The following is a 72,089-nucleotide window of genomic DNA, read 5'->3' on the forward strand; positions in this document are numbered from 1 at the left end:
GTCAGCATTTGCAAAGACAATAAACCATGAAAGATCTAAGAGGAACCCAGCAAAGGGGTTATGGAGAGAAATGAGGCTGCCCAGCAAACTACAGGCTTGATTTTTTCCTAGGCGGTTAGGTTTTAGCTTGCAGCACAGACAGCCTCCATTGTGTTTGAACCTTGGACAAAATCAGGATGCAGACTTTTCTTGTTGAGACTCTTGAGAGAAACTGGGTCCCAAGGGGAAAAAATGAAATCCTGACAAGTAGAGCTGGCCCTAAATCAAGGAGGCAAATTGTGGAAACAAACATCCTTTCTCCCCCATTGTCTTGATTTCTGCAATTCATTTTAATTCAATGTGTATTAAAGAGAAAGTATTTAAATACACACATAGGCATAATAAAAGAGTAATTTCTTTTTTAAAAACAGTTGATTTTTATGTGGAAATAAGTTACAAGTGTTAATCTAGCATTTACTGTGACTTCTTTCCATTTGGAGATTTAATGTTTAGTCTTTATTATATAAATTTAAACTATAATTTATGAACACTGCCAGCAGGAAAAACAATATAGTCCAATTGTTTTAGGTTTAATTTAAAATAATTATGTGTATTTCTTAACATGATAAGTGGTTTTCTGTTTAGGCAATTTTCTAATCACCTAGATCTCATAGTTTCCAGCCTTCTGGGAATGATTTGGTGAGGGAGAAGAACAACCAGGAGATCATGGAGCAAAGGGACTCACACACAGCACACTTTGTGCTATCACAGGGCTGCCAATTATTGGGACAAATGATACAGTGAAATCGACAGCATATGGACACATCTAATACCCAGATATCATGTGACCATCCTAAATGACACAAGGAAAAGTATGGATGAAGCAGAACTGGCCTAGTAAAACTAGTTATAGTAATTGAGTTTATGGGCTTGGGACCAATGCAGTGGACAACATCTCAGTTTAGGAGGACGGAAAAGTTAGCAGGGCCAGAAAGAAATGCATAGTTCAAAGGAGTAGTTAGTATAGGCCACACCAAAGAGGTAGACTGTTTCTCTCAACAGCAACAGCATAGCTGATATAGAACAGGAAACAGATCTAGAATTGGGAATCCTCCCACCTTGGAAAGACACCAGGAGCAGATAGGGTGGCAACCCCCAGGGGTGACATCAGAAGATGATTTCTATTGGAAGAAGAACCTAATATATGAACTCTATAATGAATCCAAGGATTGTAACAGAGTTAAAACTTAGTTATTAGCTTCTTCTGAAAATACCTATTTGAAGCTAGGTCTTTATAAAGGTAATCAAGTTCAACTGAGATCATTAAGGTGAGCCTTACTCCAATATGACTGGTATCCTTGGACACAGAGATAAGCATGCAAGAACATGTGAACACAAAGGCAGAAATTGAAGTAATGAACCTACCAGTGGGTTGGTGGGGGGGGGGGGGAGAACACTTCCTAACTTATTTTGTGAGGCCACTAAACCTTGAAAGGGTGTTGCAAAGCAAAAAAAAATTAAAATCAAATTTATCATTAATACAGCCACAAAAATCCTAAAGAAATATTATCAAAAACAACCTAGTAAGGCTATTTAACATTCATATATATATTTTACCACATTAATAGAAGAGAAAAAAAACTATGTAATTCTTCATTAAATACAAAAAAAATTTATTTCAATATATATTCATGTTAACTTAAAAATTGGATTAGAAACTTACTCATTAAAAACCATGGTTAATGTTGAAATGCAGAAAATATTCCTTCTGAGTTTGGGCACGGAATAGTGATACTTACCATCACCACTTTAACTTAACTTTGTATCAAAGACTAGTATAATAAAGCAAAAAAAAAAAAAAGGCAAACACTGAATCATTGTAAAGACAAAATAAAATAAATTATTCACAGATGACATGGTTATTTACATAATCAGAAAGAATAGGCACAGCCTTAAATAAAATGAGATGAATAAAAGATAACTAAATAAAAAATTAAAATAGCAATTTAATTCTATAAACCAATAATTAATTAGAAAGTAAAGTTCTAACATCATATCATATAAAATAGCATCAGAAATCATACAACTTAGAATGAATCAAATGCAAATTAAATTAGTAAAGGTATCAATAGAAAAAAATTATTAAGCATTAATTTGAGAAACTAAAGAAGATATATAAACACTAAGATTTCTCATGTCCATGAATTATAAAGTTCTATATTTTAAACAGGTTAGTCTTCCAGAAATGATCAATAGATTTTATTCAATCTTAATCAACATTTTAGAAGGTTTTCCTATAGACATTGTTCAAATGTTTATAAAAAGGTGAAGAATCTAGAAATGCCAAAGTTCTGTTACAAAAGAATAAAATTGAAGGGCTTATACTACCAGGCAACAAAGGACAATATAAAAACAGTGAACTATCAGTGCAAGGAGAGAATAAACTAATAGGACACGACAGAAAATCTAGAAACAAATTCATATAGAGTTATTTGACATATACCAAAAGTGATTTCACAGTGCAGTGGCAAAAAAAAAAAAAAAGCTTACTTTAATCATGGATACCAGATCTATTGGATGACCATATGGAAATAAAAGACATGAATGAGAAATGAGGAAGAAAAGGAACACAAGTCAATAAAAATAGACAAAAGATTTGGAAGGGTCAATCTTTGGTCCATAACCACTGAAACAAGTAACCCTCTGTTACTGAAATAAATTATAATGAGTATTCACCTGTTTTTTGTCAACTTTCTCTCTAATTGTGTCATTTGTAATTTTTTCTAGAAAACATAAGCAACTTTCATTAAAAAAACTTGGAAAGGTATTTCCTAAAAATAGATATTCAACCAGCATAAAAGAAAGGAAAGAAAGAAAGAGAGAGAGAAAGAAAGGGAGGGAGGGAAGGAGAGAGAGAGAGAGAGAGAAAGAGTAGTGAAGCTTTTTATTCTTTCAGTCTAATAGAATTTTGCACAATAATTTGCTCATACTTCATTTTTGTTCTTGAAGTATCAGTTTAGACTTGCAGGTAGCATTATGATGTTTGAATGTAACCCCTCATACTTACTGTTGTTAAAAGCTCTCAAACAAGAAAGCATAGGAACAATAATGAAATATAATTTAAAGAAAAATAGCTACTTCAGAAACATATTACTGGTTTCATTGAGATCTAAGCAAATGAAAGACTCTCCCTTCCAATGTGGGGCCTCTCTATAAAGGATGAACATGTTTGGGTGTTTGTCTTTCCCACTCCTATGAATCTAGAATTGCTAGGCCTATCAAGTAATCTGCATCCATACTCAGCTGCCCATATTGAAAAGGATGGAGAGATTCTCCCAAGAGTCTAGGACCTTCAACTTATTACCATAGGAAAACTGCAAGTACTAGAGTAAGAACACATGCACATGAGAACTCCTTATTCACAAACAGTGATGCCAGCCACTAGCAAAATGGAATTCAATTAATATATTAGAAGCTCGCCCATTTCTTGAGGAAAGCTAGTGAGGGGTTGGGCAAAGATGGATTCAGGATTGGATATTATCATTCCCTCCTAAAGGGTAAATGTGGTAATAAAGAAACAGGGGCTTGGAGACTGGTTTCCAAATTTCTTCATTCTTTATAGTCACCATAATTGTTTCAATAAACACTGGTTTACTTTCCTAACTTCCCAGCATACTAATAATCTAGAGACAGTGACATGCATCATTTTATTCTCCAATGACAGAGCAAAATGTCTCTACATCCGCTTGTATAGATGATTTGCTTTATTAGATGATTTGGTTATTTAAGGATCCTGTGGACCACTTATCACTTGAATTAGTTGCTAAAACCCTTCTGAGATTACACAGCACTGTCCTATATTAATAGATGGAAAGAGAAATTTTTCAGTTTTCCTCTGTCTGTGACCCCAGGGAGATTCACATTTTGCCAATAATCCCACAGCTCAACCCCACTTTACTATAAAGTGCTTGGCTCCAGAACTGTAACTTGTTCTCTGTCTGCTAGTGAAGACAGAAAAGACTTCTCTTTCCACATGAAGCTGGTAAGAAGGTAGGAAAAGGTATTAATTAAGTTAACTTTGTGTTTTGACAGTTACCTACTTACAAATAGTAGATGAGCTTGTAGAAAAATCAGATAATGTTATGATCACCCCTAAACTCTGGGATCCATATAACAGATTTATGATTTCTAGATTATCATTAAGTATTGTAATGATTTTTTCAGATTTAATTGAAATTAAAAAGGAACTGTAGAAACTAGCATAAAGGGAATAGTAACATGTATACTTACTACAGAGTATTTGCTCTCAAAAAGTAAACTTTCTCTAGTATTTTAAAATGTTTAATTAAAAAAATATCAATGGTATAATAATTAATACTGCAATTATTGGATTTTAAACATTTCTCGAATTAATTTTTAACAATAAAATGTATTAATTTAAATATTATTTTAAAAATTTGAATTGACAAGATTTTAAAACATTTATGACATTACTGTGTGTATTGATTCAATTGTCTCTCCTGTTCTCTGACGTACCTAATGAAAATATCTGCCTTATCTTCAAACCAGCATCCATCACTTCATACTCCTGGAACAGCAATAAATATTACTCTAATAACTCATGTGGGGCAAAAAGTAGGTACTTGTTAAAAAGAAAGGAAATTCTGGCATGTTCTACAATATAGATGAACTTTAAGGACACTATGTTAAGTAAAATATGCTATCACAAAAGAAAAAGTACTGCATGATTCTATTTACATAAGATATTTAGAGTAATCAAAACCATAGAGAGAGAAAGTACAATGGTTCCCTACTGATGAGAATCAAAAAATGGGGAATTATTGTTTAAATAGCTATAGTGTTTCGGTTTTACAAGATGAAAAGAGTTCAGGAGGTAATCGATGGTAATGGTTGCACAACGTTATAAATATATTTAATACCATTGGATTTTACACTTAAAAATAGTTATGATGGAAATTTTAATGTTCAGTGTACTTGATCACGATAAAAAAATTTCTGTTTAAAGTAGCATTGGGTAATAATGTTCTCACATGATCCTCCGCTAACCTACCTGTTTGCCACTTACTCTCTGTTGTCAGTGGAAATGATGATAATCATCATTTTTTAAATTAAAATTTTGGAGTGAAGTTGGTTAATAAAATTATATAGGTTTCAAGTGTACAATTCCATATATTGCATTGTATCATCTTTTTGAGGGCTAATTACTACCATGCTCAATAAATCACCTGGTACTTTCCTAAGAGATTTTCTATATCAATGAATCCCTATCATTGTATATTTCCAAACTCTTGTTATTTACTGTATCTTGGCCCTGGCCAGTTAGCTCAGCCAGGTAAGAGTGTCACCTGGAAGCAACAAGGTTGTGGTTTCGATCCCAGACAGGATGTACATGGAAACAACCAATAAGTGCAAGACTAAGTAGAAAAAATAAATGCTTCCCCTCCCCCTCCCATCTCTCTCCCTTTTCTCTCTGTCTCTCTAAGAATCAATCAACAAATAAAAAATATTAATCCCTGGCCGAGTGGTTAGAGCATTGTCCTGGAGGACAGAAGTTGCCAGTTCAATTTCCCTGTCAGGACACAAACAGAAGCAACTCAATGTTCTTATCTCTCTCTCCCTGCCCCTCTCTCAAAAATTAATTAATAGATTGATTAAATACATACATTTCTCTAAATTTGTATAATCTTATGAAAATTCTCCATTCACCTAGAGTCTCTTTTAGTCATGGCCTCTTCTTGCCTTTATTGACAGTGATCTAGAAATAATGTACACTGTGCCTCCACTATTTGTTTTTTTATTTTTTTCTCATGCAGCAGGTTCTCAGCTTACATTGGTGGACTTCAACTGCTTTTTCTCAAGGTCACAAATGTTATTTTTACATGGGCTCTCATTTAAAATTTTTAACCCTTGCCTGACCAGGTGGTGGTGCAGTGGATAGAACATTGACCTAGGAAACTAAGGACACCCAGGTTCAAAGTCCCCAGGTCACCACACTAAGTGTAGGCTCATCTGAATTTAGCACAGGCTCACCAGCTTGAGCACCAGGTTGCCAGCTTGACTATGGGATCATAGATATGACTCCAAGGTTGCTGGCTTGAGCCCAAGGTCACTGGCTTGAGCAAGGGGTTGCTGGTTCAGCTGAAGTCCCTCAGTCAAAGCACGTATGAGAAAGCAATTAATGAACAACTAAAGTGCTGCTAATATGAGTTGATGCTTCTCATTTCTCTGCCTTACTGTCCCTCTTTCACTAAAAAAATAAATTAATTAAAAAAAATAAAATTTTTAACCCTTAGGTAGATTTGACCACATAAGCTCAACAGCATTATTCATGTACACTGAGTCATGAATCCATGAATTCACTGAGCATGAAACCATGCTCTCTTGGTTTTTATAGTTCTTGAGACGGTCTAGACTCATCTTACTTTAGGATATAGTTCTTTCTTGTAAATCTGCATATTCCATCTTCACTGGTTTTAACTTATAAGTCCACTCTCTGAGGTTTTTCACCCGCACTGTTAGATTAAAAAGATTTACAACATTCAAATCTATAAGGAGCTAAAATTTGAGTTTTTTGTCTCCAGTGCAAATCTTAAGTTTTTTGCTTAAAGATTCACACCTATATAGGCACTGCAGACCTAAGGATATTGTTTTGCGTATTTCTTAGTCATTTCATATATGACATATTTAAACTTGAATGTAATTACTGTTCTTAAGAAAGTCTTTGTTCATATAATCTTATGATTTAATGGAGCTTAAAAGTATGTTAATATATAATTATTATCAAAATGTATAAAGTTAAACAGAAATAATTTTTTTAATTTAAGGTTTAAAATATTTATGTATATTGACAAATATTCCTTATATGAATGTAGATGAATGTCAGATTTTTGAGTTTTCTCAATTATAACGTATTTATTTAGAAACTTAGATACCTCTCCTTACCCCCCAAAAAATTACCTAGATATTTTTATGTAACCATGTAATATTTTACTTCTATAGGATGTGAGCAGTGTGAGGACAAGTACTACAAATCTACAAAACATGAAGATTTTAGGTAACTTGACATCTATACTTCCTACTTTCTTACTGACCAGCATACCTGGCCTGGAGTCTGTCCATGCCTGGATCTCCCTTCCCTTTGGCTTTCTTTATGCCATTGCCCTCTCTGGGAACAGCATGATCCTGTTTGTAATCATTACCCAGAAAAATCTCCATGAACCCATGTACTGTTTCCTCTCTATGCTGTCAGCTACTGACTTGGGCTTGACTATTTCTACAATGTCAACAACATTACCCATCCTCTGGTTTAATGCAAGAGAAATCAGTCTAGATAACTGCATTATCCAGATGTTTTTTCTTCATGGATTTACCAGCATGGAATCTGGAGTACTAACAGTTATGGCCTTTGACCGCTATGTGGCAATCTGTGACCCTCTGAGGTACACTATCATTCTCACCAATTCTAGAATTATTCAGATGGGCATCATAATAATTACACGCGCTACAGTATTAATAATACCAGTACTCTTGCTCCTTAAGCCTCTCTATTTTTGTAGAGAAAACATCCTTTCTCATTCTTATTGTTACCATCCAGATGTGATTAAATTAGCATGTTCAGATTCTCGAGCCAATAGCATTTATGGATTAATTTGTCTCATCCTGACCACAGGGATGGATACATTATGCATTGTTCTGTCTTACATCTTGATCATTCGCTCTGTGATCAGTATGAACTCCCTCAAAGAACGGCACAAGGTATTCAGTACTTGTGTCTCTCACATTGGAGCAGTTGCTATTTTCTACATCCCCATGATAAGCTTGTCCTTGGTGCACCGCTATGGCCTATCAGTCCCCAAAGTGGTCCATTCAATGATGGCCAATATATATCTACTTTTGCCACCTGTGCTCAATCCTATCATCTATAGCATAAAAACAAAACACATTCGCAAGGCTATACTCAGGCTTCTTTTTACAAGATAAACAGAGATGATTAATTTTGAGAAAACCTGATGAAGGTTACATTCACTGTAGAAAAGCAAGTCTGGAAAGGAACTGCCTGTCAGGCATTTTTTTGTTATTTTCTTCACTTATTCAACAAATATTTAGTAAACCATATTTTGTTTTCAGTCATAAAATAAATGTACGATATACCTCAAGTATTTATGGATCATCTAATAAGGAAAACAAAAAATAATAATAATAAAATAAAAATAATATACATCATAATTAACATTTATTGAGTTTGTATTTTATACTGTGTGGTCTACTAACAGTTTTTTAAAGATGTAGTCTGTTTATCCTACAATAGCTCAATGAAATATATAAAATTGTTAATTACATTTTAGAAATGAAGATGTTGAGCCTTAGAATCATTTAGTTCATCAAAGGCCAGACATCTAACAAAGCAAGACTGAGATTTTAATCCGGGATTTCTGTATCTTGGACATCATTTTCTTCATTAGTATATTGCATTCTCTGCCAAAGGTATCCAATAAAAATGTTCTAAGATCATATTTACCAAGTGGATCTCCATGTCCATACACCATTCTTTAAGAAAGTAGTGTTGTTCTTCTTGAAGTATATTTTAGCTGTTCTTTTTATTAATAATTAATAATTCAAAAAGTAGGAATAATATACCATTGGGTATGTAAGCCATATACCAGTATCCAGTCCTGGAAAGTCAATAGAAAAGTTTGAAGGGTTAGAGAAATTTGCTATTCATTAAAGGAAATGGAAACTTTGGAAACCTGGAAAAAATTGTGAAGTAGAGTGCAAGGACATTTGGATCAATTGCCCCTTTATAATCTGAAGCCTTTGCCACAGAAATATTACATATAAATACACACATTATTTTTTATAATATTTCAGAGGTTCACAAATGTCATGAAGAACCTGCCAGTGTGCCCTTAATCAACCAATGAACCAAGGTAAATAATTCATGATACTCAGCTGCAAATAGTTATACATAACTGAATTTAAAATACTTGGTTTCTAAAAAGGGACTCACAGCAATTGTGTGAAGCTTAAAAGTTGGTTGTATAAAGTGGTAGAAAATCCAGAGAAAAAAATTGAAATGGAAACCTGATTGAAGTCATGTAAATTATATTAATTTGTAAAAATAATAATAAATATAAAAGATCTTTCATGTATCCCACAGACACTGGGGCAAGCAATTTGCCATCTTTCAAGAGACCATTGTGTGTACCTCTTTTCATTCCTGTGTTCAGTGATGTCTGTCATACTGGCAGCTTGAAATCAGCATTGATAACATGAAAATTGGCAAACACTTCAAAAATAAATTTTTTCCTCAAAGATTTGGTTTAACAAACCACCAGTGACTGGGAGCATACTTTCTGTAGGCCTTCTGAGAAGTAATACACATGAGATCAATAAAACATATTTAAATAAAACAATTGTTAAAATACCCGACAGAGACTACCTTTGACTCAATGAAATGTTTTATTACAGAAACTTACTGAAGCCAAGTGCCATTTCATGCAAGCCACCATGCTATCCGTTGGTAAACTCCAACCCTCCAAGTTTCTTTTAGCCACAGTTCCAGGGCTAGAAGTTTTTCACTTCTAACTTTCCATCCTTTCTTGTTGACTCTGTGTGGTTCCACTTTGGGGAAGTCACTTTGACTTCAGACATAGATATTCCATGCATTTTCTTCTTCTATGTGCCAATATGCCATCCTCAGCATCACCTTCCCAGAGGATAGGCAAAAGAGTTTTGTCACCTGCAGCACTCACATTGGTACTTTTGCCATTTTCTACATCCCCTGGATCATCATGGCATTGGTACATTGGTTTGAGCATAATGCTCCTTCACATGTTCACTTGGTGATGTCAAAACTCCATTTCCTATTTCTTCCAATCTGAACCACTTAATATATAATGTGAAGACCAAACAAATCTGTAAGGCACTTTACAAGCTGTTTCCAAACATAAAGTAGCCACTTTGACAATCCAATGATGTGGATAAAGATAGAGATAGTCTTCTTCCCTATAATTCTTCTTCCTTCAACATTTTACTAAAAAATATTAGGTTTTTTCTTAGTGGTAGTAATAAAAGAGCATATAAAAAACATTTCTGATTTTTCAAATACTTTATATAGCTAATTACAGAAACAATATTTAAAAACTAATTTATCAGAAAGATATATAAACTTGCCTAAGAAAAGTGAGCAATTATAATTGAGGGAAAAGATTTTAAAAATCAAAATTAGGAAAGAAAAGGTGACATTATTTCTGATACTACAACAGTTTAAAGAGGAAAAAAATAACACTGGGAACAAAATATTTTTGTTGCATCCACAAAAACACTTGTTTTTACCTAATTCAAGTGTGCTGATCACAAATCTGACATTAGTTTTTCTCTGTAAGCTACAGTTTTTTTGCAATTCAACATTTTAGGTTTTCATCTTATTGTAAAATTTTCAACATTTAGTTTAACATAATGAAGTAGAATGTCTTTTGGGCATCATCTTTGTGAAAATATAATAATTTATATAGTGCAGTAAATACACTAATACACTAAAAGATATGATTGCATCAGAATTTGTCTACAATTTTGAAACAGAACATATTAAAACATTTATTTTAATCATAAAACTTGTGCAAAACTTATTTAAATTCTATTTAGGCAAAAATTTGTGTTTGTAGCTCTTGCGTTTGTGTACTTGTTGAGGACAATCTCGTTTGATGCTCCAGCAGTAGTCTGCTTATCACTAACAGCTCCAAGATTTTCGGGAAACTTATCAAGGAGACTGTTCAGGAAGTGAATCTTAATGCTAATGTTACATCCAATGTCGTGGAAAACTAACAGCATCCTTTGAACCAGAAGTTCGTAGTTTTATGCTTTTTTGTTGCCAAGGAAGTCCTTTGTAACTGCCACAAAAGACTGCCATGCTGCTTTCTCCTCCTTATTCATCTTCCTGGAAAATTCTTCTTCACATATGAGGGTTCAAATTTGAGGTCCATCGAATACACCTGCTTTATATTCTCAAAAGACAAGGCAGGAAAAGCAGAAATAATATGTTCAAAGCATTAACTTTCTCTATTCAAAGTCTGAACAAACTGCTTCATTAAGCCAAGTTTGATGTGAAGTGGGGGAAAAATAATCCTGTCTCAATTAACTACAGGTTCATTCACAATATTTGCATCCCTACTTCCAGAGTTTCACGTTTCAACCACTCCTTCTGTGTCCAGTGTTTCTCCCGAGCTTGGCTGTCCCACAAACACAGAAAGCAAGAATACTTCATGAAGCCTCTCTGTTGTCCTAGCAGGAAATTTACCATTTTAAGATCCACGTAAATGATCCAGTTACGCTCCTCATACTTCAGAAAATCGAGGACAATTTTTATGTCATTCTTACTAAGTCATTCAATTTGGGTTGACTAAACTGCTGAGGGGTTAATGACTGCTTGGCATCAGAAGAAGACCCTTCAGATTCTACAACCATTTATTTCCTCATGCATCTTATCAAAATACACTTGATCACCATGTTCACTTTCTTCATCCTTAGAAAAAATAAAACCATTGAACGCTGGAACTGGGAGTGTCTTAGAGTGTGGGATAGGTCATATTGCTGAAGGAATATTAGGATATGTGATCATATGCTGTTTTTTTCTTGCCAATGCCCTTTGTATGGATCAGAAAAAAATAACAGTCACTGCTATAGTCCTTAGGTTCATGCCAAACCATGGAAATACCAAAAGGCATTCCTTTGTGTTTCTCTTTTGTCCAGTCACGAAGCATTTTCTCATAATTATGACACACAATATGAGGAGCCCATTTCTTGTCTTGGTCGCCAAGGGAAACTTGAAAATAGGCAATATATGCACATGTCACAAATGATGAGATATTGTGTCTTTGACATTGAAGTGTATAACAGCCACATATATAACAGAAGGTGTCGGGACTATTCTTACATTTACACCTACTCGAAGAAGGCAGGATTCAATCTTAAAACAAAATAAGAGGGTGTTTTTATCAGTTAATAAGTTTTTATGTTTAAAAACAACTACAATTATGTAAAAGTGATGTTTGTAAAATATTAATTGCCTTGTGGTTATGTTCAATCCAAGAGTCGTTAGCCTTTAACTCCAACTTAAAAACCAATGCATGCCATTAACTGTAACAAAAAGAAATTAAAATTGCATAAAAACTAGAGCATGCACCACCTGACCAGGCAGTGGTGCTGTGGATAGAGTGTCGGACTGGAATGCGGAGGACCCAGGTTCAAGACCCTGAGGTAGCCAGCTTGAGTGTGAGCTCATCTGGTTTGAGCAAAGCTCACCAGCTTGGACTCAAGGTCACTCGAGCAAGGGGTTACTCAGTCTGCTGAAGGCCCATGGTCAAGGCACATATGAGAAAGCAATCAATTAACAACTAAGGTGTTGCAATGAAAAATTGATGATTGATGCTTCTCATCTCTCTCTGTTCCTGTCTGTCTGTCCCTATCTATCCTCTCTCTGACTATCTTTCTGTCTCTGTAAAAAAAAAAAAAAAAAAAACAGAAAACTAGAGCATGCACCAAAAAACAGATTTCAGATTTGGAATCAGCAATGCAGAAATATATAGAAACAGTTCTAAAACCTCATGCAACAGAAAAAGAAAAAAAAATTGTTCCCCAGTGTAATTTTTAATTTCTTATGCCAATTTTTGGAAACCTTAGATAAAATGTACAAATATCTAAAAATTACAACATAGCACAGTAATAAAAGAAAAATAAAGGCTCAGAGGTCTCATATATATTAAATACATTATAACTATATTTAAAAACCAATACAAAGACGTAAAGTACAAAGGAAAGAAGAAAGAAGATAGAAAGGAGGCAGAGAGAGAGAGAGACAGAAGAAAGAAAAGAAGGAGGGATGGAGGAAATAATAGAAATATAAGGCCAAAAGAAAACGAACAGAATACTTAGCTTCACTCTCCAAACTACAAGATCTAAGTGTAGACAGATTCTTCTATAGAATAGGGAAAGAAGAAATATTTCCTCCTAAGTTTATAAAAACAATTGTAGTCAACATTGCAAAGAAGGACTGAGCACATACAATAATTAGAGAAAAATAACAAACACACAAAATAAATGGAAAGAAAGGAACAAATATAAATTCTATTATTTGTTGAAAACTTAATAAATTATGTAGAATACCAAAAACAATCAACAAATAAACTTTTATATTAATAAATGGAATTTTCAAAATTTATGATATACTATCACCATAAAAAAAATTTTAAATATTTTTTACCAGTAAACAGAAGAATATATTTAAAGGGTTTTCCAAAGAAAATGATAGATTTAATGCAGTTCCTGTTATTATACCAATGATATATTTTACAGATCTATAACAAATATTTCAAATATTTTTATGGAACAACAAAAGACCCCAAATAGCCTTAGCAATCCTGAGAAAGAAAATCAAAGTTGGAAGTATCACATTATCTGGTATCATGCTATGCTACAAGGCCATTGTAATCAAAACAGCCTGGTACTCGCATAAGAACTGGTATACATATATCAATGGAACAGAACTGGCAGCCCCAAAATAAACACCACACCTTTATGGTCAATTAATATTTGACAAAGGAGGTAAGAACATATAGTGAAGTAAAGCAGTCTCTTCAATAGATGGTGTTGTGAGAATTGGACAGGTACATAAAAAAAATAAAAGTAGACCACCAACTTACACTATAAGAATAAACTTAAAATAAAAGACTTAAATGTAGGTCATGAAACCATAAAAATCCTAGAAGAAAACATAGGCAGTAAAATCAGAGATATCTGTTGTAGCAATATTTTTGCCAATATATCTCCTCCGGCAAGGGAAACAACAACAACAAAAAAATGAGACTACATCAAACTAAAAAGTTTTTGCATTGCAAAAGGTCCCATCAACAAAAAAAAAGACAACTCACTGAATGGGAGAACGTGCTTATCAATGAATGTGCTAAGGGCTGAATTTTCAAAATTTATAAATATCATATAGAGATGGACAAAAGTAGGTTTACAGTTGTGAGTACACAAAACAGTTTATTCTTTATTTTTTTACATGTTTATTTTATTGGTTTTAGAGAGAGGAGGGTAAGAGAGAGAGACAGGAACATCATTCTGTTCCTGTGTGTACCCTGACTGGGGATGGAACCAGTAACCTCTGTGCTTTGGGATGATGCTCTAACCCAGCTATCTGGCTATGATAGTTTATTCTCACAGAAATTGTGAGATAAAAAAAATTTGAGTTCTGGCCCTGGCCGGTTGGCTCAGTAGTAGAGCATCGGCCTGGCATGCAGGAGTCCTGGGTTCGATTCCCGGCCAGGGCACACAGGAGAAGCGCCCATCTGCTTCTCTACCCCTCCCCCTCTCCTTCCTTTCTGTCTCTCTCTTCCACTCCCGCAGCTGAGGCTCCATTGGAGCAAAGATGGCCTGGGCACTGAGGATGGCTCCATGGCCTTTGCCTCAGGTGCTAAAATGGCTCTGGTTGTAACAGAGCAATGGGCAGAGCATCACCCCCTGATGGGCATGCCAGGTGGATCCCGGTCTGGCGCATGCGGGAGTCTGTCTGACTGCCTCCCCATTTCCAACTTCAGAAAATACAAAAAAAAAAAAATTGAGTTCTTTTAAGTTCCTATATTTGTGGTGATTTGTCCCGCAACAATAGATAACTTTTACTTAAAAGCTAAAGAAAAATCTGTTTTGTTTTGTTTTCTTACTGTTCACCATCTCTGGTTGCTAATGAGCATAGAAACAGTAATACAGACAGTGACTTCTACTCCTGTCCTGAGTGGTCTTATGTATCATCTAAAATACCTAGGATAAACTTGGGTACATCATAAGATTAAAATAATGATTTCTTGAATTGGAAATACGTTTTAATAAGATACATTCAGGAAGTTATGCATTTCAGTAGTGTAATTATTCAATGATTTATCACATATAACTACAACCCAGCCAATAATATATAATAGAGGTCAGCAAGTTACTTTCTTTCCTTTAAGCAGTGATTTTCAACCTTTTTTGAGCTGGGGCACATTTTTTACATTTACAAAATCCTGGGGCACACCACCTACCAAAATGACACAAAATGACACTCCAACACAGTACATATTATACATATAGTTAATAATATAGTTTTTAAATGTATTTATACTCACTTTGTGTGAAACCTGGGCCTGTTTCAATGAACACAAAAGGGATATCCTGGCAGGAATGGTAGAAAGACACACACGAAGCTCTTCCTCAACAGTTCTCAGTCTCTCTCTGTTTTTAGTTTTTATCGCAGTCAAGCTTGAGAAGCTCAGCTCACATAGATATGTGGTTGAAAACAGGAGCAATGTCAAAATAGCTTTGTTAGCCAGAATGGGGAACTCCTTGGCAACAGATAACCAAAAACTGTCCAAAGGAAGATCAGCAAACTTTAGCTTTAAAGTTAGATAACATTGTGATGCATTGTATATCACCCTCTATGGGGCCTCTTTTAAAAAGAAGAAGGTCAAATATCTATAATATATACACCATCAGGATAGACATAACCAGCTGAGGCTGAGGCTTCATCTAGTGGTGGCAACATTTACCTCCAGTCCTGACCAGGATTAGAAATCCGGACCATGGGGAGGAGTAGCAGCTTCAACTACTCCCGCAGCCACACAATGACAAGTGCGCAGCAGCCCGAGCGTGGACCTTCCTAGGTGTGGATGAGAGGCGGCCTACTATTGGTTCATCGCTACTGGTCAGGATGAATCCTAGAAGGTGATTGGTCAGTGAGCGTTCCCTGTGCCTCCACTCTTCCTGTCGCTGATAGCTGGAGGGATTGTGAGGGGAATGTTTATGTTCGGATGGAGGTAGCTGGTGGCCGGCCGGGTAAATAGCCTCTGCGGGCCGTATGTGGCACGCGGGCCGGCCGTAGTTTGGGGACCCATGTTTAATTTCCCCACGGCACACCTGACCATGTCTCACGGCACACTGGTTGAAAAACACTGCCTTTGAGGACTAAATAGTAAATAATTTAGGCTTTTCCAAGTCATATAGTTCTTTGTTGTAACTACTGAATGTTGATGCTATAATACTGAAACAGCCATAGACAATTCTGAATTGGCATGGCTGTGTTCAAATAAAGCTTCGTTTATTAAAACAAGAGGCAGGCCAGATTTGGCATGCAGGTAATACTTTGCAAATATCCCATTCCAACATTCCATTCCAATAACTATTCCTTCCTTGTATGCCAAAAATAAATACTCTCCTGACCTCCAACATCCTATATTATTTTTTATAATTTTCATTCAATATAATAAAATATAAAATGATTAATAAAAGTATATATGCTTTTGTTCCTGGCTCATTTCATAACATTATCTTTTTTTTTTTTTTTTTTTTTTTTTAGCATAAGAAGGAGAGAGCAAAAGATACAGACAGGGGCAGACAGACAGGAAGGAAGAAAGTTGAGAAAGCATCAGTTCTTCGTTGCGGCACCTTAATTGTTCATTGATTGCTTTCTCATATCTGCCTTTATTGGGGTGGGGGGCTCCAGCAAAGCCAGTGATGCCTTGCTCTAACCAGTGAGCATGGGCTCAAGCCAGGGACCTTTGGGCTCCAGCCAGCTACCATGGGGTCATGTCTATGATCCCATGGTCAAGCCGACAACCCCTTGATGACCTCGGAGTTTCAAACCTGGTTCTTCAGTGTCCCAGGCTGATGCGCTATCCACTGTGCCACCACCTGGTCAGGCTCATACATTATCTTTATGAGATTTATTAATGTGGTGTGTTGAAATTGTTCATTCATTTTAAGTCTTATAATTTTATGAACACACTTAAAATTGTCAAGTTATCTTTTTTCCTGGATGCTTCCATTGTGTTCAGGTTTTGGTTATAAAATAATTATCATTATAAATAATTATGCTGCTATGAACATTATAATGTCTTTTACTTGCACACATATGCATTTCTGTTGGTAATATTCTGAATGAAATTTCTGGGTCAAATTTGAGATACTACCAACAGTTTTTAAAAGAGTTTGTGTTCATTTATATTCACACCAGCAGCATGTGAGAGTTCCCTTTGATCCATATTTTATCAATAATTTTTATTACCCATATTTTTAATGTTAGTTATCCTGTGGGTTTGTGCCTATCTTATTTTGACACTAGCTCACATTTTTCTAACTAATTATATTGATATCCTTTTGCATGTTTTATGGCAATGTGCAGTGCTATAATCAAGGTGTCATCAGGACTAGGGCCTCATTAGAGGCTTGACTGGGGAAAGATATGCTTTCAAGATCACATGGGGTTTTAGTAAGATTCAGGTAGTGACTCAGAGTTTTACTGACTATTGGCTAGAGGAGGCCAGATTTAGTTCCTAACTAGATGATGGCCAGAAACAATCCTCATTTCTTTGCATGTGGGCCTAACATGGCATGTTACATAAGATCATCAAAGCCAGATCTTATGTAACATAAGCATGAAAGTAATAACTTGTCACCTTTGCAATAGTCTATTGGTTAAAAGCAAGTATAAGTTCTTTGCACACTCAAGATCAGAAGATTACACAAGGGTTCAAGAAAGCAGGGTTAATCAGGGATATTTTATTATTTTATACAATATACCCTATGAGTTCAGGATGTTAAACTTATTACCACAGTAAAACAGCAAGTACAAGAGCAAGAACACATGCACATGGGAACTCATTATTCACCTACAGTAACCTCAGCTGCAAGAAAAATGGGGCTGACCCGTTTTCTGAGGAAAAGCTAGTGAGTCACTGAACAGAGATGGATTCAGGAGTGGATGGCAACTCCCCTCTGGTTCACTGCAATAATGAAGAAACAAGGTCTTGCAGACTGGGGTACATATTCCTTCTACCTTCATTGTCATCATAATTATTGAGTGAGCATTGGTTTGCTTTACTATGTTCCCAGTATATTGATAATCTAGAAACAATGACATACACTTTTCTATTCTCCTGTGATAAAACAATGTCTAAACATTTATTTATATAGATAACTTGATTGATCTGCTTTGCATTTAAGATCCCTATGGACCACTTGTCACTTGAACTAGTAGCTAAAACCCTCCTGAGATTACACAGCATTTTCCTGTATTTATAGATGAAGAGCAAAGTTTTTTTCTCTTTTTATGACTCTAGAGAAATTTAAATTTTACCAATGGCCCCACAAAGTAATTAATACCACTTTACTATAAAGTTTGTGGCTCTAAAATTATAGCTTGTTCTCTCTCTGCTAGTGGAGAAAGAAAAGGATTCTTTTTCCATACGAAGATGGTAAGGAGGCAGATAAAGGTGTTCATTGTGGTGATGTTGTAGTTTGTTATCTATTCACAAATATTCATATGGGCTTACAGAAAAGGCAGATAATGTTAGGGTCTCTCTTATACTCAGAGATCCACATAGCAGACAGGTATCTGAAACCTACTAATTTAAATTGAATATTGCAATAAATTTTCTGAGATTGAATGAAAACCTTGGGAACAGTGGTGGGATTCAGCCAGTTTGTACCAACTTGACACAATTGATACCTAATTTTTTGTTGAGTTCAGCAAACTGGTTGTTAAAACAGCACTTGTAATCAGAGCTCTCTCTAAAGTGGGTGCCTGGTCAGCCACCCAAAGTATCAATAGAAATCACAAATTTACATTCTTTACTTTTTTTTAATATTCATCAGTGCAATAGCATAGTCTAAGCACCCGTAGTAATGTTTATTCCATCCACAGGTGAAAAAAATTGCAAGTGAGGACACCAATCAAGAAGTAGTATGGAAATATCTTAAATAACAATTTTATTGTTTTTTGTCAGGTATTATTTAATATTTTTTCATTAATAATTTAAAACTCTTCCTGATAACATAATCTAGTTTTTTATACCTCTTTTATTGTTTTTATTTAAGTATTAAATGCATGAAATAATAAACTAGCTTTTGGTATATTATTTTTCTATACTTAAAATGATCATTAGGACAGAGAACCAGTTGTTAAATTATTTGAATCCTACCACATCCTAGGAAGTATAGATTTAAAAGGAACTGTAGAAGCTTGCATAAAGGGAATGGTAACATGTAAACTTACTCATAAGGATTTTATTCTCAGAAAGTAAACTTTACTTAGTATTTTAAAGAGCTTGGTTAAAAAATATTAATATTTTTAATAACTTTATGATGATTATTTGAATTATTTTTATAATAAAATTTATTTTAATAATGTATTTTTAAGATTTTTTATTCTTTTATTTTGAAATCAAATTTAATCGAGTGATATTGGTCAATTAAAATAAATAGGTTTTAGGTAAAGAACTGAACAAGACTTTATAACATTTCTGTGTGTATTGATTCAACTGCCCCTTCTATTCTCTGCAATGTCTATGGAAAACCCTATCTTATATTCAGACCTACCTCTATCACCTCATACTCCTTGAACAGCAGTAATTTTTACCTAATAATTTACAGGGAAAAAGTAGAAATGGGTTAAAAAAAAAAAAGATAATTCTAATGTATGATATAACTTGACTGACTCTTGAATGTATTATGCTAAGTAAAATAAGCCATCATAAAAAGACAAATACTATATAATTACACTTATATGAGGTACATAGAATAGCCAAAATAATAGAGAAAATAGAATGTTGGTTGCCAGGGTCTTGGAAAGGTAATAATGAGAAGTTATTGTTTAATGGGTATAGAGTTTCTTTTTTATAAGATGGAAAGATGTATGAAGAGGGATGGTGGCAATAGTTGCACAATAATACGAACGTACTTAATATCACGGAACTGCAGACCTATAAGTGGTTAATGGTAAATTTTACATTTTGTATATTTGTCCACAATAAAAAAAAATTGTAAAAAAAAAAAAGTAGCACTGGGCGATATTCTCCTCATATAAACCTCCACCAACCTACTCATTTGCCACTTACTAGTGTCAGAAGAAATGATAATCCTCATCTTTTTGAGGGCTAATTATTATGTTGTATATTAAATCACTCACTACTTTCTTAAAGAATTTTCTACATCATTTAATCTCTATCATTCTATATTTTCAGTTTCTCACTATATATTGTATGTGTCTTTACCATCAGTTTGCAAATATGTATATTTGTCTAGGTCTTTCCATTCTTACAAAAATTTTAGATTCACTTGACATCTTCTTCAGTCATGGCTTATTTTTCTCCTTGCCTTCACTAATAATATATAATAATATATTTTTTAAAATATAGACATTGTGCCTCTACTACTTGTTTTTCTATTCATTCCTCAAGCCACTATAGCAGATTCTCAGCTTTCAATGCTGAACTTAAGCTATTTTTTCTAGAGTGATTGATGTGTTCTCAGATGCATTTAAAGAATTAATCCTTAGAAAATATGACCACTCAAGCAATTCAGCATAGTTGTTCATGTAAACCCAGTCATGACACCATGTTCTCCTGGTTTTAATATTACTGTAGAACCGCTTAGTCTCGTCTAGTTTATAGGCCTTTCCAATAACTACAACAGAGTTTCATCCTTACCAGTTTTCTGTTGTAAAACAAATTTCTGAGGTTGTTTACCTACACAGTGGATTAAATAGCACTTATACAATAACTTCCAAATGTATATTATAAGCAAAATTCTGGAGATACTTTTTGGTGGTTCATATCCACATGAGCACTGAAGACAAATCAATATCTGAATCTGTAAGTGGACTTCTCTTAGTCACTTCATACACAACTCATTCAAAATAAATTTATTTTTTTAACAAAGTCTCTAATCATTTAATCTTGTGACTTAGTGAAGTTTTAAATTCTGTCAATATAGAAAATATATCTTCCTATATTTATAAATTTATATTAGCATATTTTTCTTGAATTTAAGACTAAACACACATATAAACATATATGTAAACTAGATTTTGATTTAGAGCAGTCATGATGTTAGAGTACTTATCCATGTGTTTAGATAACTTTCTTAACCAAAAGAAAATTTATCTCAATATTTTTGTATAAACCTGTAATTTCTTATTTCTATAGGATGTTAGCAGTGTGAGAACAAGTACTACAAATCCACAAAACATGGAGATTTTAGGTAACTTGACATCTATACTTCCTACTTTCTTATTGACCAGCATACCTGGCCTGGAGTCTGTCCATGCCTGGATCCCTCTTCCCTTTGGCTTTCTTTATGCCATTGCCCTCTCTGGGAACAGCATGATCCTGCTTGTCATCATTACCCAGAAGAATCTCCATGAGCCCATGTACTATTTCCTCTTCATGCTGTCAGCTGCTGACTTGGGCTTGACTATTTCTACAATGTCAACAACATTACCCATCCTCTGGTTTAATGCAAGAGAAATCAGTCTAGATAACTGTATTACCCAGATGTTTTTTCTTCATGGATTTACTTTCATAGAATCTGGTGTGCTAGTGGCTATGGCCTTTGACCGCTATGTGGCAATTTGTAACCCTCTGCGGTATACTATCATTCTCACTACTTCCAGAATTATTCAGATGGGCCTCTTAATAATTATACGCACTGTAGTATTAATAGTGCCACTACTCCTTCTCCTTAAATCCCTCAATTTCTGTAGGAAAAATGTCCTTTCCCATTCTTACTGTTACCATCCAGATGTGATTAAATTCTCATGTTCAGATACTCGAGCCAACAATATCTGTGGATTAATTGATCTCATCTTGACCACAGGGGTGGATACACCATGCATTGTTCTGTCTTATATCTTGATCATTTACTCTGTGTTTAGTATGGCCTCCCCCAAAGAACGACACAAGGTATTCAGTACTTGTGTTTCTCACATTGGAGCAGTTGCTATTTTCTACATCCCCATGATAAGCTTGTCCTTGGTGCACCGCTATGGCCAATCAGCCCCCAAAGTGGTCCATTCAATGATGGCCAGTATATACCTGCTTTTGCCGCCTGTGCTCAACCCCATCATCTATAGTGTAAAAACAAAACACATTCGCAAGGCTATACTCAGTCTTCTCTTTACAAAATAAACAAAAATGATTAATTTTAAGAGAACCCTGATAAAGTTTACTTTCACTGTAGAAAAGCAAGTCTGGTAAGTTGCTGTCTATGAGATATATTTTCTCATTTTATTTAATTATTCAACAAATATTTTGTAAGCATTTTTATGTTTTCAGTTATAAAATATACCTCAAGAATCTTGTAGTCCAATAATAAAAACAGGAAAATATAATAATGAAACAATAAAAATAATATTTGTAGTAATTAACCTTTATTGATTGCTTATTTTTTAAAGATTTTATTTATTGATTTTAAAGAGAGGATAGTGAGAGAGAGAAGGGAGTGAGGGGAGGTTCAAGGAGCATCAACTTGTCATAGTTGCTTCTCATATGTGCCTTGACTGGGCAAGCCCAGGATTTCGAATCAGCAACCTCAGCATTCCAGGCCACTGGGCCACCACAGGTCAGACTGATTTTTTATTTTACATTAGGTGTCCTACTAACTACTTTGGAGATATATTCTATTTATTTTTAAAAACAACTCAATAAAATTATTAGTTGTTTTAGAAATGAAAAAACTGAAACCTAGAGACATTTATTTATTCATCAAAGGCCAGACATCTAACAGAGTAGGGTTTTATTTGAACCCAGACTTTCTGTCTCTTAGACCCCATTGCTCTTCACTAGTATTTTTATACTCTACCAGAAGCAGCTAGGTATATGCTATGAGATGAAAACTGATGTTTATGTCTATATGTCAGTGGCTTTAAAAAGTTATAATGGCTCCCCTAGTGTATACTTTACTTTATTTTCTTCATTAATAATTAATAGTTGAAGATTAAAAAAATAGTACAAAGAATGAAAAAGTAAGCCATAAATCAGATCTCTGAACTTGATAGTCAATAAGGTTTCAAGGATTGGGGACATTTGGCAATCCATCACAAAAATTGGGAACTTTGGGAAACTGAAAATGATTATGTAGTGGTAGAATATAAGGAAGTTAGGGGCAGAGGATCTTAATCATTTTCTGCATGATGGTCTTTTTGGAATCTAATGAAACTCATTAACCATTCTCCACACACACACCAAAAAATCACATATAAACACACTTATACAATTGTCCATAAATATCAGAGATTTTACAAATGCCATGAAAGATCTACATGGTTTTCTTAACCAACCAATGAACCAAAGTAAAGAATTCACTGTTTCAGCCTACAAGCAGTCATACATAACTAGACTTTAGCCAGTTAGCTCCTGAAAAGAGATTCACAGTAACTATATCAATTTAAGAGGCAGGCAGAAGCTTAACATACAGTTGAGAATAATGGTAAATAAAATAAAATAAAAATAAAAATAAACCTCAGAGAAACATAGAGATAGAAACCTGATAGGAGTCACACCAATTTTGTTGCAATTGGAAATTTATCAATAGGAGTGATGCTTCCTGTTTCCCACAAACACTGGGGCAGCAATGTGCTGGAGCTCACACCAGCTTGCGAGAATCCATAGTGTATATCTCATCTCAACTCTGTATTCAATGATGCCATATTGGCAGCTGAAATCAGCCTTTATATATATCATACGAATTGGTAGACACTACAAATGAAGAGGACATTTGTTTCTCTGTTTTCAGAGATACAGTTTTCCAGCATACCAGTGACTAAAGGTCTACCTTATATTTGGCCTTGTGAGAAACAGTAGAAAATAAAGTAAAAATGTAATCCCCCTCACTCAAAAAGCTTAAAGTCTAATGTGTGAAGTAGTGACATAAACAAATTATAAAATAATATATTAAATTTTGTGATACTTTATAATACAAAATTATACCTCTTCTTTGCACTATATTCTGAGTTGAAGTGATTCATTCCAACAGTAAATGGGAGATAGTATTCTGGAAGCAACACTGTGGGAGAATATAAAAAGTATTTTGTCACCATTTTACTTTTCAGGAAAAAATACTCTCCTGAGTTTTAAATTTATAGGTTCTATCTGAAAATAACATTGCAAAATATGAAAACAAAATCTGCCCTGGCCAGTTGGCTCAGTGGTAGAGCATTGGCCTGGCATATGGATGTCCCAGGTTCAATTCCAAGTCAGGGTACACAGGAGAAACACCCTACTTCTCCACCCCTCCCCTTCTCGCTTCTCTCTCTCTCTCTCTCTCTCTCTCTCTCTCTTTTTCTCTGCCTTTATTGCAGCCATGGCTCAATTGGAGCGAGTTGGCCCCAGGCACAGAGGATAGCTCCATGGCCTCCAACTCAGGTGCTAAAAAATGGCTCCAGTTGCAATGGAGCAAGGGCTCCAGATGGGCAGAGCATCGCCCCCTAGTGGGCTTGCCGGGTGAATCCTGGTCAGGGCACATGTGGAAGTCTGTCTCTGCCTCCCCTCCTCTCACTAAATAAAATTTTTAAAAAAGAAAGAAAACAAAATCTGTTGTTATTTTTTGTTTTGTTTTCTCTGTCCATCAGATTTTTCCAATTGAATTTAGATGACAATATTAGTATTAGTTGCTTAAAGAACATCTTTTGATTAAACAATACAATTTTATTTTAAAAAAATGATTTAATTTGATTTAGAAATTAAGTTGTGCTTTCTGAGTTTTGTATGTGGGAAACTTTTGAAATCATACATGGCTGCTAGCTGCTTGGAGCTTCAGAAATATAAAACACATAGAGCATTTAAGTTGAGGGGCTTTAACTGGGAGATGCTCAAAGAGCTACAACGTTGCAAAATGTGCTTCTAGCTGCTCTCAAAAAAAAAGAAAAAGAAAAAGAACAGACTCTAGATATCTACAGAGATCTCTAACTAGAACTGAGCAAGAGAACAAGACAATGAAAAGGAAAATATATTCTTGATATATTTGAGGTCTCATAAGTGCAAGCAAAAACTTAGATTTTATTTAGCTTGCATTGTCTACAAAATGTCCAGGATACTATATAAACAGATTATGTGGTATAATTCTCAAAGGGAATAAACTTGTGCTTGCCTTAGTATGTAGAGTGGGCTTGAGGTAAAATATTTAATTAGCATTTTAATAAATTTCAGTAACTTAAAGGGCACCATTAAAAAGATACTCATAGGAGAGACTTCAGGATCTGAAGAGTTTATTCCATAGGTTACAGGTAAAAATCAAAGAGAATGACAAGAAAGAAATAAACAGCTGTGTGCATGTTTAGGCATACCATTGTTTTCATATGTTTTTCCAGACACTATGTAAGTTCTGATTCTTTCACGTATGTACATCTGTTGTATTCTCTCCCTGTTCAGTTGATACATCTAATACACAGCCATCTGATCAATTTATGGAAAAAATGAATTTAAAAGATTCTTTCAAAAGGATGCATATAGTGAAATCTCTCAGCCTTGAAGTAAATTACTATCTCATTTCCTTCATTACTCAGGTTTCCAATCAGGTTAGCATTTTTAGCATTCATCTCACACAACACATTTACTTTAGTTGAGTCATACTATTTTCCACTCTAAAATACCACATGCCTTTTCCCTTTGCTTTTAGTTTACATTGTATTCATAGTTCCATTCTATTCATAAACCATTCTTTTAATAATAATATAAAGTGTCTGAGGAAAAGGAGCATGCTGGGATGGAGAAATTATATAAGGGCAGAAGACCCACCTTAAGGAATGCTCCATGAAAGGCCTAGAGAACACACCTTTTATCAAGGCCATGAGGACCGAGCTGTGAAAACGACTCCAGCATCACTAAGAAGTACAGAGGTGGCTCTTCTCTGCTGACCAGGAATGACAGTAGGAGTTGCAATCACAAAGCCAGAATCATGACTATCCACGTATATGGTGAAGCCTTGACATAATAGAAACCAGATGGCAGTGATTAATTACCAAAAACTAGGGGGATGTAGTTATCATAAGAACCAATGAGTCGAAAGAACAGACAGGAGAACTTAATGTTCAAGTAGCTGTGAAGGTGGTTAAAAAAGCATGACATTCTTGGGCAAAATAAATGATAATCCAACAAAGGGAGGGGTAACATTCACTATAGAAAGAAGATAAAAATGGACAAGAAGGAAACTGGAAGACTGTCACACTTTGATATAAACTTCACTTTGACTTAAGTAGAGAAGGCAAAAAAAAAATTTTTAGTAGAAAGTAGCATCTTACTTTGTAGTGCAGTCTTAACAGGTTAGTTAGCAAAGGCCAGCGGGTATCCTCAAGTAAAAGTCACCCTATGCCCTCCAGGAATGCACTTGCCTTAGTTTCCCTGCCACCATAAGTCACTGTCAAGAGGAGCTCATGAGAAATGTGGTCTCCTTGGAATATAATGATAAATTTAAGAGTTTATTGGCTAGGACTGTTTCTCTCCATACTCTAAAGTGTGAAGGGCATATTTTAATAACAAGTACATCCCAAATTAAAAAGCAAACAAACAAAATAATATTTAGGTCAATACAAGCAGAAGCCAAACAACTGAATCTTGAGACAGAGAAGTCTAAGATCATGCCATTTCCCAGTCTTCATGCATCTCCCTTGAAGTTCAGATGCTCAGGAAATAAAGAACATGGTGATGGATATATGTGTATTCCTCTTTCAGCTTTTCTATAACTCAAAAATTATTTTGAAATATAAAGTTAAAAATTCTCACGAGAAAGCACCTGATTGGCCCTGGTTGAATCAAGTGTCTAAACCTCTTGTATTGACCAGTCAGGTTCATGTGTGCAGGCGTGGTATTGAGGCCTCTCCTTTTAGTTTGGGGTTTATGGCGGACTGCTATGCTGTATGTACACCTGAAACTAATACAATATTGAATGTTAGCTGTAACTAAAAAATTAAAAATATATATTTTTAAAGAAAAGAAAGAAATATTTTTTGCCTCAAAACTACCCAACACCCTTGAAATACCCACTCTTTATTCACCAAGAGAGTGCATTAAGAACATTTGATTAGAGACAAATATCTTTAAGGAAATGATCATGATTCTGGGGATTAAATAACTGACTAAGCAGAAAAATATTTTCAACTTTAAGTGTCCCTTTTAGCACAACCACTCAAGGCAAAAGTACCGAGGATTACAAAATCACTGATTAGATTAATAAAAGAGCAGTTATATAAAATTACAAAGTGTAAACACCAGCATTAACACATCATATTTTCCCCTCAGGCCAGCAGAGACAGATGCAGAGCATTTTTAAGCAAGATTAAAAAGTAATCAAGATTAAAATAATTAGTCTATTAGCCATAGAAATTATGAAATATCCCTTAAATGTAATTTAGATTCTTTATAAAATTTTCATTTGTTATATTAAGTAATTACTTATCCTGACAAATAATGTTTTATAAATTTAACTCTAATACTTTGCTACTAAGAACAACTGTGTTATATATCATTAAAATTAAAAAAACTAGCAATTCTCAGACTTGAGGCGATTTATGAGAATTAAAACATGCAAAAAAAATTACATAACATCTACAGTAATTTGAATCTATATTTCTGTACTCATTGCCTTATGTTGTGTTAGACAGAAAAGAAATCTATTATTCAAAACTAATTTTACAATAAATAAAACATGCTCTCGAAAGTCATGCACTCTCATGAGATATTTCTGTGTCTTCCTGCCAAAACAATCCCTATGCTCCATCAGTACCTCAAAGTTAGCAAGTCCAGAAACAAATTTATTTTGTTTCATTTACAAACAATCTAATTTGTCTATTAATGAATGAAATTATTTCTGCTAATAAGAGATGTAAGGTAATAAAAATATTTTTTCCTTGACAAACTTGATCAAATGCTCCTCTGACCCCCAGCAACATGTCTTTCTGTTTAAATGTCTATGTGATCAAAACTAAAAGATTTTTATCTCCCTTTGTGATGTTACCTTTTAGCCAATAAAACACTAAATCCTAATCTTGTGTACTTTTCACTAACATTTCTTTCTTTTTTTGTATTTTTCTGAAGTTGGAAACAGGGAGGCAGTCAGACAGATTCCCACATGCGCCCAACCCTGATCCACCCGGCACGCCCACCAGGGGGCGATGCTCTGACCATCTGGGGCGTAGCTCTGTTGCAATCAGAGCCATTCTAGTGCCTGAGGCAGAGGCCACAGAACCATCCTCAGCGCCTGGGCAAACTTTGCTCCAATGGAGCCTTGGCTGCAGGAGGGGAAGAGAGAGACAGAGAGGAAGGAGAGGGGGAGGGGTGGAGAAGCAGATGGGCGCTTCTCCTTTGTGCCCTGGCCAGGAATCAAACCCGGGACTCCTGCACGCCAGGCCAACGCTCTACCACTGAGCTAACCGGCCAGGGCCTTTACTAACATTTTAATAGATTATCTAGTTCATTATTCTATTCTGCAGATAAAGAAATTGATGACCTTAGCTGTGGTGTCTTTTCTTTGACCCACAGATGAACATTAAAAAAGAGTAAAGAATGCAAATTTGTGATTTCTACATTGGGCAGCTGCCCAGGTACCCACCTTAGAGAGAACCCTGATTACAAGTGCCATTTCAACAACTGGTTCACCGAACTCAAGAAAAAGTTAAGTGACGTCACAGAAATGGCGCCGTGAGCAGCGCGTCCGACAGATCTCCCCAAAATCTCAACAAATTTGTCAACTAGAAGCAGAAAAATTTATCCTCGGAGCATCCACACTGAAAGCAGAGAGACTGTTGCCCAGGAGGGAATACGCCTGGGGTGAGTCAACCCACACGTGCAGCTGCCCCCGCCGCGTCCCGGGGAGTGCCGGCAACCACCGGCGTGCTCTGAGAAGCCGCGCGCCCGCGCCCCGAGCCGCGTCCCAGGGAGTGCCGGCAACCACCGGCGTGCTCTGTGCTCTGAGAAGCCGCAGGCGCGCCCCATCCACGTCCCAGGGAGTGCCGGCAACCACCGGCGTGCTCTGTGCTCTGAGAAGCCGCGTGCCCGCGCCCCGAGCCGCGTCCCGGGGAGTGCCGGCAACCACCGGCGTGCTCTGAGAAGCCGCGTGCTCGTGCCCCGAGCCGCATCCCGGGGAGTGCCGGCCACCACCGGCGTGCTCTGGGAAGCCGCGCGCTCGCGCACCCCGAGCCGCATCCCGGGGAGTGCCGGCAACCACCGGCTTGCTCTGAGAAGCCGCGCGCCCGCTCCCCGAGCCGCGTCCCGGGGAGTAGCGGCCACCACCGGCGTGCTCTGAGAAGCCGCGTGCACGAGCCCCGCTGTTCTGAGAAGCCGTGCGCGCGCGCGCCCCGTGACGCAGTCCAGGAGGGGCGCCAAACCTGTCTTTCCTAGTCAGGAGATTCTCTCCGTGGACGGGGCACCTCACCCAGCCATTCGAGCTAACAATCAAGCGTTGGGGGAGGGGCGCGCAGGCAGCCTGAAATACTCTCTGGAGCACAGCTGCGGATCCAATCACTGAAATTAGCTAAACCCACAAAATCTACGCACCCACGGGGCTCTAATTGATAAGATCTCTCCCAGTTCAGCGATCCAAGACAAGAGGCATAATATTTTTCAGTGCCTTTCGCTAAAGGGGCGGGGGCAACTTCTGATTGACAGAGCCTCCATATTCAGGGATATACCTAACAAGAGGGACTTGGCAGATATTAAGATCTATATAGCAAGCAGCAAATAGTGCATCTTCTTTCCAGCCAAAACAGGCTACCAAGTGTGGAAAGCCTGGGTTGAGTGGTCCAACTGAATGATAGGCGCTGAACAGTCACCTTGACAACAATTGACTCCCAGCCCTGCCTGATTACGCTGGAGGCTCTGACTGCCAGAGCCTTACCCAGAGCCTTGCGCTGAGTGAGGATAGAGTGGGGATTTCCCAGCTCTTTGAGCCTCTTACTCCCCAGACAGAAGCAGTGGCAGCCTCATAGCTGGATCACCAGGCTGCTAATTCAGGAAGGGGAGACTAGGGGAGAGACTCCAGGAAAGCAAACTCTCTCTCATTGTTGGACTCTACAAACGCCAACAAGCCTTGACTACCAGTGAGACTAAAGCCAATTATATGACATTGCCATAGAATCCCATCAACTGCAAATCCCTACCTAAGCGTGACACAGGGGCAGAACCTGGGGTACAGAGTCATGGACCAGGAAGAGGGAGAGAAAAGAAAAAGGAAGAAGTTAACCTCTCAAAATCAAGAAAAATCCACAGACTTTATAACTTCTTCCACTAATTCTTTGTTGTTGTTGTTTCTCTCTTCTTTCTTATTGTCTTTATTTGTATTTCCTCCACCTCGGTCCTTTTATTCTCTGCCCATCTTATGCTACCCTTTTCTTGAACTACACTACCCATAAGTGTTACATTTTATTTCTTTTCTTCATCCTTACTCTCCCTTAGGGTTACACTCCAAAACCCTTAACTCTCACTCTCTCCCCTTTTGTTTTCTTTTTGTTTTTTTTCCCTTTCCTTTTTTTCTTCCTTTGTTTCTCTCTTTTTCTTATTTTTTCCTTTCTATTTGTTCCTTCTTTTCTCCTTTTACTTTTCCTCTCATTTAATCCTCAATTACGAACAAATTATTTAATTTGGGACTAAAGTTTTTTTTTGTTTTTGTTGTTTGTTATTTTTTTTTTTTTCTTTTCTGCTTTTGTTCTTGGTTTTCCTTTATTTGTTTGTTTTTGTGGCATTTTGGGTACTTTTTACATTGCTTTTTAACTCACTAGCATTCCTCCCAACCCAAAGTCTCCATTGTATTTAGTCTTCACTCCACTTAATACAACAGATTTTTACTTATTATTTTTATTTTTTTCTTCTTTAAATATTATTTTTTCTCTCCTTTTTTCTGTTTCCCTCTTATCCCTCTCATTATATCTTTTAGTCGACCATCACTTACAAGCAATTCATTTGATGCTTGTCTAAGATATCCTCCTTTTTTTTTTTTTTTTTTTGCATTTAGTAGGTCCCTACTCCCTTTTTTGCACCTTGAACTCTTCACCCCAAATCAGGCCCTCCGTTATAGGCAATTTTTGTTCCATTTAGCATAATATAATTCACAGGTCATCACGATATTTACCTAAAGAGGTGAGAGGAGGGAAGGAGAAGAAAGAAAAAAGGGGGAAATAATAAATCATTACTTTTTTTGTGTGTGGAGTGTTTTTTTTTTGTTTGTTTGTTTTTGTTTTTTGTTTTTTCTTTTTTCTTTTTCTTTTTTTTTTTTCTTCTTTTTTTTTCCCTTTTTATTCTTTATTAATTTTAATTAAGAATATCAACAAGACCACCTTCAGATGCCAATAAGAAAAAGGAAATCGAATATTATGGATACAAAAGATAGAGAGGTAACACAAATAGATGTGGAAAAATCTATGGAGAAAAGATTTAGCATACTGGAAGCCTTGGAGCCAAATGACAGAGAATTTAAAATAGAAATCTTAAAAATACTCAGAGATATACAAGAAAACACAGAAAGGCAATTTAGGGAAATCAGGAAACAACTCAACGATCACAAAGAATATATTACCAAGGAAATTGAAACTATAAAAACAAATCAAACAGAAATGAAAAACTCAATTCACGAACTGAAAAACGAGATAACAAGCTTAGCTAATAGAACAGCCCAGATAGAAAATAGGATTAGTGAAATAGAAGACAAGCAACTTGAGGCACAACAGAGAGAAGAAGAAAGAGACTCAAAAATAATAAAAAACGAGAAAACCCTACAGGAATTGTCTGACTCCATCAGAAAGAATAACATAAGAATAATAGGTATATCAGAGGGAGAAGAGAGAGAAAATGGAATGGAGAATATACTTAAACAAATAATAGATGAGAACTTCCCAAGCCTGTGGAAAGAACTAAAGCCTCAAATTCAAGAAGCAAACAGAACATCGAGTTTTCTTAACCCCAACAAACCCACTCCAAGGCACATCATAATGAAGATGACACAAACCAATGACAAAGAAAAAATTCTCAAGGCAGCCAGGGAAAAGAAGAATACAACATATAAAGGAAGACCTATTAGATTATCATCAGACTTCTCAGCAGAAACTCTACAAGCTAGAAGAGAGTGGACCCCAATATTCAAAGCCCTGAAAGAGAGGAACTTTCAGCCAAGAATACTATACCCATCAAAGCTATCCTTCAAGTACGAAGGAGATATAAAAACATTCACAAATACAGAAAAGATGAGAGAATTTATCAGCAGAAAGCCCCCACTCCAGGAAATACTAAAGGGGGTTTTCCAACCAGATTCAAAGAACAAAAGAAAACAGAACCCCAAGTAACAGCTCCACCAAGAAAACAATAAAACCAAACTTAAACTGTGACAACAAAAGAAAAAAAAGGGGAGAAAGGATGAAGATTAACAGTAGCAAAGGACGATGAAGCGCAGAAATACCAATAAGAAAGGGTACTACAATGAATATGGTAGGTACCCTTTTCATTACTTAATGATAACCACCCTTGAAAAAACCACCACAAAAACACTTGACTTAAAAAAGGTAGCAACAGAGGAAAGAGTATGGAATACAAACAAACAAAAACAAATGATAGAAAAACAAAAGAGAAGAATCAAACAAGATACAAAACTAACAGAAAGCAATTTATAAAATGGCAATAGGGAACCCACAAGTGTCAATAATTACACTAAATGTAAATGGATTAAACTTACCAATAAAAAGACACAGAGTAGCAGAATGGATTAAAAAAGAAAATCCAACTGTATGCTGCCTACAAGAAACTCATCTAAGCAACAAGGATAAAAACAAATTCAAAGTGAAAGGCTGGAAAACAATACTCCAAGCAAACAACACCCAAAAACAAGCAGGTGTAGCAATACTCATATCTGATAATGCTGACTACAAGACAGAAAAAGTACTCAGAGACAAAAATGGTCATTTCATAATGATTAAGGGGACACTGAATCAAGAAGACATAACAATCCTTAATATATATGCACCAAACCAAGGAGCACCAAAATATATAAGACAGCTACTTATTGACCTTAAAACAAAAACTGACAAAAATACAATCATACTTGGAGACCTCAATACACCGCTGACGGCTCTAGATCGGTCATCCAAACAGAGAATCAATAAAGATATAGTGGCCTTAAACAAAATATTACAACACCTGGATATGATAGACATCTACAGGACACTTCATCCCAAAGCGACAGAGTATACATTTTTCTCTAGTGTACATGGAACATTCTCAAGAATTGACCATATGTTGGGCCACAAAGACAATATCAGCAAATTTAGAAAAATTGAAATTGTACCAAGCATATTCTCTGATCATAAAGCCTTGAAACTAGAATTCAACTGTAAAAAAGAGGGGGAAAAACCCACAAAATTATGGAAACTAAACAACATACTTCTAAAAAATGAATGGGTCAAAGAAGAAATAAACGCAGAGATCAAAAGATATATACAGACAAATGAAAATGAAAATACGACATATCAGAATCTCTGGGATGCAGCAAAAGCAGTAATAAGAGGAAAGTTCATATCACTTCAGGCCTATATGAACAAACAAGAGAGAGTCGAAGTAAACCACTTAACTTCACACCTTAAGGAGCTAGAAAAAGAAGAACAAAGACAACCCAAAACCAGCCGAAGAAAGGAGATAATAAAAATCAGAGCAGAAATAAATGAAATAGAGAACAGAAAAACTATAGAAAAAATCAATAAAACAAGGAGCTGGTTCTTCGAAAAGATCAACAAAATTGACAAACCCTTGGCAAGACTCACTAAGGAAAAAAGACACAGGACTCAAATAAATAAAATCCAAAATGAAAGAGGAGAAATCACCACAGACATCATAGATATACAAAGAATTATTGTAGAATACTATGAAAAACTATATGCCACCAAATACAACAATCTAGAAGAAATGGATAAATTCCTAGAACAATACAACCTTCCTAAACTGAGTCATGAAGAAGCAGAAAACCTAAACAGACCAATCAGCAGGGAGGAAATAGAAAAAACTATTAAAAACCTCCCCAAAAATAAAAGTCCAGGCCCAGACGGTTATACTAGTGAATTCTATCAAACATTCAAAGAAGACTTGGTTCCTATTCTACTGAAAGTCTTCCAAAAAATTGAAGAAGAAGCAATACTTCCAAACACATTTTATGAGGCCAACATAACCCTCATACCAAAACCAGGCAAGGATGGCACAAAGAAAGAAAACTACAGACCAATATCTCTAATGAATACAGATGCTAAAATACTAAACAAAATACTGGCAAATCGAATACAACAACATATTAAAAAAATAATACATCATGATCAAGTGGGATTCATCCCAGAATCTCAAGGATGGTTCAACATACGTAAAACGGTTAACGTAATACACCATATCAACAAAACAAAGAACAAAAACCACATGATCTTATCAATAGACGCAGAAAAGGCTTTCGATAAAATACAACACAATTTTATGTTTAAGACTCTCAACAAAATGGGTATAGAAGGAAAATATCTCAACATGATAAAGGCCATATATGATAAACCATCAGCCAACATCATTTTAAACGGCATAAAACTGAGGACTTTCTACCTTAAATCAGGAACAAGACAGGGTTGTCCACTCTCTCCACTCTTATTCAACGTGGTGCTAGAAGTTCTGGCCAGAGCAATCAGACAAGACAAAGAAATAAAAGGCATCCATATAGGAAAAGAAGAAGTAAAGGTATCACTTTTTGCTGATGATATGATCCTATACATTGAAAACCCGAAGGACTCCACAAAAAGATTACTAGAAACAATAAACCAATACAGTAAGGTCGCAGGATACAAAATCAACATATAAAAGTCCATAGCCTTTCTATATGCCAACAATGAAATATTAGAAAACGAACTCAAAAAAATAATCCCCTTCACGATTGCAACAAAAAAAATAAAATACCTAGGAATAAACATAACAAAGAATGTAAAGGACCTATATAATGAAAACTACAAGGCATTGCTAAGAGAAATAGAAAAAGACACAATGAGATGGAAAAATATTCCTTGTTCTTGGATAGGAAGAATAAATATAATTAAAATGGCCATATTACCCAAAGCAATATATAAATTTAATGCAATTCCCATCAAAATTCCTATGACATTTTTTAAAGAAATGGAACAAAAAATCATAAGATTTATATGGAACTATAAAAAACCCCGAATAGCTAAAGCAATCCTAAGGAAAAAGAATGAAGCTGGGGGCATTACAATACCTGACTTTAAACTATATTATAGAGCCACAATAATCAAAACTGTATGGTATTGGCAGAAAAATAGACACTCAGACCAATGGAACAGAATAGAAAGCCCAGAAATAAAACCACATATATATGGTCAAATAATCTTTGATAAGGGGGCCAACAACACACAATGGAGAAAAGAAAGCCTCTTCAACAAATGGTGTTGGGAAAACTGGAAAGCCACATGCAAAAGAATGAAACTCGACTACAGCCTGTCCCCGTGTACTAAAATTAATTCAAAATGGATCAAAGACCTAAATATAAGATCTGAAACAATAAAGTACATAGAAGAAGACATAGGTACTCAACTCATGGACCTGGGTTTTAAAGAACATTTTATGAACTTGACTCCAATGGCAAGAGAAGTGAAGGCAAAGATAAATGAATGGGACTACATCAGAATAAAAAGTTTTTGCTCAGCAAGAGAAACTGATATCAAAATAAACAGACAGCCAACTAAATGGGAACTGATATTTTCAAACAATAGCTCAGATAAGGGCCTAATATCCAAAATATACAAAGAACTCATAAAACTCAACAACAAACAAACAAACAATCCAATAAAAAAATGGGAAGAAGACATGAACAGACACTTCTCCCAGGAAGAGATACAAATGGCCAACAGATATATGAAAAGATGCTCAGCTTCATTAGTTATTAGAGAAATGCAAATCAAAACTACAATGAAATACCACCTCACCCCTGTTAGATTAGCTATTATCAACAAGACGGGCAATAGCAAATGTTGGAGAGGCTGTGGAGAAAAAGGAACCCTCATACACTGTTGGTGGGACTGTAAAGTAGTACAACCATTATGGAGGAAAGTATGGTGGTTCCTCAAAAAACTGCAAATAGAACTACCTTATGACCCAGCAATCCCTCTACTGGGTATATACCCCAAAACCTCAGAATCATTGATACGTAAAGACACATGTAGCCCCATGTTCATTGCAGCACTGTTCACAGTGGCCAAGACATGGAAACAACCAAAAAGCCCTTCAATAGAAGACTGGATAAAGAAGATGTGGCACATATACACTATGGAATACTACTCAGCCATAAGAAATGATGACATCAGATCATTTACAGCAAAATGGTGGGATCTTGATAACATTATACGGAGTGAAATAAGTAAATCAGAAAAAAACAAGAACTACATGATTCCATACATTGGTGGAACATAAAAACGAGACTAAGAGACATGGACAAGAGAGTGGTGGTTACCAGGGGTGGGGGGAGGGAGGACGCAGGAGGGAGGGAGGGAGAGTTAGGGGGAGGGGGAGGGGCACAGAGAAAACTAGACAGAGGATGACGGAGGACAATCTGACTCTGGGTGAGGGGTATGCAACATAATTTAATGACAAAATAACCTAGACATGTTTTCTTTGAATATATGTACCCTAAATTATTAATGTCATCCCATTAACATCAATAAAAATTTATTTAAAAAAAAAAAAAAAAAAAAGTTAATTAGCAGTGAAACAGTGTGAACCAGCTGAATCCCACCACTGAATTAACCTAACCATCAAATAAATAGAGTTAAATAAAATGACTTCTGTTTTCTTATTTATATGATTCTCTCATCTAGAATGTGAAGTAGATCTTCACGATTAAGGAATATGTTAACTCAAGAAACACTGTTAACCACAGACTTTTTGTTAAGTACTGTATTCATGAATAAAAGTAAGGTAAGTAAAATATGTTTGTCTTAGCCTGAACAACCAGGACTAAATAAGATAATGTACCTAAAATTACTTGGTAAACATTAACCTTTTGAGTAGTACGAACACTCATGTACATCCTCGTGCCTCCTGATCATCCAGAGTAAGATTGTACAAAAATTTTTATTTTAAAAATGTGTAAGGCAACATTAAAAAAAGGCAAATGTATGTTCTTCTTGTTTCCCTAAATTGGTTATCAAACAAATATGATTTTAAGTTAATAAACCTGCAACTGGAACTAATTATATTTTTTGAAAAAAAACTCACTCCTAGGATCAGCGAGCATGAAAAAACTCACTACTCAAAGGGTTAATCACAAATGGCTGCGGTGGCACAGTTGGTAAACAATCAACTGGAATGCTGATGTCACCAATTCAAAACCTAAGGCACATATGAGAGTTAATGATTCCTCCTCCCCTTCTCTCTCTCTCTCTCTCCTCTCTCTAAAATAAATAAGGTCTAAAAAAACCAATCATTATACAGAATGTCAATGAATATAATCCTTGAGAATCAACTTATTTTTCTTTCCTAGAAGTTGCTTGCACTTGACCTGCCATGCTGCCAAATCTTCCTCTTCCATTAAAAGGGAACCCCCATGGAGCCCCTTGACTTTGTCATTATGTTTTCCTGCTTGTTTCTAATTTTAAGAGCCCATTTGCTCATTTTAACAAACATTTAATGCATATGACTATATCTGAAATTATGATATTACCTGGAGATCCTTTTAAAGCGTGTATCATTCCACTTAGTTGTACACAAAAGTATAGTAAATTATTTACAAGAAACACATAGCAGAATGAAAAATAAATTCCAGGATTTCATCTTAAATGTTGTATCCATGTTCAAAGTAATGATTCAATTTTATTTCTAATTACAATATGTAAACAAAGAGTTATTGTGTCACTATATTGATTTTTCTTTGTTTGGTTCTTTTCCACTTATCTGAGCATCTACATCTCCTGGTGCCAGCTAAGTCACCCAGGGGGCAGACAGAGAAAGCTCAACAGAATGGCACAGAAATCTCCCAAGGGCATTATCAGTCTCAGTTGGGTAAATGGCTACACCATCATGGTTCTTTATAAAAATTCTTCTTTCATAAAGGTAAATCAGTTAGCTTCGTTTACCTCACTCAAATAAGGATAAGAGAAGTATCTCCCTGCTGTTTAAAGACCAAGGCAAGTAGATGTTCTCCAGTCAGAAATAGTATTTGTTTGTGTCTAGAATAAAATAAAATGTGCCTTGTGACTTTAAGTTGCATCATTAGCAATTTAGCTTAAATGAGGAGAATTCTTTGAAAGTGAAGTTAATGATAATAATTCACCTTGTCTTCTGACATTGCTCTTTCAACAACTATATTCATATCCTTTCTAATTCTCTACATCTTGAAAGGTAAGACCCTCTCTATTTGCCCCTGGTCTCTAATCTACAAACCCTCCAGGCTTCTTTTTTTTTTTGTCAGTGAGAGGAGGGGAGGCAGAGACAGAGTCCTGCATGCCACCCCAACTGGGATCCACCTGGCAAGCCCATCTAGGTGGTGATGCTCTGACCATCTGGGTTATTTGCAATCAGAGCCATTTTTTAGTGCCTGAGGTGGAGGCCTTGGAATCATCTCAGCACCCAGGGCCAACTGACTCCAATCAATCCAGGCTGCAGGAAGGGAGGAGAAGAGAATGAGAGAGAGAGACAGAGAACTGAGTGGGAGGGAGGGGTGGAGAAGCAGAAGGGCGCTTCTGCTGTGTACCCTGACTGGGAATTAAACCCAGGACATCAACACACTGGGCCAACACTTTACCTCTAAACCAAGCATCTTATATTATGCTATACTTTTTTGTTCACTTCCATGAGCCTGACATCTGTTAAAAAAAAAACTTCAGATACCTAAGAACTACATATTGGTAGTCACAAAATAATCCCAGGGATGTGGAGTACAACGTAGACAATATAGTAAATAATATTGTAATAACTATGTATGGTGCCAGGTGAGTACTAGAAATATCAAGAAGACCATAAAATATAGGATGATCTAACCACTGTGCTGTGCACCTGAAACTAATACAAAATAATATTGAATATAAAGTGTAAATAAAAAATAAAATTAAAAAAAGAAATTCTAAATTTTATATAAAGATTTAATTTTTATCTGTTTAGCTAATCATAGCAAAAAATGTGCTTCTTATTTGTATTCTCTGAGACATAATAACCAAACTGCTAAATCACTGGCATAGCCTCACTGTTGTTTAACTTACATTTTTAATTGGTTTACACTTACTGTGGCACCTTTTTCCCATTCAGTCTTTTATGTCTTCAGTAATCTGATATATTTCCTTGTGATTTTTGTCTGAACACCAGAACAGTGTGCATAGTAAAGTAATAATACTTCTAATCAGAAGAACCTGTATACATACATACTCTGGCTCCATTATATCCATTGACGGGAACCTTTAATGAGCTCTTCATTAGGTCCTCTCACCTGAAAATGGAGACTGTTAGAGCCTACATGTAGAGATATCTAGTAAAGAAACGGACTCAATATTAAGTTCTTTTCTCTATGAAATATTAAAGCTATCTTCTCAGCTATCTTCCATCCTTTAACTTAGTTCATATTTCAGTCCAGTCCCCTGAGTATTGAGACTCAGTGCCTCAGGTCAGCACATGCATAAGCTGCAGTCACGGCTACACCTCCATGTAGGTTGTTAACTTTGTGACATTCCACAAACACTGTTTCTAAATTTAGGAAAGTTTAATAAATACATCTTTCAAGTCATATTCTGAGAAGAGACAAAGCAATTAAATAAATACATTTAATTACTTGAATCCCTGGCATTTTCAATCATAAGGATACTATTTTCTTATCCTAGAGAGATTGTGCTGGTATCCAATGTTTTGACAAATCATCGTGCCATGGTAAATGAGTTTCCTCTGCAGCAGAATATAATTTCAGACCTTCCTTTATGTAAGAGATGACTAGTAATCTAGAAAACCAGATTTTGTATTCTTCTTTTAAAAGAGTAGAGATGTTTTACTCTTTTCTTGATTACTCATACTTCTAAGAAACTAGATGAGGATAATGTTTTTTACCCATTTTTTCTAAAACCTCAGGCACATATTCCAACTTATGTTCAGTTACACACTCTAGCATTTTACTGATAGAAACCAAGTTGACTAGAGTGAGGTTGACCGGGAAGTGTTGATCACAAAACAGAGTTCATCCCAGACTACCTGGTCCTACTTAATACTAAGCACATACTAGCCCATCAGCCCTCCCTCTTTGCCCACTTTAGAAAACAACAATGCTGAGAAACAACTGCTGGGCAAGCTGATCAAGTTGCACATATGTTTCTGTCAGAGTAGAAATCTTAATATTTTTTAGAGACGTGTGAGAATGTTCTTGCACTAGGCGAAGAAACAAAACACTGGAAAATGTCAAAGGAACTAATAAGTCAAAAACATATATGTCATTTATCTCTCAATAACCATAGGCTATAGAATTCTGCCCTATGCTTTTTTAATATAAATAAAGAATAGGCCAATTTCTAACTTAAGGAACTTAGCACAATATCTCATATATATTATATTTATCTACCTATAAATACTCATACCTTAAAAATAAAAGGTTATTTTGAGGGTTAAGTGCACAAAATAGACAATTGGTACCTAATTATTGAAATAATTAAGAAATTATTGAATAAATTATTGATTTTTATACATACACATAATATTCACACTAGCAACAGTGGCTTTTGTTATCACTACTAGTAATTTTTAAGAAATCAAATTGTTAATTCAAAGGAAATAAAATCTTAAGTGTTTGAACAAATAATGACAAATGAGTGGTAAATGACATTTTACCTAATCACTCTCCACCATGGAAGAGTAGTTTTCTTTCAGTCAAACAATCCATACTAATCTTTATCATTTAATTAATCAAAAACAATTGTTCTAATTATTATTCCTTTTGGCTGATGGCAGTGATGAGATTCAGCCAGTTCGCACCAATTCAGGAGAACCGATACCTAACTTTTTGTTGAGTTCAGCAAACCAGTTGTTAAAATGGCACTTGTAATCAGGGTTCTCTCTAAGGTGGGTGCTGGGGCAGCTGCCCAATGTGGAAATCACAAATTTACATTCCTTACTCTTTTTTAATGTTCCTCTCCACAACAGCATGTGTAAGTGCCCATAGTAATGTTCATTTCGTCCATAGGTGAAAAAAATTGCAAGTGAGGATGCCAATCAAGAAGCAATATGGAAATATCATAAGTAATAGTTTTATTGTTTTTGTCAGGTATTATTTAACATTTTTTCATTAATATTTTAAAACTCTTATAACATAATCTAGTTTTGTGTACCTCTTTTATTGTTCTTGTTTTGGTATTAAATGCATGAAATAATAAGCTACTTTTCAGTCTATCTTTTTTTTATACTTAAAACAGTCATTAGGGCAGAGAACTGGTTGTTAAATTATTTGAATCCCACCACTGGCTGATGGTCAAATCAAGTATTTTTTTGCATTACTAGGAGCTCTTCTTTGGAAAATTCCATTTTAATGTCTTTTGCCCATTTTTTAATTAACTTTTCTGTTTTTTTACTATTTTATTGTAAGCACATTATTCAACTAAATGTTGTGTAGCTTCAAATATGTCTCCCAGTTTAAAATTATCCTTTTAACCCTGGAATTAAAGGACTTTTAAATCATAAAACAATTGTTTTTGTATTTTATTAAGTCAAATGTATCAATCCTTATCTCTATGGTTTATAGCTTTTGTGTTTTCACTAAAAAATTCTCACTCAAACATTGTGTAAATATTTACCTGATTACATTTAAATTATATGTGATTTATTCATAAGTAAATATTTAACCATCAGGAAATAATTATATAAATATATTGTGGTATTTGCTTTATTATACTGTTTTCAAAGGCTGTTTACACAACTCCATTAATTCAATAATTTACTTTATTACTACTGGTTTAAGAAGCTTCCTTTATATTTAACTAAATGTTTACCTAGGCCTCTTTCTATACTTTTAATTCTGTCCCTGGTTGTATTAGTTTCTGAAAAGATAGTAAATTATTTTAATTATATCTTGAATGGATTCTAATATATATGTAGTCCCTGAAAAGAGATGATTCCCCTCTATTAAAATCTTATTTTAATATTTCTAAAATTCCAAGGCAAAATTAATCAAATATTTATTTAGGCCAAGTCCTACTTGTGGTTAAATAGAATATTTCAAGAAAGAAAAATAAAATATAAATCAATTAGGAAAAACATATTCAATATCTACTATAAGCAAATAATTTTACTATAAAATTAGCTAAAAATAACCCCTTATTCTCATGAGATTATATTAATAAGTATAAATTTATAATCCAGTTGAAGGATAAAAATATAACCAAAAATATTAATAAGCGTACAAGATAGTGGTAAACACCAAATAAATGTATCTAAGTAAATTGAACTTAATTAAATATCTTATTTCAGTGATGAATCTCACTGATTAATATTGAGTGAAAGAAGCAAGATGCAAATAACATATCTTGCATGATTCTATTTATATCAAGATTAAGAACAGAAAAAAGTAATTATGACAATAGAAGTCAGAAGAATGGTTACTACAGAAAAAGACATTGATAAGAATGAGGCTTTAGGAAATCTCCTGGGTTGATGGTAATGTTATTATCAGTTAATCTTGGAAGTTGTTACATGAGTCATTACAGTTGTCAAACTTCACTGAGTCATACTCTAAAGTTTTGTAAAATAAATGTATATTAAACTTTAACTAAAAGTAATTTTAAAATTCTAAATTTAGAAAGTGAAGAGCTTCTAAGAGAATTCTGCTCCTTCAGACCATAATGTCAATCTATCATAACTCCACTTTTCTTATCTTCATTTTGACTGGAGTCCCTGGACTTGAATGGGCCCATACCTGGATCTCCATCCCCTTCTGCTGCCTCTATTTAACTGCCCTCTCTGGGAATACCTTTATCCTGTTCACAGTCCTCACTGATCCTAGCCTCCATGAACCCATGTACTATTTCCTCTCTATGTTATCCGCCACTGACATTGGCTTATGCATCTCTACATTGACAACAGTTTTGGGAATATTCTGGATCAATGCGCGGGAAATCAACTTCAATGCTTGCTTATCACAGATGTTCTTCATTCACCTCTTCACTTTCATGGAATCCTCGGTGCTCCTGGCTATGGCTTTTGATCGTTTTGTGGCCATTTCTAACCCCTTGAGATACACTACCATTCTAACTCATGCAAGGATTACACAGATTGGTTTGGCAGTCATTACCAGGGGGACTGTCATTCTGACACCACTAGTTCTACTTCTTAAGCGTCTATCATTCTGTGGCAACCACATACTCCATCACTCCTACTGCTTCCACCCTGATGTGATGAAGCTCTCATGTTCAGATACAAAGATCAATAGTGCATTTGGACTAACTGCAATAATCTCTACCGCTGGGGTGGACTCTATCTTTATCCTGCTTTCCTATGTCTTGATCATTCGCTCAGTTCTCAGCATTGCATCCCCAGAGGAGAGGAAAAAGGCTTTCAGCACCTGCATTTCTCATATTACTGCTGTGGCCATATTCTACATTCCTTTGATCAGCCTGTCTTTTGTTCACAGATTTGGAAAACATGCTCCACCCTATGTGCCCACACTCATTGCTAATGTATACTTGCTCATTCCCCCTGTGATGAATCCCATCATCTACAGTGTGAAAACAAAGCAGATTCAAAAAGCTATGCTCAAACTTCTGTGTTCCAAGAGAACTCACATTTAACAATTATTGTTCCCATATAGACCCATCTCAAAGTCAATGAAAATTTATACCAAATTGTGGTTATAAATCCATGTAATTTTAAGGTTAGATGGAACTAGACAGTATCCAAATTCAAATGTCTCTGCAATATAGTTAATCTTACCTAAGGCAATCTTATATTTCTATACCAAAAAACTAACTCACATTCTCACTATCTCTCAGTTACCCTATTCCTATAAGTGACTAACTGATCTCCCATTTCTATGCTGTTCCCACCCCAAACTGTCATTCACTTTAAATTCATTTTCCAAATATCCAGCTCAAATAAAATTAAAAAATAAACCAATAAGCATCTCTTCCATGTTTATTTCTCATCCAACAACTAAATGAAGCAACAATTTCTGTCTACTATTAAGTCTTTCACAATTTGGGCTCAATTTCTCTTTAAAGTTTAATCTACCTCTTCTTTTTTTCATATACTCTGCAGTCTAAGAAAACCAGTCTGCTAACTGCTTCATCATGCAGCTTTCCTAATAGTGGGCTTTACTCTTGGCTTTACTTCAACATTGACACCCATTCCTTACGTTATATATGTCATTAGTGGTTATGAAAATGAGCAGAACTAAGTGACATATCAATAGCTTAAATTTGTGATTTCAGCAGTTCTCGTTATACAATACACACTATTAATTTTACCAATAGCTTTAATAAATTTGCATGTAAGGAAATAAAGCCTTTCCATCTCTCTTGAACATTGACAAGGAAATAAGTTTTAAGTAAAATAACAAAAATCAGGAAGGGAAAAACAAATCTATAAAATATCAAGTGTTTGAAACCCTAGTATCTATGCATTTTTATAAGTATTTAGAGACAAGGAACAATGATAGTATATAGCTGTTGAAGGGGGGGAAAATCCCATGAATACTTTTTTAGTAATTTATATATATATATAACACAAAGGTTATTCTTTTAATGTTATTCCAGCAAGGTTACCACCATGGAAAAACATTTATATGTAGCATAGTGGAACTATTACAAATTTTGAATTTACAAAAATGGAATTTAGGAGCTGAAATTGGGACTATAGAGTGGAGAGGGGCAAGAAATGCTTCTTTTTTATAATATTTCTAGTAGTACTATTAGGTTGTTTAAACTGTAAATTTATCACTTACAAAATGATTTTTAAGTTTTAAAAAAATGCTACAGGTCTTAAAGCAAAAGTCAGCAGGCATTTAAAAAATCTAAAAAGTAGACTTTCAGAGGCCCTGGCCCAGTAGCTCAGCTGGTTAAAGTGTCATTCCAGTATGCCAAGGTTGCAGGTTTGATCCTTGGTCAGGACACACACAAGAATCAACTAGTGAATGTATAAATAAGTGGAACAATAAATCAATGTTTCTTTCCTCAAAAAAAATGTAATTTAATACCTAACTTTTTCAGGGTATGAAATATTACAAATTGTTTTTCACTCTAGTTTTTAGTTGTCTAGGTTTAAAAAAACTGGAATCTTATAAGCAATATGATTTTTTTAATTAAATGACATAGTTCATATAAAGCACATAGTGTTAGGCATGATATATTGTGGGATTCTAAAAATGATAGGTCTTTACTATCTTGCTAAGTAACTATAACTATTATAGTCTTCAATTTACCAATGAGAAAATATCAACCAAAAGTATTCTATTGAGTCCTCTGAATCCAAAAATTTTGTTACTATTATATTTTTCTCATCCTTTTACACTATATTGGTCAGGTTCTTCAGCGATACAGAACCAATAGAGGAGAGAAAGAGAAAGAGAGAAAGGAAGAGAGAAAGAGAAATAATATTTATTATGAGGAATTTACATAATTATGGACACTGAAAAGTCCCACGATCTGCTACCTGCCAACTAGAGACTCAGAAAATTAGTGGTACAGTTCCAGTTCAAGTCTGAAGGCCTAAGAACCAAGATAATTGGTGGTGAAAGTTCCAGTTCAAGTCTAAAGGTAGGAGAACTAAGAGCACTGATGGGGTAAGTTCCAGTTCAAAAACGGGAGAAGACTGATGTCACAGTTCAGCATTCAGACAGAAACAGAGAAATCATCTTTTCTCTATCTTTTTGTCTTATTTAAACCCCAACTAATTTAATGAAGCCCACCCACATTGGGCACTGCAAACCCCTTTGCTAAATCTACTGATTCAAATGCTAATCTTTTCTAGACACATCCTTACAGACACACCAAGGAATAATGTTTAACCCAATATCTGAGCATTCTGTGGCTCAGTCAAGCTGACATTTAAAAGTAATAACTACACTATTTCCTTTCTATGCTATCAACCACTGACCTGGGTTTGTGTATTTCAACACCAGTCACTGTGCTGTGCATGTTCTGGTTCACTGCAAGGCAGATCAGTTTCCATGCTTGTGTTGCCCTGGTACTTTTCATTCAACTCTTTACTGTCATGGAGTCTTCAGTGCTCCTGGCAATGGCTTTTGGCTGCTTCATTGCCATCTGTAACTCACTGAGATACACTACCATCTTGACTGATCCTAGAATCATCAAAGTGTGGTTTGCCTTTCTTGTCAGAAGGATGGTGATCCTCATGCTCCTGGTCCTGCTACTTAAATGACTCTCCTTCTGCCAAAGCCATGTATTCCATCATTCTTATTGTTTCTATCCTGATATAATCTAGCTTTCAAGTTCTGACAATAAGATCAATAGTGTTTTAGGACTTATTGCCCACATAGTTACTGCAGGAGTGGACTCCATCTTTATTCTTCTCTCCTGTATCCTGATTATTAAGACCAACTTAAGCATTGCTTCCCCAGAAGAGTGGCATAAGGCCTTTAGCACTTGCATCTACCACATAGGTGCTGTTGCCATCTTCTACATCCTTCTCATTTTTTCCACAGGTTTGGGAAAAAGGCACATCCTTATATACACACTCTTATGGCCTACATGTATTTGCTTATTCCACCAATGATGAATTCCATTGTTTATAGTGTGAAAACCAAGCAGATCCATAGAGCCATTTAAAAAGTCCTCTTTCCCAGGGCAGGTGAGATCTGACTCTAACATTTCCTCAATAAAATCTGCTCCTTAGTATTTCTCCAAAACCTAATGTTTAATCAATATTATCTCTTTTATCAGTGACCCCCCAAAAAAAACTAGGTGGAGTAGGGTCATTGGGGGATGCATTTTGGCAAAAATTTCTTTTTCATTTCCAATACAACTATTACTAGTATACTCTGTAGTAATGCCCAGTGAAATATTTTAATATTATGGAAATGTTAGTAAAGTTTTGAAAGAATGGATGACAATGGCTAAAATGAACACTTTCCATTAGAACTATCCTCCAAAACTGTTCTTGAAATAACATATCATTCTGTCTTATTTTGCTTTCTTAAAGTATACAAATAAATGTTTTATTTCATCTTACATAAGTTTGATCCTGTTATCTAGAATTCTTACATATAATTTAATTATCATTGATTCATTCTCTCATTTACTAACATACACTATTGCTGAACACTTCACAATATGGTAGAACGGCAGAGACAAAATATTGTCATAATTAGTGAATACCGCAAGTGACCAATTAAAATCTGAAGTATTTGTGTGCTGTTTTAAAATATATACATATAAGCCAAAGAAGTAAAAAAAAATATATGAAAAGAATGTATAATACAACTTGGGACATTCAAGAAATACTCACAATGTGTTTTTGAACTATAAAATAAAGAATTTAAGCCAGCCAGAAAAAGACAAATACAATATAATTTCACATATTGTGGAATCTAATAAACAAAATAAACTAACAAACAAAATAAAAATAGACTAATAGCAGCCTGACTTGTGGTGGCGCAGTGGATAAAGCATCAACCTGGAAACACTGAGGTTGCTGGTTCAAAACCCTGGCTTGCCGCCCTGGCCGGTTGGCTCAGCGGTAGAGCATGGCCTGGCATGCAGAAGTCCCGGGTTCGATTCCCGGCCAGGGCACACAGGAGAAGCGCCCATCTGCTTCTCCACCCCTCTCCTTCCTCTCTGTCTCTCTCTTCCCCTCCCACAGCGAGGCTCCATTGGAGCAAAGATGGCCTGGGCACTGGGGATGGCTCCTTGGCCTCTGCCCCAGGCGCTGGAGTGGCTCTGGTTGCAACAGAGCGATGCCCCAGAGGGGCAGAGCATCGCCCCCTGGTGGGCAGAGCGTCGCCCCCTGGTGGGCGTGCCAGGTGGATCCCGGTCGGGCACATGCGGGAGTCTGTCTGACTGTCTCTCCCCGTTTCCAGCTTCAGAAAAATACCAAAAAAAAACCCTGGCTTGCCTGGTCAAAGCACATATGGGAGTTGATGCTTCCTGCTCCTCCCCCTTCTCTCTCTCTCTCTCTCTCTCTCTCTTTCTCTCTCTCTCCCCCCTCTCTAAAATGAATAAATAAATAAATAAAAATTATTTTAAAAATAGACTAATAGCAAAAGGATTGACAGCTGTCACAGGGAAGGGGGATTTTGGGGCTGGGTAAAAAAGAGGAAGAGATTAAGAAAAGAAAAAAAAAGCTCATAGACACAAACAACAGTATGGTAGTTTTCAGAGAAGAAAAGGTGGGAGGGTAAAAAAGGGTTTAGGAGAGATAAATGGTAATAGAAGGAGACTTTGACTTGGGGTGGTGAATACATAATGCAATATGCAGATGACATATTATAGAATTGTGCACTTAAAATCTATATAATTTTATTAACCAATGTCACTCCAACAAAGTTAAAAAAGCAAAAAAAAAAAAAAAAGAAATTGGATAGTTCAACTTTCAGAATTGCAGCAAAAGATTCATCAATATTCTCCTCAGGAAAACTACTGTAAATACCTTTAGTTATAGTTAAAGTTATATGCATTTAATATATCTGGAAATTGCCTTAAGGGCATGCAGCAAATGAAAAACGATTTATTTAAGAAAATTTGGTAAATCATTATAAGACCAGTGGGAGTCACTGTTCACTTGAATTACAACCAGATTTAGCCCCTTTCTTCTCCCCACAGCTAAGCATATTGATAGCTCCACGCCAGGTAGGTGTTGCCAGAACACAGGGCTTCCTTTACCACTTGCTCACCCCACCCCATCCTCACCAGCTCTCAGTGTAAGGCCACAATATCTTCCAGGAAGAACAGACCACAGTATTTCTCATTTCCCACATCCCAGCTCCAATTGTAGAAGCTAAATTTCAGGTGAATGCAAAAGTCAGTGGTTCTCTTTATCCACTCAGCCTCACTTATATGGCAGAGGCTCAATTCCAGGCATAGAAATCAGAGAATACTGGGGCAGCAATCACCCTTTTCCAAGCTCTATTATAAGGCAGAACAACAAGTTGAAAAATTTGAAAGACTATATACTATCTTATCTGGTACCATGCATGTAAAAGCAGGGGTTTAGCTCCAAGAGAAGTGAGTTACAATGAAATTAAATTATGAATCAATGACAAAAATTTGGAAATTTGACAAACATCAGAGAAATGGTGGTGTGAGAGATAATCCTGATCTTTCCTTTTTAAATTTCAATAAATTCTACAACTATATGCAGAAAAAAAAAAACCTGGATGAACCTGAAATATACATACACCAGACAGACAAAGGTATAATTGCATAAGAAAGCAAGCCAAAGCTCAGAAGAAAAAAAAAATACCAGAGGACTGAGTCTTTCTCTTTCCTCATGGACCTGAGGCAGGGAGGCACTGTTGCTGCAGGCTTTGTCTAGACCTGGAGCCAGAAGGAGAGTCTGGGAGGAAGGAGCTGAAATGGGGGTGATGACTAAGAACAAAGAGCAGGGCCATTTCCCAGAGTCTGCCGCATCTGTGATTGCAGGGCTGGAAGATTACAGGCACTGGGCAAACACAAAACCAGTGGCACACTCCCAAGAACTATGGGCAAATAGCTTGTGGAGATTGGCCCATGGGGCACTGGGGCGCACATGATATGCTGGCTGTTCAGCCTTGTGACACTAAACGCCCCTGATCTGCGAGCTCTACCTCAACTGCTTCTGAAGCTCGACCACTGGCTCATGGTTTGCAGAGCCTACCTGGCCAAGGCTGTGCTTTGAGTGCTTAGAGTGGTATCGGAGAAGGGACTGGACTGTGTCACCCCAGCCTCCTGGCTCCTCATTGCTCCCCTTGCTGTGAGAACAGTGCTGGTAGTGGACCCCCTCCACTAGGTCTCCAGGCTGCTCTCTCCTGTGAGAGGCAGGAGCACCCCATGCCTGATCATCTGGTTTGTTGGGACGTGGGGGAGGGTCCTGGAGGACCCCTGCTCAGCCATTTCTAAAACCATAGAGTTGCAAAGTCCTGGCAACAAGCCCCTCCTACCAACATGAAGGCCCTGCCTGCATCACTACAAAAGTGACAGCAGAACACCCAAGAATCTCACAGAGGCAAATCATGTAATATAGTACCCCTGCCAGAAAAAAAAATAATTATCTCTTATTGGGGTTATTAACAATACCACTTGCAAATGCCATCAAAGAAAAAGAAATCAAATATGGATATACAAGACAGAGACGTAGCTCAGATAGATGATGAAAAATCTCCAGAAAAAAACTCAATTACATGGAAACTTTGGAGCTTAATGACAGAGAATTCAAAATTGAAGCTCTAAAAATACTCAATAAGATACAAGGAAACACTGAAAGGCAATTTAGTGAGCTCAAAAAACAACTTAATGAACAAAAAGAGTACTTCACCAAGGAAATTGAAACTATAAAAAAGAACCAAATAGAGATGAAAAACTCAATATACAAACTGAAAAATGAAATAACAAGTTTAGTCAATAGAACAGGCCAGATAGAGGAGAGAATCATTGACAATGAAGACAGCAACTAGAGATACAACAGAGAGAAGAGAGACTTACAAATTTAAAAAAATGAGAAAGCTCTACAAGAATTGTCTGACCCATCAGGAAGAGCAATATAAGAATAATTGGTATATTAGAAGAGGAAGAGAGAAAAAAAGGGAATGGAGAACATATTGAAACAAATAATCAATGAGAACTTCCCAAGCCTGTGGAAAGAGTTAGAGCTTCAAATCCAAGAAGCAAACAGAACACTGAGTTACCTCAACCCAAACAGACGTACTCCAAGGCACATCATAATGAAATTACTACAAATCAATGACAAAGAAAGAATCCTCAAGGTAGCTACGAAGAAGAATATAACATATAAAGTAAGGCCCATTAGGCTATCATCAGATTTCTCAGCATAAACTCAACAAGTCAGAAGAGCCCCAACATTTAAAATACTGAAAGAGAGGAACTACCAGCCAAGAATACTATATCTATCAAAGCTATCCTTCAAATTTGAAGGGGAAATTAAAACATTTACAAACATACAGTAATAAGAGGGAAGTTCATATCATTTTAGGTTTATATGAAAAAACAAGAGAGAGCCCAAGTAAACAACCTATCATCACATCAAAGGGAACTAGAAAAAGAAGAACAAAGGCAACCCAAAATCAGCAGAAGTAAAGAAATAATAAAACTTAGAGCAGAAATAAATGAAATAGAGAACAGAAAAACTATAGAAAAAATTAATAAAACAAGGAGCTGATTCTTTGAAAAGATCAATAAAATCGACAAACCTCTGGCAAGACTCACTAAGGAAAAAAGAGAAAGAATTCATATAAACAAAATCCAAAATGAAACAGGAGAAATTAGCACCGATATCATAGATATACAAAGAATTATTGCAGAATACTATGAAACATTATATGCCACCAAATTCAACAATCTAGAAGAAATGGATAAACTGCTAGAACAATACAATCTTCTTAGGCTGAATCACAAAGAAGTAGAAAACCTAAATAGACCGATAAGCAGGGAGAAAATAGAAACTATCAAAAACCTCCCCAAAAATAAAATTCCGGGGCCAGATGGCTATACTAGTGAAATATGCCAAACATTCAAAGAAGAGTTGGTTCCTATGCTTCTCAAAGTCTTCCAAAAAATTAAAGAAGCAGTGCTTCCAAACACATTTTATGAGGCCAACATAACCTCATACCAAAACCTAGCAAGGACAACACACAAAAAAAAGAAAACTACAGATTAATATCTCTAATGAATAGAGATGCAAAATCCTAAACAAAATACTAGCAAATCAAATGCAACAACAAATCAAAAAAATAATTCATCATGATCAAGTGGGATTTATCCCAGAGACACAAGGATGGTTCAACATACATAAAACAGTTAATGTAATACACCATATCAACAAAACAAAGAATAAAAACATATGATCCTATCAATAGAAGCAGAAAAAGCATTTGATAAAATACAACATCCTTTTATGTTTAAAACACTCAACAAAATGGGTATAAAAGAAAAATATCTCGACATAATAAAGGCCATTTTTGACAAACCATCAGCTAACATCATACTAAATGGTAAAAAACTGAAAACTTTTCCTCTAAAATCAGGAACACGGCAAAGTTGCCCACTCTCTCCACTCTTATTCAACGTAGTGCTGGAAGTTCTAGCCATAGCAATCAGAAGAGAAAGAAATAAAAGGCATCCATATTGGGAAAGAAGAAGTAAAGGTTTCACTTTTTGCAGATGATATGATCCTGTATATAGAAAACCCCAAAGACTCCACAGAAAGACTATTAGAAATAATAAACCAGTACAGTAAGGTTGCAGGATACAAAATTAATATACAGAAGTTTATTGTTTTTTTATATGCCAACAATGAAACCTCAGAAAAAGAACTCAGAAAAATAATCCCTTTTACAGTTGCAACAACAACAAAATATCTAAGAATTTACATAACAAAGAATGTAAAGGACCTATATATTGAAAACTAAAAAACATTATTAAAGGAAATTAAAAAAGACACAATAAAATGGAAAAATATTCCTTGTTTGTGGATAGGATGAATAAATATAGTTAAAATGGCCATATTGACCTGTGGTGGCGCAGTGGATAAAGCGTCGACCTGGAAATGCTGAGGTCACTGGTTCGAAACCCTGGGCTTGCCTGGTCAAGGCACATATGGGAGCTGATGCTTCCTGCTCCTCCCCCCTTCTCTCTCTGTCTCTCTCCTCTCTCTCTCTCTCTCCCTCTTTCTCTCCTTTCTAAAATGAATAAATTTTAAAAAATGGCCATATTACCCAAAGCAATATACAAATATAAAGCAATTCCCATCAAAATACCAATATCATTTTTTAAAGAAATGGAACAAAAAATTACAAGTTTATATGGAACCATAAAAAAAAAAACCTCAAATAACCAAAGTAATCTTAAGAAAAAAATATGAAGCTGGAGCCATTACAAGTCCTGACTTCAAACTATACTACAAAGACACGATAATCAAAACAGCATGGTACTGGCAAAAAAAAAAAAAAAATAGACACACAAACCAATGGAACAAAATAGAGAGCCCAGAAGTTAAACCACATCTATATAGTCAAATCATCACTGATAAAGGAGCCAAAAACACACAATGGAAAAAAGAAAGCCTCTTTAATAAACGGTGCTGGGAAAATTGGAAAGCCACATGTAAAGAAATGAAACTTGATTAAAGTTTATCTCCTTGCACAAAAATTAATTCAAAATGGATCAAAGACCTAAATATAAGATCTGAAACAAAAAATTACATAGAAGGATTCATAGGTACTAAACTCATGGACCTTGGCTATAGAGAACATTTTATGAATTTGACCCTGAAGGCAAGAGAAGTGAAGGCAAATATAAGTGAATGGGACCATATCAAACTAAGAAGCTTCTGCACAGCAAAAGAAACTGCCAACAAAACAAAGACAAGCAACTAAATGGGAGATGATATTTTTAAACAACAGCTCAGATAAGGGGCTAATATCCAAACATATAAAGAACTCACAAAACTCAGCAACAAATAAAAAATCCAATAAAAAAATGGGAAAAGGACATGAACAGACACTTCTCCCAAGAAGAAATACAAATGTCCAACAGATATATGAAAAGATGCTCATCTTTACTAGCTATTCAAGAAATGCAAATAAATACTGCAATGAGATACCACTTCACTCCTGTGACATTAGCTATTATCAACAAGACATGTAATAACAAGTGCTGGAGAGGCTGTGGAGAAAAAGGAACCCTCATTCACTGTTGGTGGGAATGTAAACTAGTACAACCATTATGGAAGAAAGTATGGTGGTTTCTCAAAAAATTAAGAATAGAATTACCATATGACCCCGCAATCCTTCTACTGGGTACATACCCCTCAAACTCGAAAACACTGGTACATAAAGACACATGTACCCCCATGTTCATTGTAGCATTGTTCACAGTAGCCAAGACATGGAAACAGCTGAAATATCCTCAAATAGAGGATTAGATAAAGAAGGTGTGGTACATATACACAATGGAATACTCTTCAGCCATAAGAAATGATGGCATAGTACCATTTACAACAACATGGATGGCCCTTGATAACATTAGACTGAGTGAAATAAATAAATCAGAAAAAGCTAAGAACTGTATGATTCCATACATAGGTGGGACACAAATTGAGACTCATGGACATAGATAAAAGAACAGTGGTTACCAGGAGGAAGGGAAGGGTGGAGAGGAAGGGGGATGGGGAAGGGGAGGGGTTTAAAGAGAAACAAAATATAGGGTGACAGAAGATGATTTGACTTTGGGTGTAGGGTATACAGCATAATCGATTGTCTACATAATGCGAAGATGTTTTCTCTAAATCTATGTACTCTGGTTGACCAATGTCACCATGTTAAATTTAATTGTCTAAATAAATTTTAAAAAATATAATAATACAATAATGAATAAATACCAATACAAGAATAAAAAATTTTGGAAATTCACAAATATTTGAAAATTAAACAGTGCACTCATAAGTAATCATGGTCAAAATAAGAAATAATTTGAGATGAATGAAAGTGCTATGTGAAACAAGACTACTTAAAAGAAAATTTATAGCCTATATTTTTAAAAAATATATCTAAAATCAATTACCTAAACTTCCACTTTAAGATCCTGGGGGGTAGGGGGTAAGAGAAAGAGCAAACTAAACTTAAGCAAAAGGAAAAAATTAATGATTATATCAGTGGAAATAAATGAAATAGAAAATAAAAAAATAATAGATAAGATCAACTAAACCAAAGTTGGTTCTTTGATGACAATGAATTAGTAATATCAAAACTTCCAAAAAAGAAACACCTAGGTCTAGATGGTTGGATTCACCAGGTCTAGATGGATGGATTAACTAAACACTTTAAAAAAATAGTATCAACTTTTTATAAACTCTTCCAAAGAAGAGAAGAGAATGCACACCAACTCCTCCTAATGAAGCCATTTTACCCTGATGTCAAAATCAGACAAAGATATCACAGGAGAGAATATTAAAAACTAAATATATATATTGTGAATATAGATGCAATTCTACTCAATAAAATACTAGCTAACAAAACCCAGCAACATATAAAAAGAATTATACATTAAGTGGAATTCATCTCAGAAATGCAAGGTTGATTTAACATTGCAAAAAACAATAGAATAAAGGACAAAAATGACATGATCATCTCAATAGATGAAGAGATGCAGAAAAAGCTTTGGACAAAATTCAACATCCATTTATAATAAAAACATTCAAAAATTAGTAAGAAAAAGAAATTTTCTCAACTGATTATAGATGTCTATGAAAAATCTACAACTAACATTATACTAAATGATCAAAACTGAATGCTTTACCCTACTATGATGAACAAAACAAGGGTTCCCTTTCATCAATTTATTCAATGTTATATATATTTTAGCCAGGTTATTTAGAAAAGGCAATGAAATAAAACTTATTCAGATTGTAAAGGTAGAAGTATAATTAGATCTACCTATTTTGCATGTTTTCTGATTTTTTTGTATATAACATTTCACTGTAAGAAATGTACTAAAAGTCATTAAAACTGATAAATGACCATCAAATTTGTATAACAGCAATATATAAAAAATCAACTATATTTCTATATACTAACAAGGAACTATTCAAAACTGAAATTAAGAAAAAATTTTATTTACCATGACATCATAAAGAGTTAAAATAGTTGGCAATAAATTCAGTCTAGAAGGTGCAAGACTTTCACACTGAGAACAATGTAAACAAAAAAACCACTGCTTCAAAGAAATGAAAGCAGTCTTAAATAAATGGAAAGATATGCCATGTTTATGGATTTGAAGACAACAATGTTAACACAGGTATACTCCAAAATAGATTCATAAATGTAACAAAATCCTTAACCAAAATTTGTTTGTTTCTTTGCATAAATTGACAGCTGGTCCCAAAATACATATGAATTTTAAGACACCTAGAATAAACAAAATCATCTTTTAAAAAAAGTTGAAGGATTCACACTTAACAATTTCAAATTTTACTACAAAGCTACAGTCATCAAGACAGTGTGACACTGCATAGGATAGCTACAAAGCTCAACAGATAGAATTGAGAGTACAAAAATAATTCCTCACACTTGTTAATTGATATTTGACACAGATGCCAAGACATGTCAATGAGGAATCAAAAGTGTTTTTAATAAAGGGTGCTGCTACCCAAGTGTTTATTAAGTAAAAAATAGCTCTATACAACATGATACATTCATACAATGGAATATTATTCACCAATGAAAACGGTGATGTATTTACACTTACCATAAAATAGAAGCACTTTGAAAAAATTATGCTCATTGAAAAATAAACCAGTAACAAAAAAATCACATATTATGTGAGTCAATTTACATACTATGTGCAAAATAGGCAAATTTGTGGAGACAGAAAGTAGATTAATAGCTGCCTAAGGCTGGGTGGGATAGAAGGTAATGAAATATGACAACTTATGGGTACAGACACCCTGCATGTGGGGTTCTGTCTCTCTATTTCCCCTCTTCTCACTTAAAAGAAAAGTTAAAGTGATCTTTTGGTATGCTTCTAACCCAAGCAAGAAACAACATTTTAACTGCTAAAAGTGGCAATTTATGCAATGACCAGAAATATAAATTTTAAAAACACATTTAGTTCTTGGCTGCACTGGGATGGAGAACTCTCAACACAGCCCTGCGTATCTGTTTGGTCTTCACACTGTAGATGATGGGGTTCATCACAGGGGGGATCAGCAAGTAGGCATTGGCAATCAGAGTATGGGCATAGGGTGGGGCCCGTTCCCCAAATCTGTGGACAAAGGACAGACTGATCAGTGGGATATAGAATACAGCCACAGCCCCAATATGGGATATACATGTGCCAAAGGCTTTCTTCCTCTCTCCTGGGGATGCAATGCTAAGGACAGTCTTAATGATCAAAACATAAGAAAAGATGATACAGATTGAGTCTACCCCTGCAGTGGTGATCAGGGCAGTCAACCCAACTCCACTATTAATCCTGGTGTCTGTGCAGGAAAGCTTCATCACATCCGGGTGGAAGCAATAGGAGTGATGGAGAACATGGCTGCGGCAGTAGGACAGTCTTTTAAGAAGGGCTACCATTGGAGTCAATATTAGTGTCCCTCTGGTGATGATAGTTACTCCAATCTGTGCTATTTTACGATCAGTTAAGATAGAGCCATATCTAAGAGGATTAGAAATGGCCACAAAACGATCAAAAGCCATGGCCAAGAGCACTGAGGATTCCATGACAGTGAAAAGCTGAATGAAAAACATCTGTGACAAGCAGGCATTAAAGCTGATCTTCCTGGCATTGAACCAGAATATACCCAACATGGTGACTAGAGTAGATATGGACAAGCCGAGGTCAGTGGTGGACAGCATGGAGAGAAAGTAATACATGGGTTTGTGGAGGCTGGGCTGAGTGACAATGGCAAAGAGAATCAGGCTATTTCCTGAGAGGGCAGTTATATAGAGAAAGAAGAAAGGAATGGAGATCCAGACGTGGAAGGCTTCCAGCTCAGGGACACCAGTTAGTAGAAAAATGATGGAAGAGGATGTGGTATTCTGGAAAGTTGACATGTTGAACTCAAACTGCCAAATCTTAATCTGAGTATCCTGCAATGATAAATTATATTTCTTTAGAATGTAATCAACTTGAAATCAATTCTTTCACATTTATAGAAGATATCTATACTATATATAAAACCTATAAAAAGTGGTTACAAAAAACTAAGACCACATTTTTTTTTTAAATAAATTTTTATTAATGGTAATGGGATGACATTAATAAATCAGGGTACATATACTCAAAGAAAACATGTCTAGGTTACCTTGTCATTAAATTATGTTGCATACCCCTCGCCCAAAGTCAGATTGTCCTTCGCCACCCTCTATCTAGTTCTCTGTGCCCCTCCCCCTCCCCCTAACTCTCCCCCTGTCCTCCCTCCCCCCACCCCTGGTAACCACCACACACTTGTCCATGTCTCAGTCTCATTTTTATGTTCCACCAATGTATGGAATCATGTAGTTCTTGTTTTTTTCTGATTTACTTATTTCACTCCATATAATGTTATCAAGATCCCACCATTTTGCTGTAAATGATCTGATGTCATCATTTCTTATGGCTGAGTAGTATTCCATAGTGTATATGTGCCACATCTTCTTTATCCAGTCTTCTATTGAAGGGCTTTTTGGTTGTCTCCATGTCTTGGCCACTGTGAACAGTGCTGCAATGAACATGGGGCTACATGTGTCTTCACGTATCAATGTTTCTGAGGTTTTGGGGTATATACCCAGTAGAGGGATTGCTGGGTCATAAGGTAGTTCTATTTGCAGTTTTTTGAGGAACCACCATACTTTCCTCCATAATGGTTGTACTACTTTACAGTCCCACCAACAGTGAATGAGGGTTCCTTTTTCTCCACAGCCTCTCCAACATTTGCTATTACCCGTCTTGTTGATAATAGCTAATCTAACAGGGGTGAGGTGGTATCTCATTGTAGTTTTGATTTGCATTTCCCTAATAACTAATGAAGCTGAGCATCTTTTCATATATCTGTTGGCCATTTGTATCTCTTCCTGGGAGAAGTGTCTATTCATGTCTTCTTCCCATTTTTTTATTGGATTGTTTGTTTGTTGTTGAGTTTTATGAGTTCTTTGTAAATTTTGGAAATTAGGCCCTTATCTGAGCTGTTGTTTGAAAATATCATTTCCCATTTAGTTGGCTGTCTGTTTATTTTTATATCAGTTTCTCTTGCTGAGCAAAAACTTTTTATTCTGATGTAGTCCCATTCATTTATCTTTGCCTTCACTTCTCTTGCCATTGGAGTCAAGTTCATAAAATGCTCTTTAAAACCCAGGTCCATCAGTTTAGTACCTATGTCTTCTTCTATGTACTTTATTGTTTCAGGTCTTATATTTAGGTCTTTGATCCATTTTGAATTAATTTTAGTACACGGGGACAGGCTGTAGTCGAGTTTCATTCTTTTGCATGTGGCTTTCCAGTTTTCCCAACACCATTTGTTGAAGAGGCTTTCTTTTCTCCATTGTGTGTTGTTGGCCCCTTTATCAAAGATTATTTGACCATATATATGTGGTTTTATTTCTGGGCTTTCTATTCTGTTCCATTGGTCTGAGTGTCTATTTTTCTGCCAATACCATGCTGTTTTGATTATTGTGGCCCTATAATATAGTTTAAAGTCAGGTATTGTAATGCCCCCAGCTTCATTCTTTTTCCTTAGGATTGTTTTGGCTATTCGGGGTTTTTTATAGTTCCATATAAATCTGATGATTTTTTGTTCCATTTCTTTAAAAAATCTCATAGGGATTTTGATGGGAATTGCATTAAATTTGTATATTGCTTTGGGTAATATGGCCATTTTGATTATATTTATTCTTCCTATCCAAGAACAAGGAATATTTTTCCATCTCATTGTATCTTTTTCGATTTCCCTTAACAATGCTTTGTAATTTTCATTATATAGGTCCTTTACATTCTTTGTTATGTTTATTCCTAGGTATTTTATTTTTTTTGTTGCAATCGTGAAGGGGATTATTTTTTTGAGTTCGTTTTCTAATATTTCATTGTTGGCATAGAGAAAGGCTATGGACTTCTGTATGTTAATTTTGTATCCTGCGACCTTACTGTATTGGTTTATTGTTTCTAATAATCTTTTTGTGGAGTCCTTCGGGTTTTTGATGTATAGGATCATATCATCAGCAAAAAGTGATACCTTTACTTCTTCTTTTCCGATATGGATGCCTTTTATTTCTTTGTCTTGTCTGATTGTTCTGGCCAGAACTTCTAGCACCACGTTGAATAAGAGTGGAGAGAGTGGACAACCCTGTCTTGTTCCTGATTTAAGGTAGAAAGTCCTCAGTTTTATGCCGTTTAAAATGATGTTGGCTGATGATTTATCATATATGGCCTTTATCATGTTGAGATATTTTCCTTCTATACCCATTTTGTTGAGAGTCTTAAACATAAAATTGTGTTGTATTTTATCAAAAGCCTTTTCTGCGTCTATTGATAAGATCATGTGGTTTTTGTTCTTTGTTTTGTTGATATGGTGTATTACGTTAACCGTTTTGCGTATGTTGAACCATCCTTGAGATTCTGGGATGAATCCCACTTGATCATGATGTATTATTTTTTTAATATGTTGTTGTATTCGGTTTGCCAGTATTTTGTTTAGAATTTTAGCATCTGTATTCATTAGAGATATTGGTCTGTAGTTTTCTTTCTTTGTGCCATCCTTGCCAGGTTTTGGTATGAGGGTTATGTTGGCCTCATAAAATGTGTTTGGAAGTATTGCTTCTTCTTCAATTTTTTGGAAGACTTTGAGTAGAATACGAACCAAGTCTTCTTTGAATGTTTGATAGAATTCACTAGTATAACCATCTGGGCCTGGACTTTTATTTTTGGGGAGGTTTTTAATAGTTTTTTCTATTTCCTCCCTGCTGATTGGTCTGTTTAGGCTTTCTGCTTCTTCATGACTCAGTCTAGGAAGGTTGTATTGTTCTAGGAATTTATCCATTTCTTCTAGATTGTTGTATTTGGTGGCATATAATTTTTCATAGTATTCTACAATAATTCTTTGTATATCTATGATGTCTGTGGTGATCTCTCCTCTTTCATTTTGGATTTTATTTATTTGAGTCCTGTGCCTTTTTTCCTTGGTGAGTCTTGCCAAGGGTTTGTCAATTTTGTTGATCTTTTCAAAGAACCAGCTCCTTGTTTTATTGATTTTTTCTATAGTTTTTCTGTTCTCTATTTCATTTATTTCTGCTCTGATTTTTATTATCTCCTTTCTTCGGCTGGTTTTGGGTTGTCTTTGTTCTTCTTTTTCTAGTTCCTTAAGGTGTGAAGTTAAGTGGTTTACTTCGGCTCTCTCTTGTTTGTTCATATAGGCCTGAAGTGATATGAACTTTCCTCTTATTACTGCTTTTGCTGCATCCCAGAGATTCTGATATGTCGTATTTTCATTTTCATTTGTCTGTATATATCTTTTGATTTCTGCGCTTATTTCTTCTTTGACCCATTCATTTTTTAGAAGTATGTTGTTTAGTTTCCACATTTTTGTGGGTTTTTCCCCCTCTTTTTTGCAGTTGAATTCTAGTTTCAAGGCTTTATGATCAGAAAATATGCTTGGTACAATTTCAATTTTTCTAAATTTGCTGATATTGTCTTTGTGGCCCAACATATGGTCAATTCTTGAGAACATTCCATGTACACTAGAGAAAAATGTATACTCTGTCGCTTTGGGATGAAGTGTCCTGTAGATGTCTATCATATCCAGGTGTTCTAGTATTTCGTTTCAGGCCACTATATCTTTATTGATTCTCTGTTTGGATGACCGATCTAGAGCCGTCAGCGGAGTATTGAGGTCTCCAAGTATGATTGTGTTTTTGTTAGTTTTTGTTTTAAGGTCAATAAGTAGCTGTCTTATATATTTTGGTGTTCCTTGGTTTGGTGCATATATATTAAGGATTGTTATGTTTTCTTGATTCAGTGTCCCCTTAATCATTATGAAGTGACCATTTTTGTCTCTGAGTACTTTTTCTGTCTTGTAGTCAGCATTATCAGATATGAGTATTGCTACACCTGCTTTTTTTTGGGTGTTGTTTGCTTGGAGTATTGTTTTCTAGCCTTTCACTTTGAATTTGTTTTTATCCTTGTTGCTTAGATGTGTTTCTTGTAGGCAGCATATAGTTGGATTTTCTTTTTTAAACCATTCTGCTACTCTGTGTCTTTTTATTGGTAAGTTTAATCCATTTACATTTAGTGTAATTATTGACACTTGTGGGTTCCCTACTGCCATTTTATAAATTGCTTTCTGTTAGTTTTGTATCTAGTTTGATTCTTCTCTTTTGTTTTTCTATCATTTATTTCTGTTTGTTTGTGTTCCATACTTCTTTCCTCTGTTGCTACCTTTTTTAAGTCAAGTGTTTTTGTGGTGGTTTTTTCTAGGGTGGTCACCATTAAGTAATGAAAAGGGTACCTACCATATTCATTGTAGTACCCTATCTTATAAGTATTTCTGCACTTCATCGTCCTTTGCTACTGTTAATCTCCATTCTCTCCCCCCTTTTTTTTCCTTTGTTGTCACAGTTTAAGTTTGGTTTTATTGTGTTCTTGGTGGAGCTGTTACTTGTGGTGTTGTTTTCTTTTGTTCTTTGAATCTGGTTGGAGAACCCCCTTTAGTATTTCCTGGAGTGGGGGCTTTCTGCTGATAAATTCTCTCATCTTTTCTGTATTTGTGAATGTTTTTATATCTCCTTCATACTTGAAGGATAGCTTTGATGGGTATAGTATTCTTGGCTGAAAGTTCCTCTCTTTCAGGGCTTTAAATATTGGGGTCCACTCTCTTCTAGCTTGTAGAGTTTCTGCTGAGAAATCTGATGATAATCTAATAGGCCTTCCTTTATATGTTGTACTCTTCTTTTCCCTGGCTGCCTTGAGAATTTTTTCTTTGTCATTGGTTTGTGTCATCTTTATTATGATGTGCCTTGGAGTGGGTTTGTTGGGGTTAAGAAAACTCGGTGTTCTGTTTGCTTCCTGAATTTGAGGCTTTAGTTCTTTCCACAGGCTTGGGAAGTTCTCGTCTATTATTTGTTTGAGTATATTCTCCATTCCATTTTCTTTCTCTTCTCCCTCTGATATACCTATTATTCTTATGTTATTCTTTCTGATGGAATCAGATAATTCCTGTAGGGCTTTCTCGTTTTTTATTATTTTTGAGTCTCTTTCTTCTTCTCTCTGTTGTGCCTCAAGTTGTTTGTCTTCTATTTCACTAATCCTATCTTCAATCTGGGTTGTTCTGCTAGCTAAGCTTGTTACCTCGTTTTTCAGCTCATGAATTGAGTTTTTCATTTCTGTTTGATTTGTTTTTATAGTTTCAATTTCCTTGGTAATATATTCTTTGTGTTCATTGAGTTGTTTTCTGATCTCCCTATATTGCCTTTCTGTGTTTTCTTGTATATCTCTGAGTATTTTTAAGATTTCTATTTTAAATTCTCTGTCATTTAGCTCCAAGGCTTCCAATATGTTAAGTCTTTTCTCCATAGATTTTTCCACATCTATTTGTGTTACCTCTCTTTCTTTTGTATCCATAATATTCGATTTCCTCTTTCTTATTGGCATCTGAGGGTGGTCTTGTTGATAGCACTAATTAGAATTAATAAAGAGTAAAAAGTAAAAAAAAATAAAAAATAAAAAAAACAAAAAAAAATCCAAAAACAAAAAAAAAAAAACAAAGGGTAAAACACCCCACAAAAAAAAGCAGTAATAATTTATTATTTCCCCCTTTTTTTTCTTTCTTCTCCTTCCTTCCTCTCCCCTCCTCAGGGAAATATCGTGCCTATAATGGAGGGCCTGGTTTGTGGTGAAGAGTTCAAGGGGCAAAAAAAAAGGGGAGTAGGGACCTACTAAATGCAAAAAAAAAAAAAAAAAAAGGAAGAAAATCTTAGACAAGCATAAGATGATCTGCCTGCGGGTGATGGTCAACTAAGAGATATAATGAGAGGGATAAGAGGGAACCAGAAAAAAGGACAAAAAAAGGAATAATAAAGAAGAAAAAAATAAAAATAATAAGTAAAAATATGTTGTATTAAGTGGAGCGAAGACCAAATACAATGGAGACCTTGGGTTGGGAGGACCCAAAATGCCACAAAAATAAACTAACAAGAAAAAAACAAAAACAAAAGCGAAAAAGAAAAATAAAGCCAAAAAAAGCCTTGAGTCCCAAATTAACTAATTTGTTCGTGATTGAGGATTAAATGGGAGGAAAGTAAAACGAGAAAAGAAAAAACGAATAGAAAGGAAAAAATAAGAAAAAGAGAAAAACGAAGGAAGAAATAAAAAAGGAAGAGAAAAAAACAAAATAAAGCAAAAAAAAAAAAAAAGAGGAGAGAGTGAGAGTTGAGTTAAGTGTCCTGGAGTATAACCCCAAAGGAGGGTGAGGATGAAGAAGAGAAATAAAATGTAACACTTATGGGTAGTGTAGTTCAAGAAAAGGGAAGCATAAGATGGGCAGAGAATAGAAGGACCGAGGTGGAGGAAATAAAGGCAATAAGATAGAAGAAACAAACAACAACAACAAAAAAAAAAAAAAAATTAGTGGAACAAGTTGTAAAGTCTGTGGATTTTTCTTGATTTTGAGATGTTAACTTCTTCCTTTTCTTTTCTCTCCCTCTTCCTGGTCGGTGACTCTGTACCCCAGGCTCTGCCCCTGTGTCACACTTAGGTAGGGATTTGCAGTTGATGGGATTCTATGGCAATGTCATATAATTGGCTTTAGTCTTGCTGGTAGTCAAGGCTTGTTGGCGTTTGCAGGGTCCAACTATGAGAGAGTTTGCTTTCCTGGAGTCTCTCTCCTAGTCTCCCCTTCCTGAATTAGCAGCCTGGTGATCCAGCTATAAGGCTGCCACTGCTTCTGCCTGGGGAGTAAGAGGCTCAAAGAGCTGGGAAATCCCCACTCTATCCCCACTCAGTGCAAGGCTTTGGGAAAGGCTCTGGCAGTCAGGGCCTCCAGTGTAATCAGGCGGGGGTGGGAGTCAATTGTTGTCAAGGTGACTGTTCAGCGCCTAGCATTCAGTTGGACCTCTCAACCCAGGCTTTCCACACTTTGTAGCCTGTTTTGGCTGGGAAGAAGAGGCACTAGTCTCTGCTTGCGACTAGTGTAGTATAGATCTTATTATCTGCCAAGTCCTTCTTGTTAGCGTTTATCCCTGAATATGGAGGCTCTATCAATCAGAAGTTGCCCCCGCCCCTTTAGCGAGAGGCACTAAAAAATATCACTCCTCTTGTCTTGGGTCGGTGAACTGAGAGAGATCTTATCAATTAGAACCGAGGGTGCGCAGATTTCACGGGTTAAGTTAATTTTAGTAATTGGGTCGCAGCTGTGCTCCCGAAGGTATTTCAGGCTGCCTGTGCTCGCCCCTCCCCCAACGCTTGATTGTTAGCTTGAATGGCTGGGTGAGGTGCCCCACCCACGGAGAGAATCTCCCAAGTAGGGAATACCGCCCTGGGGCCTCTCCCGCTCCCCGTGCGTGGGCCGCTGGGAACGTTAGTGGTGCTCGGTCTGCAATGCTCGGTCTGCAACCAGACCGGGCGCGCGCCAGCGGCTGCTCGCTGCTCTGGAGTGTGGGCGGTGCTCGCTCTGCAACCGACCCGGGCGCTGCTCGCGGCGGCTCGCGGCGGCGGCTCGCGGCTCCCGAGTGCGGGATGACTCACCACAGGCGCTCTTCCTCGCGGCTTGAATGAACGTCCCTGCGGTAGCTTCCTCCACACCCTCGTCTCTCAGATTCAAGTGATAACAGTCCTTTCACTTTCAGTTTGTGTGGAACTCCGTAATGCTCCGAAGATAAATTTTCCTGTTTCTAGTTGATAAATTTGTTGTGATTTTGGGGAGATCTGTCGGACGCACTGCTCACGGCGCCATTTCCGTGACGTCACTAAGACCACATTTAATCAAGAAGCAGAAGATAGTAAATTAACATTTATATATACAGAATTTGTGCACAAACAAATCTAACAGTAGCCCATTTTATTGAAATTACATGTCTGTTCAGGGATATTTTACCCATCACTTCCTGACTCCATTTGATAGACACACAATAAATATTTATTAAAATATGTCTATAGGGTTGTATAAAGTTGTAGATGAACAGCTAATAGTATATGCAGTGATTCAGTATACTTAATATAGTAAGTTAACTTTTGGGTTAGAAAGAAATCTTCATCATCTGGGTAGTTTCTGTCAATTAAGTTGATTATATCTAATCATAGGAAAGAGCTAATATTTGTTGAGCCCTATTCTCTGTCAGTAGCTGTGATAATATCCTGTATGGACATACATCTTATTTATAATATCATAACTTGAACTGTACCTAATTACTTTCATATTACATAAAAAGTATAAGTACTCAAGCCAATTACAAACAGAATTATTTGAGTATGGAAGGTCTCAGAGGTCAGTATTATGGATATTTTGATGTCATAAATATTTATTTGGCACCCAAATGTAATTTCAGAATTACATATTCTAAACTCTGATGGGCTCAAACATGAACTGAAACATTTATCAATTGAGTAACCCACATGATAAATTACTAACCTGTGTGTGCCTGGAACTTTCCATCTCTAAAGTATACAGTATAATAATAATATAGATACCCCATAGAATTACTGTGAGGATTAAATTAGTTAATGTATGTTAAACAATTGGCTATCACTTTGTGGTATAAAAGATCACCAAATATTAGCTATTATCATCTTAAAAATTAAAGTTAAAACATTATACAATTATTTCCTTTTTCATGTCTATTTGAATACCCCTTATACTGATCCATACATTTTATCATATGATAGTTGAGAGAAAAGATGGTAATATTATCTGACTTAGGCAGTGTTCCCTGGTTTATATCTTCTTCATGTGGAGCTTTCGTCTTCCACAGCTATGATTTTTGCAACCTTTCTTAATATTTTTCTTATTCTGAAAAAAAAAACACTCCTTCCTGCTTCTCTCTGAAAACAACACTACCTCCGGCTTCTCAGTTTTAGAATGACTTTAGTTTAACATTAAGTTACTGAGTGTACGCTGTAATCCAAAAAATAAGGATACAACACTAAATTAGACAGCATCTCCTTCGAGGATATTTATCAAAGGATAGGATAGTGAAGAAAACAAACACGTCAACAAATAAAATGCAGTATGATATACACAATAAAGGGTTTGTGTTTAACATACAGAGGTTATATATATTAACAGGTTATGTAGGGAAAAGTCAAGAAAGGCTTGCTTGAGAACAGGAAGATTACGTACCCATGAGAGCTCATTGCAATTAATACATCTTCCTCATTCTTAAAGGAACCTAGTGTGTGTAAAGTCTTATCTTTTTCCCTGAATAAAATAATTTCACTTACAAAGTATGGAGATGTGATCTTCCCTGCTCTGTTTGCAGGAAGGGCTTCGGGAGCTAGGGAGGTGTTTTATTTAGAGACAGGTGGCATATATAAGGAGCCATGACTCAAACTGCCTGAAATCTCTTAATCAGAAAACTCCTGGGAAATAGTAGAACTATTCTAATGCAGGGATCTCTATTAGCAGAGCTTGGGAGCAGGAATGTGTTTTGTTTTGTTTTTTCTTTTCCTTTTCACAGCTTCCCATTATCTTTTTTTTACTGTGTGTATATGTGTGTGTGTGTGTGTGTGTGTGTGTGTGTGTGTATTTCTTCATATTATCAGATAATGCTACTTAAGATTTTTGGGGAAGTATTGGCAAATACTTTTATGTAGAGGATTATAAAACAAAATATAAAAACTTTAAAGTACATTAAAATTAATAGTATCAGTTTTAGATATAGGAATAATTGGAATGAAAAATGCTAAATATCCCATATTTAATTTTTATTGTTGTTTAAGATTTTAGTTTTTAGAGTAGTTTTAAGTTCACAGCAAAATTGAGAGAAAATCCCAAATATACCCTGCCCCTACCACACACATACATAGCTTTTCCTACTAACATCGTGCCCCACCAGATAGTACATTTGCTACAACTGATGAGCCTACCTTGATACATCATTATGACCCAAAATCCACAATTCACTAGAGAATTCCCTTTTCTTAAATTCTATGAGAATTAAACCAACCTTGAGTTTTCTTGTGCTAAAACTACTGGGCCAATATAAATAACTATTTTTGGAAAGATATATTTAAATACCTCTTTCCTCCCTCTGAGAATTCTTTTCTATGGACAGAAGACCAGGAACATATAACTGAACAGCTCCCAGGAGGAAGCTTCGCATCCATTGCTATCACAACATGTGTTGATTCCCATTAGTTCTTTTTTTTTTTTTAAATTTAATGCAGTGACATTGATAAATCAGGGTACATATGTTGAGAGAAAATATCTCTAGATTATTTTGACATTTGATTGTGCTGTATACCCCTCCCCCATAGTTAAATTGTCTTCTGTCACCTTCTATCTGGTTTTCTTTGTGCTCCTCCCCTCCCCTAACCCCTCTCTCCTTCTTCACCCCCTCCCCCCTCCCCCAACCTCCCACCCCTGTTGCCATCACATTCTTGTTCATGTCTCTGAATCTCAGTTTTATGTCCCTTCTATGTATGGATTCATTTTAGTTTTTTTTTTTTCTGATTTACTTATTTCACTCCGTATAATGTTGTCAAGGTCCATCCATGTTATTGTAAATGATCCAATGTCATCATTTCTTATGGCTGAGTAGTATTCCATAGTATATATGTACCAAAGCTTTTTAATCCACTCGTCCTCTGACGGACACTTGGGCTGTTTCCAGATCTTCGCTATTGTGAACAATGCTGCCACAAACATGCGGGTGCATTTCTCCTTTTCGAGCCGTTCTATGGTGTCCTTGGGGTATATTCCTAAAAGTGGGATAGCTGGGTCAAAAGGCAGTTCGATTTTCAGATTTTTGAGGAATCTCCATACTGTTTTCCACAGTGGCTGCACCAGTCTGCATTCCCACCAGCAGTGCAGGAGGGTTCCCTTTTCTCCACATCCTCGCCAGCACTTATTCTGTGTTGTTTTGTTGATAAGCGCCATTCTGACTGGTGTGAGGTGATATCTCATTGTGGTTTTAATTTGCATTTCTCTAATGATTAATGATGTTGAGCATTTTTTCATATGCCTATTGGCCATCTGTATGTCCTCTTTGGAGAAGTGTCTATTCATCTCTTTTGCCCATTTTTGGATTGGGTTGTTTGTCTTCCTGGTGTTGAGTTTTACAAGTTCTTTATAAATTTTGGTTATTAACCCCTTATCAGACATATTGTCAAATATGTTCTCCCATTGTGTAGTTTGTCTTTTTATTCTGTTCTTGTTGTCTTTAGCTGTGCAAAAGCTTTTTAGTTTGATATAGTCCCATTTGTTTATCCTGTCTTTTATTTCACTTCCCCGTGGAGAGATGTCTGAGAGCTTACTGCCTATGTTTTCTTCTAAGATGCTTATGGTTTCACAGCCTACATTTAAGTCTTTTATCTATTTTGAGTTTATTTTTGTGAGTGGTGTAAGCTGGTGATCTAGTTTCATTTTTTTGCAGGTAGCTGTCCAATTTTCCCAACACCATTTGTTAAAGAGGCTGTCTTTACTCCATTGTATTTCCTTACCTCCTTTGTCAAATATCAGTTGTCCATAGAACTGTGGGTTTATTTCTGGGTTCTCTGTTCTGTTCCATTGATCTATATGCCTGTTCTTATGCCAGTACCACGCTGTTTTGAGTACAACGGCCTTGTAGTATAACTTGATATCAGGAAGTGTGATACCTCCCACTTTATTCTTCTTTTTTAAGATTGCTGAGGCTATTCGTGTCCTCTTTTGGTTCCATATAAATTTTTGGAATATGTGTTCTGTATCTTTGAAGTATGTCATTGGTATTTTAATTGGTATTGCATTGAATTTATAGATTGCTTTGGGTAATATAGACATTTTAATGATGTTTATTCTGCCTAACCATGAGCATGGTATATGCTTCCACTTGTTTGTATCTTCCTTGATTTCTTTTATCAATGCTTTGTAATTTTCCGAGTACAAGTCTTTAGTCTCCTTGGTTAAGTTTACTCCTAGGTACTTTATTTTTTTGGTTGTAATTGTGAAGGGGATTGTTTCCTTAGTTTCTTTTTCTGACTGTTCATTGTTGGTGTATAAAAATGCTTCTGATTTCTGAGTATTGATTTTATATCCTGCCACTTTGCTGAATTTATTTATCAGGTTCAGTAGTTTTTTGACTGAGACTTTAGGGTTTTCTATATACAATATCATATCATCTGCAAATAATGATAGTTTGACTTCTTCTTTTCCAACTTTAATGCCTTTTATTTCTTCTTCTTGTCTGATTGCTGTGGCTAGGACTTCCAGGACTATGTCAAATAAGAATGGTGAAAGGGGGCACCCCTGCCTTGTTCCTGATCTTAAGGGGATTGCTTTTAATTTTTGCCCATTAAGTATGATGTTGGCTGTGGGTTTCTCATAGATGGCTTTTATCATGTTGAGGTATGTTCCCTGTATTCCCACTTTGCTGAGAGTTTTGATCATGAATGGGTGCTGGATTTTATCAAATGCTTTTTCTGCATCTATTGAAATTATCATATGGTTTTTCTCCTTTTTGTTTATGTGATGAATCACATTGATTGATTTACGAATATTGTACCAGCCTTGCCTCCCCAGAATAAATCCCACTTGATCATGGTGTATGATTTTTTCCATATATTGTTGGATCCGGTTTGCTAATATTTTGTTGAGGATTTTAGCATCTATATTCATCAGAGATATTGGCCTATAATTTTCTTTCTTTGTGTTGTCTTTGCCTGGTTTTGGAATCAGAATTATGCTCACCTCATAAAAGGAGCTTGGAAGTCTTCCTTCCTCTTGAATTTTTTGAAATAGTTTGAGAAGGATAGGAGTTAGTTCTTCTTTGAATATTTGGTAGAATTCTGTTGTGAAGCCATCGGGCCCTGGACTTTTCTTTGTTGGGAGTTTTTTTATAACTGTTTTGATCTCATTCAGTGTAATCGGTCTGTTTAGGTTTTCTGATTCTTCCAGATTGATTTTTGGAAGATTGTATGTTTCAAGGAATTTGTCCATTTCATCTAGGTTGTCTAGTTTTTTGGCATACAGTTCTTCATAGTATTTTCTTACAATATTTTGTATTTCTGTTGTGTCAGTTGTTATTTCTCCTCTCTCATTTCTAATTTTATTTATTTGAGTCCTCTCTCTCTTTTTTTTGGTGAGTCTACTTAAAGGTTCATCAATCTTGTTTACCTTTTCAAAGAACCAGCTCCTAGTTTCATTGATCCTCTGTATTGTTTCTTTAGCCTCTATGTCATTTATTTCTGCTCTGATCTTTATTATTTCCTTCCTTCTACTACATTTGGGCTTTACTTGCTGTTCTTTTTCTAATTCTTTTAGATGCAGGATTAAGTTGTTTATTTGAGCTTTTTCTAGCTTCTGAAAGTGTGCCTGTAGTGCTATGAACTTCCCTCTCAGCACTGCTTTCGCTGTATCCCATAAATTTTGAGTTGTTGTATGCTCATTGTCATTCATTTCTAGGAATTTTTTTATTTCTTCTTTGATCTCATTCTTAATCCATTCATTATTTAACACCCTGCTATTTAGTTTCCATGTGTTTGAGAATTTTTGAGCTTTTCTGCTGTCATTCATTTCTAGTTTCATGCCGTTGTGATCGGAGAAAGTGCTTGATATGATTTCAGTCTTCTTAAATTTGTTGAGAGCACTTTTGTGCCCTAACATGTGGTCTATCCTAGAGAATGTACCATGAGCACTTGAAAAGAATGTATATTCTGCTGCTTTAGGGTGAAAGGATCTGAAGATATCTATTAAATCAAGTTGATCTAGTGTTTCCAATAAGTCTGCTGTTTCTTTGTTAATTTTCTTTCTTGAGGATCTATCTAGTGATGTTAGTGGGGTATTGAAATCCCCTACTATTATAGTATTGCTGTTGATCTCACCCTTTAAATCCATCAAAGTCTGTTTTATATATTTGGGTGCTCCTATATTAGGTGCATAGATATTTATAATAGTTATATCTTCCTGTTGGATTACTCCCTTTATCATTATGTAGTGGCCTTCTTTATCTCTTACTATATCCTTTGTTTTAAAGTCCAATTTGTCTGATATAAGTATTGCTACCCCAGCTTTTTTTTTCATTTCCGTTTGCATGAAATGTTTTTTTCCATCCTTTTACCTTCAATCTATGTGTGTCTTTTGTTCTAAGGTGTGTCTCTTGTAGACAACATATGTATGGGTCCTGTTTTCTTATCCACGCAGCTACCCTATGTCTTTTGATTGGATCATTTAATCCATTTACATTTAAGGTTATTATTGATATGTAGTTGTTTATTGCCATTTTCTTTAAAGGTGTATTCCTTTTTTTGCTATATTCTTTTCCAACTTTGATCTGTTTACAACAGGCCCCTTAACATTTCTTGCAGCATTGGTTTGGTTGTAATGAATTCCTTTTTGTCTGGGAAGCTTTTTATTTCTCCTTTGATTTTAAACAATAGCCTTGCTGGATAAAGTAGTCTTGGTTGTAGGTTCTTGTTCTGCATTACTTTGAATATTTTTTGC

General features: G+C 35.7%; 4 protein-coding genes and 1 pseudogene across 4 annotated transcripts; 4 read left to right on the forward strand and 1 right to left on the reverse strand.

Annotated features, from left to right (window-relative positions):
• The first annotated feature begins 7,017 nt into the window (after positions 1–7,017).
• Positions 7,018–7,980, forward strand: LOC136388853 (olfactory receptor 51F1-like). Its single transcript, XM_066360662.1, has one exon. The coding sequence runs from the start codon at positions 7,042–7,044 to the stop codon at positions 7,978–7,980; it is 939 nt and encodes a 312-aa protein (XP_066216759.1). The 5' UTR covers positions 7,018–7,041.
• Positions 7,981–21,053: 13,073 nt separating this feature from the next.
• LOC136388854 (olfactory receptor 51F1-like) lies at positions 21,054–21,992 on the forward strand. Its single transcript, XM_066360663.1, has one exon. The coding sequence runs from the start codon at positions 21,054–21,056 to the stop codon at positions 21,990–21,992; it is 939 nt and encodes a 312-aa protein (XP_066216760.1).
• A 16,163-nt stretch (positions 21,993–38,155) lies between these two features.
• LOC136388855 (olfactory receptor 51F2-like) lies at positions 38,156–43,615 on the forward strand. The gene is made up of 2 exons (XM_066360664.1): positions 38,156–38,207; positions 42,628–43,615. The coding sequence occupies exon 2, from the start codon at positions 42,671–42,673 to the stop codon at positions 43,613–43,615; it is 945 nt and encodes a 314-aa protein (XP_066216761.1). The 5' UTR covers positions 38,156–38,207; positions 42,628–42,670.
• A 2,272-nt stretch (positions 43,616–45,887) lies between these two features.
• On the forward strand, positions 45,888–46,609 carry LOC136388856 (olfactory receptor 51F2-like; annotated as a pseudogene).
• A 9,986-nt stretch (positions 46,610–56,595) lies between these two features.
• LOC136388857 (olfactory receptor 51F2-like) lies at positions 56,596–57,546 on the reverse strand. The gene has a single exon (XM_066360665.1). It carries the CDS (start codon positions 57,544–57,546, stop codon positions 56,596–56,598), a length of 951 nt encoding a protein of 316 aa, XP_066216762.1.
• Positions 57,547–72,089: the final 14,543 nt, after the last annotated feature.

Source organism: Saccopteryx leptura, chromosome 1 (genome assembly GCF_036850995.1).
Source record: "Saccopteryx leptura isolate mSacLep1 chromosome 1, mSacLep1_pri_phased_curated, whole genome shotgun sequence".
NCBI lineage: Eukaryota > Metazoa > Chordata > Mammalia > Chiroptera > Emballonuridae > Saccopteryx > Saccopteryx leptura.

Bases quoted from the DNA above. Each gene is read 5' to 3' on its own strand.
- LOC136388855 (XM_066360664.1), top strand. From the start codon at position 42,671: ATGTCAATCTATCATAACTCCACTTTTCTTATCTTCATTTTGACTGGA.
- LOC136388857 (XM_066360665.1), bottom strand. From the start codon at position 57,546: ATGTCAACTTTCCAGAATACCACATCCTCTTCCATCATTTTTCTACTA.
- LOC136388853 (XM_066360662.1), top strand. From the start codon at position 7,042: ATGAAGATTTTAGGTAACTTGACATCTATACTTCCTACTTTCTTACTG.
- LOC136388854 (XM_066360663.1), top strand. From the start codon at position 21,054: ATGGAGATTTTAGGTAACTTGACATCTATACTTCCTACTTTCTTATTG.